Below are 72,089 nucleotides of genomic sequence, written 5' to 3' on the forward strand. Positions count from 1 at the left end.
TTTTTTCAGGTGACAGCAACATTGTATCATTAGCTGCTATTCTTAACAGTAAATTTCTATTTAGAGCTGGTTCAAAAGTAAAGCAATGCTACTTATTCTATATGAATCGTCTGTGGGGGTCAATCTGCCTGGGAAAGTACATAATTATGTGCATAATGCATAACTATACTTTGGAATGATTTCAAGAATGGTCAACTTTTATTTTAAAATTTTACTTTTTTAATCAGAGCTGACTCAAGAGTTCCAATAATTTCTGTTATTCATGGCCTTCCCTCTGCACCCAGGAGGGCAGCTGGGATGTTCTTGCACAAACAACCCAGATACAAGCTTTGAGCCTGAATTGCTTTCAGCTTCCTGCTGGCACCACCATCGCCTCTGAGCTGAGCTGATCTCATAGTAACTATCAACCAAAGGAGACGAAAGCATAACACTTCATTCTCTCCCTGACATCAGGAGCTGTTCATCCTGAGACCCAACCAGCTCGGACAGTGTCTGTCCACCAAAACTGTGACTTTATGTGTCTGCTGAATGGATTGTTTTCTGCAATGGCAGAGAATGAATGAGTGTTGAACATAAACTTAGGCTGTGGCAAACACAACAAGTTCCCAGATCCCTAGTCCATCTGCTGGGCTGATAAGACTCAAACACTTGGTTAGCTTTGCCATGACACAGTAGCTGTCATTTGCTTGTTGATGTTTGCCACTAGTCTGATGAAATTAGCGTCAACAGATTTCAAATGAGGGCTTGGGGATTATCTGACAGTTTGGAATTGTTCCCACCAAAACTTGCCATGTTTGGATGTATCAGTAAACTGGCAAGATTATTTTCTGACGAATTCTAGGACAGCGGAAAAGGCGGAGCGCTCAGTCACACTTGAAACTGTGAGAAGCAGGAGCTCAAGCAAAGGATTTGCTTCCATCTTGGTGTTCCCATCCTTGCTGGGCAGTGCTTGACAAAACAAAATCCTGCAGTGCAAGGCTGTGAAGAGGTGCGTGGCACCTCCAGGCGCTTCTTAGCTGCCAGACAGCAACGCCAGCGCTCAGCTGAGGGGGTTTCATCAACTTTAAGAACCGCACATTGGATGTTGCAAGCTGGACTGTGAACAATGAATGGTTGCTTTTTCCCTATGTGAGAATGGGGCTGCATGTAAAACCTAGCAATCAATCTTGTGTGCTCCCGTCAGAGCAATGCGCTGACCCTATCCCTGTTGGTCCTCGACTGAATTGTTTCACTCAGCTGGGAGGACTAAGAGCCCTGCCTCCATCTTCCTTCAGAATTAGATCACCTTTAGCCACACCAAGCCTTCACCCCAAACCTTCTTCCCCCCAGGAAGACCCTGGCAGCCTCTCAGGGCGGGGGGGGGGGGGGGGGAGGGAAGGAGTCCAGTCCAGCACTTCTTTTATGATGAAGAATGACTATTTTTCAGCTCTTGTATTCTTTTTTCAAGGTTCAAATTTCCTAATAATTTCTCTCTTAACAGGACTAAAATTTAAAGAGAGAAATGTCTGAAGAGACAGCTGGGGAAATCTTGGCCCCGGCAGAACAATGGAGCAAGAAGCTGGCAGCCAGAGAGGAGGGCCAGGCCTGACCCCAGCCTCTGAATGACAAGGAACGGATGCCAAGGCCTAAGTCAAAAACTAATGTGCTTTACAGGACAGCCCGGCCCAGGAGGCCCCTGACTCACATGGGGAGAATGCAGGGAAGGGAGGAAGGGAGTAGGGGAACTGGCACTCGTAGCTTGGGAAAGTTGAACCTGAGCAGTCCTCCTGGCAACCATGCTCCGTCATGGTACTGCAAAGTCGGTTCCCAGCCACCACACAATGAGACATCTATCTATCTGCGCCTCCCATGAGGCCTTGCTGGACACTGGCTAGTGCGGTGGCCAAACTTCCATCAGAGGACTGAAGACCGTAAGGCTGAGGAATGTAATGTACAAGTGTATTCTGTAGATCAAAACAGATTGTTTGAGAATACTCTTTCAGACAGAGGGGCCAAAAATGAGACCTCTGGCCTGCAGCTGCCCACACCGCCTGCACAGGGCAGATCGAGGAGAAAGGCGGAGGGCGAGATCCACTGGCTTCCATTTAAGTGCCAATCGCAGTATGTAGGGAAACAAGCAGAGTAACAAAGTATGTGTTAAAAAACAAAACCACCAAGGAAATGGAGGGCATCTCTCTAAGAGCAAACTTGGCAGCCATTTAAGCTGACAATTCCAACACGAGTTGATGGAGGTAGCTCTCACACAATAAATCTGGGTGAATATGTGTTTTATTGTTACCAAGTAATTAGGCTATTGGATGGGCCGTCTCTTTAAACCCAAGGTGTGTGCTGTCTGGAGAAAGCCAGCAGAGGATGGAAGCCAGCAGAGGATGGGATGGGATTCACCATGCTGGGAGAGGAAAAAGCATTCTTATGGAAAAGGTAGGAGGCAGAAAGTGAGGCAAATGACCGCTGCTCTACCTCCTCCTAGTGGTGACCCTCTAATAAAACAGCCAAGCAGCTGCTCCCAGCTGTTCTCCACTGACTAATATTCCAGCAACTCGTGGACTGTGACATTCTTTTCAAATTCAAGGAAGACTTCTCTGCTTTTGTGCACTTGTTCCAAACATCCCTTGTTCCCATCAAGCGGGCTCTAACTGTCCCTTTAGGAAGGCATACAGAAAGAAACAATTCTAAAGGCATGTTTTAGAAAAGAGACTGCAACTTCAGAGCGTGGGGCTTCGGCAATGTAAACACAGACACCACCCTTTCTCTTCTTGGACTCACAAGTTGGACCTCTAGCAGCACATCCCCACCGACCACAGTAGCACTTCTTAAAATTCATATTCATACTGCTACTTCACATCAAGCCAATGAAGTATATGGAATAGACTAGGTTCCTTATTTTAACTTCTCTCATTTTAAAATGTATTTTGGTCTGATAAAGAAGTCTTCAAATAAATTTCTCTGTAATGTTGGATGTGATGAATAGGCTGGGAGAAGCCATTGAAAGTGAGGGGAAAATGATTTCACACACACACACACACACACACACACACACACACACACACCTTCATTCCTCTATGCTAAATTAGAATGAATTTTTACTATACAGCCAAGCTTTAGAGAAAAACCTAGGAATTTCCACACCACAAAAACCTCAAAATGAAATCTGGCCAGGTGCCAGTGGCTCATACCTGTAATCCTAGCTACTCACAAAGCTGCAATCTGAGGATCATGGTTCAAAGCCAGCCCCAAAAGGAAAATCTGTGAGACTCTTACCTCCCAATCAATCGCCAAAAAGCCAGTAGAGCTGTAGCTCAAATGGTAGAGTAAAGCATCTCAGAGACAATGCCACATGGCCTGTTTAAGCCCCACAACCGCACAACCTGAAATCTGACACCTAGAAGCAGCAATTGAGTGGCAAACATCCCTTTGGGCCCAAGGAAGGACAGACCTAGAACTGAGTGTGGTAGAAGCCAAGAGCCCACAGTGCTCCCACACCCTACATTACCACATGGCCTCCCAACCCAGACCAAAAGCCCCGCCTGGGGCTTTGGGGTAGCCTGGCACTTACCTGGGTTGTTAGGCAACTCATCTGAGAAGAACAGGATACCCAAGCTTAAGGCTCATACCATAAGCCACAGAAATACCCCCCACCCCCAACCAGGATGGCCCAGGCACACTATCAACTCCGCAGAAGACTCACCAAAACCCCCCACAGAATCTTGCCAGACAATCCTTGCCCAAGATGTGTTCACAACCCATGTGTCCCCTAGAGCACAAGTATGAGGCCTATAAAATCAATGATTGAAGGGTTCTACTTTGTGGTATTAAGGACTGGACCCAAAGCCGTGTGTGCCAGTGTACATGTGCACAGTGCGTGTACGACAAGCAAACTACCACTTAAGCCATGCACACTCCAGCCCTTTTGCTTTGTTCTAAGACAGGGTTCTGCCACTTTTTCTTAGTGCTGGCCTTAACAATGCCTCTATCTGGATTAAAATAGCACACCACCCTAAAGTAATTTTTTAAAAAGAACAGAAACTTTTTTTTAAGCATAGGAAAATCTGAACAAGTATCACAGCCAACTTCAGAAATGAGAAATGAAATTAGAAACTGAACGGCCTGAATAAAGAAAGGGTTAGGCAGGCTGAGGACAGAATTGGTTGAAACTAATACAAGGTATTACAAAGATTGCACAGACAATCTAAAATATACAAAGGTGGTTGAATTCAATGTAAGGCTAAAGAAATCCCTAAGGCAAGAACCGAGAATGGCATGAGAGAAGCTCAAAGTGGGCGTAGAGCCTCAGCCTTGAGCAAAAATCTCAGAGACAGCGTGCAAGGCCCTGTGTTCAAGCCCTAGTATTGGCCAAAACAACAACCTGAGCAATCTCTTAGTGAAGACACAAGAAATTCAAAGTCCTGATCTAAACACAGAAGGCAAACAAAGGAGAAAAGGCACTTGGTTTGCTTCAAAATAATTCTAAATGTGTTTTGATTTAGATGCCATTTGCCTAACCACCACTGACAGAGACACGACTTCAAGTCCTCCATGGCTCAGTGTTGGGTGGAAAGGGACGTAGATATGGCTCAATTCCATAAGACACTGAGTTCATGTAAAGACTCAACGAGGTACTGCTACTTGTCCTGGTCACCCATTACTTATGTGGAGTCCTGGATTGTTATTATAAGTACCACTAGATGACTCACAATTCTACTATTACAACTGCCAGCTTTTCTCACTGCCTAAAGTGTTGATTTTTATCATCTTATAATAAAGCACCTAGAATGTAATGAAAAGAACCCCATCTTGTGGCAAAATGTTTCACCAACAAATATAGCTACATTCTCATTGTGTGATGTTACAGTTTTATCTGCTTCACCAGACAGAATTTCTGACCTGCCTTTAATCTTGTGTCTGCGACAGCACCAGAGCATACAATAAATCTGTGCAACACAGTAATCAGGGATTTTGTGAGTTCTTCAGGTGACAGCCAGTGGTCTCTGCATGTTTATGCCAAGACTGTGTGAGCGCACAGCCAAAATGGGTCTGCATCCACTCCCAGAAGCCCAGCTGCGTGATACAGGGCGGCAGCACAAGACCTTGCTGTGCCGAAAACCCCAATCCACATGAACCACAGCACACCTACCTTCCTACCATTCAGTGATGCCTCTAAACAGCAGTCTTTACTGACCTTCTTCCCCTGATCCCTAAATAGCAAAAAACTCTGAAATAGTATTTTCATTTCTCCTTCCAATAGCAATGTAATGCGGTTTCCTGTAAGAAAATATGGACAGCCCCAATGTTGACAAGTGAAAAGGTCTAATTAGCTGGGCATTAGATGTGTGCCACCTGCTTGCCATCCAACATTAGGAAGGACGAGGCTGGAGGAACAAGTGTGACAGCAGCTGGGGAAATTAAAAATAATAGTTTCTGACACACTTGGGTCAACATTGGTGTGTGCATGTCAGAGTGTATGTATTTGTTTCCATGTGCTAGAATGGGTTTGAACTCAGACTGGGCACTATCCCTTACCTTTTTTTGTTCAAGGCTGGCGCTTCTGTCATTTTGTTGGCTAACTGGTGACTCTCACAGACTTTCCTGCCTGGGCTAGCTTTGAATCACAACCTTCAGATCTCAGCCTCCTGAGTATCTAGGATGGCAAGTGTGAGCCACAGGTGCCTGGCAAGCCTGAAACATTTTCCTTCTCTCATAAACTGTTTTTAAAGTGTTTTCTTTAAAAAAAAAAAAACAAGAGGGAGGTAAGAAGGGTTGGTGGCTTACACCTATAATCCTAGCTACTCGGGAGGCTGAGATCTGAGGATAATCATTCAAAGCCAGCACAGGCAAGAAAGTCTGTGCGACTTTTATCTCCAATGAACTACTCAGAAAAAGCCAGAAGTGGTGCTGTGGCTCAAATGGTAGAGTGCCAGCCCTGAGTACAGAAAGGCTCAAGAACAGAACCCTGAGTTCAAGCCCCAGGACAAGCAACAAAAAGCCAGTAAGTTGACATCAGTGGCCATGCCTCTCATCCTAAGCTATTCAAAAAGCTGAAATCTGATGAAAAGTTCAATGCCAGCCCAGGTAGAAAGCCCAAGAAACTCTTATTTCCAATTAACTACCAAAAAGACTCAAAGTGGAGCTCTGGCTCAAGTGGCAGAGCACAAGCCTTGAGCACAAAAACTCAAGGGCAGTGCTTAGGCCTTGAATGCAAACCCCAAAGCACACATATAGACACCAACAGTAAATTCATATTAAAACATCTTTTTTATTGTTAATGTCACATAAGAAATTTAAGCATGTTATGCTATCTTAAAAAACACAACTAATGCATTTTAAGAGAAACCCTCCCCCCTCCCCCCACTCCCATTCCTTTCATGAATTAAGAATCTAAGAGAAGTGACCGGAAAACAGGTTTGCGGAATCCTTCATCCAGAGTGCTCACATGATGATTAATATTGCCCTCTTAGAAAATTTTTCTTCTGTTTTCTATTAAAAAAAATTGTAATCTTGATTGTGTATTACAAAAAAAATTCAGTATAAAAGTTCAATATAGTGAAAAATGCCTCCCTCTCCCTCCCAGCACCATTTCTAATAAAGCAGAGAATAATCAGAGCAGATTGCTATTCTAGATGAGCAATCTCCAAGTATACCCAGACACACAGTGGTTATTTACCCTCCTCACCCATTCTCCTAATAACTGGGAAGAAATTTATATATACGCATATAAAAATGCAAAAAAAAAGCCCCAAAATGAAAATGTATTAAAAAAAAAAAAACAACAACAAGGAAACCATTACAAACAGTACATTAGTGAGTTCAGTGTCCAGAATTCACATCTTGCAACAAGGTATATGGACATGGTGCTTTTACAAAACTTTCAGTGTGGAAAAGGAAATTAAGGCCATCAGATTCGCAGCTTTAAAATTCACATAAAGGAAATATAAAAATACTCTGTGCTTTGAGAAGGCTCGCACTGCGCATGGGTAAGGATCGCCATCCTCTGTCAGAAAGTCGGTGGGCTCACACGCTCACATAATCGCACAGCTTCTATTGGATGCTCTTGGGGCTCCCTGAGGTAAGAGAGGAAAGTTAGTGCTAACACCAAGCCAGATGTTGCCACAATCACCCGCCTCAAACAGCCCCTCGAGGCGTCTCTCCTGTCCTTCCCAACCTTCTCAAAACCACTCCTTCCCACAGCACTCCCACAGCTCTTGGGCAATGCTGCCTACCTAGCTGTGGTATGGTGGATTTGTTTAAAAATCTGAGCTGGATCGCTAGATTAAGTAAATTAACTGGGAAAGGGATGTCTCTGTCATTTTGATATCAATCACATGCAGTTGAAAACCATTGCTCGATAATATTGGAGAACTCAGCTAGCCAGCTGGCTTGCTGGACACCCTCAGTGTCTACAACCAGCACGAGTGCCTCTCCCATCCGCTCCTTTGTGACCCACCATTCCTTATCATGAGTGCTACATGACTCTCGGGGCACTGACTGGACTAAACGGAGTCTCTGAAGACCACCAAAACATCTTTTCACTTGGACTGGTGGCCTTCTAGACTTATGGTGTCAATCTCATCTCTCAGCTAACCTTTCAGCCTTATTTCTAGCACCAATGGGGTTAAGGCAACTGGGATGGACAGAAAACCAGCCATCACATCTTAACCCATCCTCCCTCACATCTTCCCCACCACAAGAGGGCACGGATGTGGGCCCATGGGGGAGCATGCTCCTAGAACCCAGAGGCACCACTACACAGAGACAGTAACATCCATGAGCTCCTCGCAAGGCCTCTGGCACTTCTCCATCGTGAAGCAGAGACTGCTAACCCTCACCTGGAAGCTTGCTGGCCGAGGCTTACTTTGAGAGGATGTGAATTGAAGATACACTATTAACTCCCGGCCTAGACCTTAAGAGACCTTGTGGCTGGGAATATGGCCTAATGGCAAGAGTGCTTGCCTCATAAACATGAAGCCCTGGGTTCGATTCCTCAGCACCACATACACAGAAAACAGCCAGAGGTGGCACTGTAGCTCTAGTGGCAGAGTGCTAGCCTTGAGCAAAAAGAAGCCAGGGACAGTGCTCAGGTCCTGAGTCCAAGCCCCAGGACTGGCAAAAAAAAAAAAAAAAAAAAAGAATCATACAAGAGGCCTTGTGCCCCCACCCCCTTAATTCTCTGGGCCAGCTGCCACATTGTAACCAGCCTGGTCTAACTGACTTAAATCATAAGGAGCCACACAACATGAGACCTCAGGATCTAGCCACAGCCAAGCTTGTGGCTCAAGGCAAGCATCTGATGGACTTCTGTCTTAAGGCAAGAAAGAGACTGCTGCTTTTAAGCTGAGCTTGGAGTGGTTTGTTAATATTGTAGCCACACAAGACCATCACTGTATTCCAATGCCTAAATAGTCTCCATCATTCCCACTGTTACACAAGCACTCCTCCCTAGACTTGCTTTCCAATATGCTGGCACTTGAGCCTCCCAGAATCTGCCCTGCGGAAATTCCTGTAGACCACTTAATGCAACATGATGTCTGACTGCTGCTCAGGATGGCGTGTCCAGCAAGGGCGAGAAGGAGATTCTGTACTTGCTTCTAGCAAAAGCCTAGTGGTAAACTATCTACCCATAACTACACCTCCCAAATGTATGTGAAGGTATCAAGGTAAAATCGCCCTGTGTGTGGGCCGCCTGGAGTGGTGGTTGGCCAGGTCAGGCATGGAGGGAAGGCGGCTTAGAGTGGAGCTGAAGCTAAAGAGGAAAGCGAACTCAGTGCAGTGCATCCAGCTGACGACATGGAGACAAATCTATCAGGGTCAGGTGAGGAACTGATTAGGGATCACATGCAAACAGTTGGAATAAGGCATACATTGAAGGCTCATTAGTTATTAGTAATTCTAATCCAATTAATTAAAACAAAATTTGGAGTTTCTTTATTTCAAGGGCTCTCAAAAGCCCAGGCATCAGCTAAAATCTATCTTGCAATTAGATATTGATTAGAAACTTAATATAGCAGGGATTTTGTTTCACACTGAAGCTGAGTATTACCTGCTCATACAGTTTATATGCAAAGGCTTGTTCTGATTTAGTGATCTCAAGTTTTCCAAATGTTAAAGTATGCAATTCAAACCATATATTTGGGCTAGGGATATGGCCTAGTGGCAAGAGTGTTTGCCTCGTATACATGAAGCCCTGGGTTCAATTCCCCAGCACCACATATATAGAAAATGGCCAGAAGTGGCGCTGTGGCTCAAGTGGCAGAGTGCTAGCCTTTAGCAAAAAGAAGCCAGGAACAGTGCTCAGGTCTTGAGTCCAAGGCCCAGGACTGGCAAAAAAAAAAAAAGATACATTTGGGGGAGGAAGGAGGAGCTGAGGTTTGAATGTAGAGGCCTTAAATACTCCATCCCTTGAATCCTCCCCTACAGTTTCTGCTTTTTCAGATAGGGTGCTGCGGCATCCATCAATGACTCCCAAGTAGCTGGGGATTGCAAACATCACACTGGGCTTGTTCATTGAAAGAATCTTACTTTTTGTCTGGGCTTAAGTCAAACCACAATCTGATCTCTGCCTCCAAGACAGCTGGGATTATAGATGTGCTGCTCCACATACCTGGCCATTTACCTGGGGGGTGGGGGGTGTTAATGCTAGCATTTTCTGCTAACGTCCTAAAAGTGTTCGTTCCCTTTATTGTTAACTGGGAAATCCCAGAGCAGACCACTGCTCTGGTTCATTAAGTAACAGGTTAAGGGAGTCTTCGTACAAAAATAATAATAAAAATACCTGCTGGTGGAAAAATTCTTCCTCAGCAGCCACTGCCACTGGTTCTTCCTCTTCTTCTTCCTCTTCAGGCACCGTTGTTTTAAAAACTGTGCTTCTTTGAGCAACCTCCTAAAAACCAAGACAGCTTACATTCAAAACTTGGATATGCTCAAGACTTGAAACCCCCAGGCTTCAGCCTGAGGGACCCTTCTTTGCTTAACAAATAAATAGCATTCCTACATTAGGGATATCTATCTTTAAAGCCACTTCCCTAGAAGCTTTAGCTACAGAACAAGAACTTTTGCATAATTAGCAGCAGTCCATTTTCCCTGCAGGGGTGCTGCTAGTCTCCAATTTGAAATGCCCACTGAGAAGTTTCCAATGCTTTTATCCCACTGTTTCTGAAGAATTCTTTCTGTAGAAATGATTTCCTACACTAAATTCTTTATAAAACTCAACATGATTTTGGCTTAAAGATCTTAGCTCCTAGCAAAGAGAAGGCACGACATAAACGCGAAATGAAAGGACGCAGGCAGCCAGCGGTGGCAATCGGAGGCCATGGGTGGTGGTGGGATGGAGGAGCAAGCTGGGAAGGACAGCTCCCCTCACTGCTTCAGAGGTGGGCAGCTCTGCAAAGTGGATTAGCACTAATTATGAGCATATGTGCTTTGCACACAATTGATCTCCACCGCCTGCTAGGGGAGGCACACAGCAGCCCTTCCATGGCTTCTGAAGGCCGGAATGCAGATGGCGGCCCTGCAGTGCTGACACGCGTGGGCTGGCACGCACTGAGCATGCGCCCAGGAGACATGTTCCACAGACATCGGCTCCAGCCCACATCCACCCTGAGGATGCGCCACAGCAGAGCACAATCTGCAACTGAACAGCATGGCAAGATTAAAATGGAGAGGAAGAGGCCCAGAACACAGAGCCATAGAAATGGCGCTCCAATGTGAAATAGGTCCATGGACATATTGTGCAGGTGAAGATCTGATATATGGATTTGAGGGACGGGGGGCAGGACTGGGGCTTGAACTCCTGGCTTTCTGCTGATTCATTGGAGAAGGAAGGAGTCTTGCAGACCTCTTTGCCCAGGCTGCCTTCCAATCAGTCCTCCAGGCCCCAGTAATTTCCAGTACTGCTGCAGAATTGGGCAGAGGAGGAGAGGCCGCATACATGGAGTTTCCCAGCCAGAAACTGCAATTCTTCACAAATGCAAGGATTTCCTAAGTCTATTTTAACCTAAGTTTAAAAGCATGATTTCCTTCAATACGAAGTCTATGAACCAAGGTATCAACAGAAAAAAGCTCACAAAGCTCGGACAGCACACAGCCTTCCTCAACTGCCTCCAGCTGTGAAGGAAGAGCGAGGAACTCTTGGCTCCTCCGATTCAGGCGCAGCAGCTGGGGACAGGGACTGACCTTGTGCAGTGCTGGCTCACAACTCATGCTGCAACTCAACGCCATTAGAGCGGAGGGCAGCTCAGCAAACCGCAATGCTCCCAACTTATTCATTATGAATTGCTTTAACCTAACTACTTGCCGTGTGACCCTGCTTGCTAAGAACTTTTCATTTAAAAAAATTTAAAAACCAATATATTGAGTTCAGAAAGCCTGCATGGAAAATGAGTCAAAATCTAGATTAAGGGGCTGGGGATATGGCCTAGTGGTAGAGTGCTTGCCTCGTATACATGAGGCCCTGGGTTCGATTCCTCAGCACCACATATACAGAAAATGGCCAGAAGTGGCGCTGTGGCTCAAGTGGCAGAGTGCTAATCTTGAGCAAAAACAAGCCAGGGACAGTGCTCAGGCCCTGAGTTCACGGCCTAGGACTGGCCAAAAAAAAAAAAAAAAAAAAAAATCTAGATTAAAAAAAATAGAGCTAAAATGTTTTCAGGAGGCTTATCCCAGAAACTTGTTACCAGTCAAAACACTAACAGATCCCAAAAGGTTTCTCAGCAAGGCACCTAAAGCTAACCATGTACCCTGAAAGATAGGGCAAGCCTCTCTGGCCCTAGGAAACACAAAGTTGGCCAGCCACTCGTTAGGTCTGGGACACACATCACCTCGGTAGCGCACGCGCTCACGTCTTCACTGTGTTCAGTAATATGGCCAGGCCTCACGTCCGCCACAGGAAAGAAGCTACACCTCGGAAAGCTAAGCATGTGTACCATTTTTGTGGTTGATGGTTGAGTCAACTGTCTGTATATTACACATGATGTCTATATATATACACAAATAACCATCTATACAGTTTCGGTTATCTCTTCTGGAAAGTATGGAGAAATGCTTTATTTTCATCTCACAGAAAACTAAGGATAGGATTCTCCCTTTCTGTACTAGGACCATTATTTCAATGCCATCTTAATTGTGTTTTCTTCTCTTTTTTTTTCTAAGATCTTGTGTTTTCTAAAACTTCCAATACCCCAGGCAAGGCAAAAATCTATTTTAAAAAATTAAAGTTGACTAGTAGTGCTTCAAGGTGTATGTCCGTCCTGTCAAGACAGTAGTTACAGCATCACACGCAGCCTCCAAAGATGAGCAGGGGCCCTGGGTGACTCCACCCCAGGGCTCACAAGCAACCTGTGTCATCTGACCTCCCCAGCAGGGCTCCAGGAGCACAGCACAGCACTACCTCCAACAACGTTTTGAGACATAGTATGCTGGTTTTGGCGGGCAGGGGGACTGCACTTGAGCAGAGCACCAACCACAGGTGGGCAGGACTCCCAAGGCAGCAAGTGAGAAAGGGCTTCAGGGGACAGGAGGTGATCTGGAAGTCTGTGAATTCCTGCCAGCCTGTAAACCGCACCCACCTTCAAAGCCTAGCTTATGTTTAGAGGTGACTTCGCCCAGATAAAATGACCCCCAAAATCTCACATAACTGTAGTAGAATCTGCAATGGTAGTTCAATGCCCTATCACTCCAGTCTGAGACCCGGGTACCCCTCACTGGCCAGACAGCAGCCTGCTTCCTTCTACAGAGCAGTGGGAACACTAGGGGAAGAGGTAAGAGGGCCAGGCACGAGACTTCCTCTACAAACACCTCCTGTTCCATAAGCTATATTCCATGTACTAAAGCGAAGGTCCAGATCTGACTTTCAAACTAATGTATCCACCAGTAACCAGTGTATCCACCAATGAAGAACGAACCTTGGGTGTTGGCACTTGTACTGAGCAAGCAACCTGACAAGCACCACATGAGGAAGGAAGCAGCTGCGGCTAGGGCCGAGACTTTCCTCCTGACTGCTGGGTGGACCTTTCCCACTCGCCCTCCAGCTGCCCGCACCACGCCCCCCCTGCTTTCTTCCTGCTGCCCAAGCTGCACCTTCTGCTCTCTACATTCCTTGCTCTTATCCCTAGGGATGTCCATTTCCTAGGGTGTAAATCTCCCTTCTCATCTCCTACAAACTGTCCATGACTATCTCACCATCTTGATTGAAACTCTCAAGCATCTCTCACCACGCATCACATTTCACTGACCATTCCCAAAGCTGGACTCTCTGGTGACACGGACACTGCCGTGGTTCCAGTAGGGTGACCATACCTCTCCCTGAGAATTCTTCAGTATAACTCTCACATCTTCACCAGTGCCCCAGGAGTTCTGGTTCTTCCAGATGAGGTCAGTGGGAGGGCTGGCTGAGACACCAGCGTTAGCAGCCCAAATCTGGAAGAGAAAGGCTGTCAGTACACAAACCCAACTCCTGGAAGACCTGAATTCCTGCACACACTAGCACCAGCCATTTTATTAACTGCCTGAGGCAGGAAAATGGTGCCTTCTTTAGCTTTTTATCAAAACTTATATATCTTCGAGTTTCATGAATCTACTAATTAAGGAAAAGTTAAGCGGTGGCTCACACCTGTAATCCTAGCTACTCAGAAGGCTGAGATCGGAGGATTGCAGTTCAAGGCCAGCCTAGGCACAAAACTGGCTAAGACTTATCTCCAATTTAAAAGCAAAATGCTAGAAGCAGAAGTGTGGCTCAAATGGTAGAGGGTACCTTTGAACAAAAATGTCAAGTGAGAGAGCAAGGCCCTGAGTCCAAGTCCCAGTACCAGCACCAAGAAAAAAGGCAAAGCAATCAGTTGTTTGCACATCAATGAACACTTCTCTAAAATGTGAGGTACTAATAACCAGTGTGGAAAGTCAATTTTATTTCTTAGAAGAGACAACAAAAAGAACTCAAAGATCAATTCTTTAACTACTCCCGATAAGAAAACTTTTAAAGTTTTATTAGTACTTGTATTACAATGCCCTAATATTGTCAAAGATGTTTATATACCCATTTGTAAAATGGTCTTCTCTACTCTCTTTTTGGAGTTGGTCTTGGAGGCTGGTCTTAGAACTTGATTCTCTGCTTCTGGTCCCAAGTATGGTAACCACATATGTGCAGCACCAAACCCGGCCCACTCACTATCTTTGCTGAAATGTTGATCTGCTACTTAACACAAAGGAAATGAAATTCAGTGGTGAAGAAACCGCCTACCGTAACTGTCTGGCCAGCTTTCAGCACGTATCTTGAGGTATATTTGTAACTGACTGATGTGTCTCCGATTTTTCTGATCATCTCCCATCCTCCCATTGGTTGATCCTATTCACAAAACAAATGATAACAAAGTTACTGTAATATATAGAAAAATCACAAAATAACCCAACACCTGTATCCTTTATAGTCTTTTGGGGGGAGGGAGGTAGGGATTGAACAAAGCTTAGGTGCTGTCCCTGAGCTTTTGTGCTCAATGTTAGCACTCCACCACACTTGAACCACAGCTCCACTTCCAGCTTTTTAGTGGTTAATTAGATAAGAGTCTCACAGACTTTCCTACCAAGGCTGGTAGGAATATTCAGACCTCAGCCCCCTGAGTAGCTAGGATTACAGATGTGAGCCACAAGCACTGGGTTTCGTTCTGAACTTTTAACCCTGTGACAAAGGCCCCACAGGGCCTAGTCTCTTTAGGATCAGAACTAGGGTATTAACTGATTATTCAAATTATGTACCTATAATTTGTTTAATAGCTGCTGCAGAGTCATTTCCACAATTTTTGGCAAACTCTGCACACAAGCCCCAGACCTTGTGGATTCCTTTCCTCCAGCACCACCTCACACGTTCACAGTGCAACCAGGAGCTCCTGAAGACCTCACTTTCAACCTCAGAAACCTCTCCTATGAATATTTTATGTTTGCATGGCCAAATTATTCTACAATGGGGCTTTGTGCTATTTTTGAGGTGAATCAAACCATTATCGTTTGTTCAGTTATTTAAAGAAAATGCTCTTCAACATATTTAAGTTTGAGCTTAGTTCTTGCTTTCATAACAGCTGTAGAAAAGCAGCCACCATTTCCCCCAATCCTAGCAAAATCCTTGCACAAATCTGTGAAAGGACCAGGGGATCTGGGCAAAGACAGTAAGTGGTCCTTGGGAAGTCACTGTGACAAAATGCCCTGGACTCCATATATAGTTTAACGAAGGAAGCTTGAAACCACATTCTTCACTCCTTCCTCAGCCTATTTGAATTTGAACTATTATTTCATAAATTTAGTTAAAAAGCAGTAGGGAAATCTTTATTCCTGGAAGACTGATGAATCACAATAAAAGATTATTTTTCTGTATAAATTATGTTTTTATTCTAGACTGAGAGTTGAGAAACAAGTTGGCATCAAAGCAAGAAAGACAAGTTTATAAAAAAAAAGAAAGAAAAATTTCTTAAGGAAAAGTTGCCAAAACTTTCTGAGGTCAAGTGTTGCCTAAGATTCTGAACTCTTACTATACTGTTTTGTTTTTCTTGCAATACTCTATATACTGAAGTAAATAGACACATGTCAAGTGGTTAATAAAGTACTTTTTAAAATCAAATGACTTACTAGTTGGTCTTATGGTTAACATGGCATGTTAAGTCTGGGAAGTTGTATCACTTGTAGTGTTTTATTTTTGGTGCTGGTACGGAAGCTTGAACTCAGAGCCTCATGTTGTCACTTGACTTTTCTATTCACGGATGGTGTTCTACCACTTGAGCCATACCTCCACTTGTGGCTTTTAGCTGGTCATTGGGGTAAGAGTCTTGTGGACTTTTCTGCCCATGCTGGCTTTGAACTGAGATCCTCAGGTATCCGTCTCCACTAGTTAGAGTGACAGGCCTAAGTTACCAAAACCTGGCTTTCTTCTACACAATTTTTTAAAAGTCACTCAAAAGAGGGGCTGGGACTGTGGCTTAGTGATAGAGTGCTTGCCTAGCATGCATGAAGCCCTGGGTTCCATTCCTCAGCACCACATATACAGAAAAGCCGGAAGTGTCACTGTGGCTCAAGAGGCAGAGTGCCAGGGAAAGCCCAAGTCCCAGGACTGGCCAAAAAAAAAAAAAAAAAAAAAAGTCACTCAAAACAGTGGTTAATACAGCAAAGACTTAAAAGGAAGAAGTCAATGTCCAAGAAGCATTTCGGGAATGGCTAGTACTTTTTTTGTTTAATTTGGTAAGCCTAAGGAAAAAAGCATAGACAGTAAGTTTTACTATCAATAAAAAGCAATTGTACCAATGCCCTGGTAATTGATATACTAATCAGAGTTGGGAAGTATTTTACAACTGCACAATGGCCTGGCACTGGCCAGGACCTGCTGGAGGCAGAAGACCTCTCCCCTCACCTGCTCTGATGTGTTCTTCAAGCGGATGAACTTCCCATCAACATCAATCTCCTCGATGCATACACTGCCAGTGGCGAAGGCAGAGTGGGAGATGCTGACACTGCTGCTGGCCTCCGACTCCTCCACGTCCACCCGCTTCCGCTTCCCTCGAGTGGTACGGACGCTGCGGCTGGATGATGCGCGGGACACTGTCACCCGCGAAGAAGGGCTGGGAGAGAGCTTCAATCTGGAAGGGGAAAATGAAGATATCCCATTTAGGTAAAATAAATGCATATCCTTAACTTAAAAAAAAATCCCAAGATCCTACACAGATATTTTCTTTCTGTTTGTTTTGTTGGTCATGGGGCTTGAACTTGGGGCCTGGGCTCTGTTCCCTGAGCCTCTTTGTGCTCAAGTCTAGTGCTCGACCACTTGAGTCACAGTTCCACTTCCAGCTTTTTCTAAGTGGCTTATTGGAAACGGGAGTGTCACAGACTTTTCTGCTCAGGTTGGCGTTGCACCGTGATCCTCAGATCTCAGCCCCCTGAGTAGCTAGGATTACAAGCATGAGCCACCAGCGTCTAGCCTACAGACATTTCTAAAGCAAGACATTAAGCAATGCTAGTAAGCAGCTTAACTAAGATCATACTTTCTATATTAAGATATCCACCATCAATTTTGTCTGAAAAATAATCATAATTTGACTTTTTTTTTTCCTCCATGAAAAAGCGGTATAACCATAAAGAAAGAAGCTTGGAACTGGGAACCACCTCATCTGCTCCATCAGTATAATCACTACTCAGAACGGCTATCATTACTGAAAATGAATGGCTTCTTAACTTAAAAGCACATTCTCTTTGTTCCTCTTTCCTGAGAAGAGTTAAGATTCAGGTACTGTTTGTTTAGCACTGTGCTACATACCTGTAATCCCAGCACTAAGGAAGTATGACACAGGAACAGAGTTAAAGACAAAATGCATGAGTTAGCAAGATGAAGCCCAGCCTGCCTATACAAGACACTGTCACAAAAACAAACCACAACAAAGCAAAGCAAATCATAAACCAGAAGCCATAGACTAACCAGATTTGAAATGCTGTTTTCAGTAAATCTGGTACTCTACAACATAGTAAGCTGCCACACCACTGATAACCTGAAGGGAAAGAGCCAATCCCAACAGTGCCCAACATTAAAACTAATAATTATCATCATACTATGGCTTCTTTCATCAACCATTTTCTACGTGAGTACAAATACAATCTGTTACTCTATTCATATAGAAATGACCACCAATTTAAAGTTGCCTTATGATTTAAAAAGAAAATGTTTGATGATCACTCCTTGTGAAGAGTCAAGTGCCCAGAGCTGCATACCTCTCCTCCTCGCCCTCCAGGAGCTTCCTGTAGGCGCTGATCTCCATGTCCAGGGCCAGCTTCACGTCTAGCAGCTGCTCGTAGTCGTTCAGCTGCTGCTGCATCTGCTCCCTGATTTCCGCCATCTCTCTCTCCTTATCAGACAGCATGCGCCGAGAGTTGTCTCTTTCTTTAGCAAGCATGTCCTCCAATTCTTGAATCCTTTCCAAACATGCTCTAGACTTCAGATTCAAATACACGCATTTACTTTCTAGGAAATTCCAACATTAGCACAAAGCAGCTCTATTTTAAACCACTGTCTGAGCAGGAGAGAATGAACAGCCCGATGCAATCTCTAATTCCTTCAATTCAAGAGGTCTTGATTTTCAGAAACTATAAACCAAAACTGCTTTAAAAAAATGTTTTTAATTGGGAGCTGGTAGCTCACATGAATAATCCTAGCTACGCAGGAGGCTGAGATCTAAGGATCATGGCTCAAAGCCAGCCCAGGGAAGGGAAGTCCATGAATCTCTTATCTCCAATAAATCACACAGAAAAAAACCCAGGGGCTGGGAATATGGCCTAGTAGCAAGAGTGCTTGCCTTGTATACATGAAGCCCTGGGTTCGATTCCCCAGCACCACATATATAGAAAAGGCCAGAAGTAATGCTGTGGCTCAAGTGGCAGAGTGCTAGCCTTGAGCAAAAAGAAGCCAGGGACAGTGCTCAGGCCCTGAGTCCAAGGCCCAGGACTGGCAAAAAAAGAAAAGAAAAGAAACCCAGAAGTGGTGTTATAACTCATGTGGGAGAGGCACTAACCTTGAGCACAAAGAGGCACAGGGACAGAGCCCAGGCCCTGAGTTCAAGCTTTAGACCAGCAGGTCGCAAAGAGTTCTATTTATTACATGGAATATGCTACAATACCTTTTGATGACTAAGATGCTGCCCACCCCACTCTTGATTAGCCCACCAAGGACATAGTAGAGGGTGATTTGCAAAATACTACTGAAAATATAGAAACTTCATGTTTGGTACAAAAAGTAAAAAACAAGTAAGTTACACAACCAAATAGTTCATCTTGAAAACCTTTTAGCTCACTAGGTAATTATTTTATGTTTCTCTATGACAGAATTCATTCTGCTCAAGATTAAAGAGGTCGTACTCTGTAACAAGTACTGTATCCTGTCAGCAAAGTCATCACTCATAGGGGTTTGTTCAGGTGCAAACTCCAGAAGCTATTTTAAGCATGTAAATGAGGCTCTGTAAAGAAGTAACATGGATGGTAGAAAGCAATGTTCTCAATCTCAGAGACAAAGTTCCCTATCACCAACAAAGTCAGCTGGAAACAAATCCTGTAGTATTCAAGTCAAGTCATATATCTGAATAAACTCATGTTTAGCTTAATAAAAATATGCAGAGATAAAATCAATTGTAGCTGTGTATATACACGTTAGCATTCATACATAAATCACCTAGCTTTGTCCATAAGGTGGGTGGAGAAGCAGTGACACCGCAGGACGTCAGCACCCAGGTCTTACTTCTGCATGTCGGTATCCAACAAAAACAAGGGCCTTAGTTCTTGAAGGAAAGGGATGAGTAGCCGGGCCTAAGAAAATCCCAGCACGCGGAAGGCTGAGGGCAGGAGAACCAAGAGTTCCAGGTCTACCTGGGCTATGTAGCAAAAGACCCTTTGTCCCAATAATCCTCAGAAACAAAAAGAAAGCAGGAAGTGATTCTAGGGTAGAGGCCAGGAAAATACACCACAAGACCCGGCACCTCATGGCCCCTGAGGTCAAAGCAGTGGACCTCAAACACCAGCGCCAGGTCAGGCAGGCAGAGCAATGAAACAGGACTGGATTATAATCTGAAACATGGAACACACATCCCAAAGTCCACATGGATGTTAAAAGACAAGTAAGACAAGGAATCCTTGCAGAATCTCGATCAGGGAGTGCAGATCACTTCTAAGACATGCAGCCTGCGTCTTGCCTTTCACACTCGAGGGTACTCTCAACTGACTGCGCCCAGGAAAGACTATAAAGGAAGAAAACCTCTAATTCTCTTGACAGTGGAGACCACAAACATCATGCAAGAACACCACAGGACCAACAATGATCCTTGTGTAGTTGAAGATGAGATGTGGCAAGCAGTCACTTAAAACAACCAGGCCCAGCCTGACCAGGTGAAAAGCCCCAGCAAACTCAGATCAGAGAGATCTATGGGCCTGGCCAGCCCTCCACACTCAAGGTCTCAAAAAGCATGGGATGGCCGAGATGGACCAGAGCAGGGAGTCAAGGGGATCTGTCTACCCTGGAACACAGAGAGGGCAACAGAGTAACGAGCTAACAGGGAGGGAGCACTGTTGGTCTCTACCTTTTGACCAGTGTTCAACATGGTAACAGTGTTAGCAATGGGATATGAAAACTAGACTGTAGTTCTGGATTTGGGGGATATCTAAAATTGGGCCAAAATAAAGGCTATCATGAAGAATTATAAACAATTATTTAAAATTCAAAAGCCACATCTGACATTCCACGCTGGCAACAGGCACTCCCCTCAACCTATTATAAATGGTAAAAACAGCCCTTGTGAGCTGGGCACTAGTGCCAAACGCTTGTTGTACACAGGAGACTAAGATATAAGAAATGTGGTTCAAAGCCAGCAGCAATGAAGTCCACGAGACTCCTATCTCCAATTAACCACAACAAAAAAAGCTGGAAGTAGAACTGTAGCTCATGTGCTCAAGAGCACCAACCTCAAATATAAAAAGCGTCAGCACCCAGACCCTGAGTGTAAGTCCCAGCAGAAAAAATAAGAAGTCCTTGAATCTCCGAAAACTTGCACTAAGCTGTATTTGCAAAAACCACACTATGGGTTGGAATCTATTTCCCGTGCTAATCTAAGCAACATGCCTTCTCTTCACTATTTCATGCACAGGAGTCAGAAGACAAGAATTGGGCCGTGGGCAGATCTGCAGGGCATGATGGTTCAAGATTCTGAGGAAACCTCTGAGATGCACAAAGGCCAGTGTCTCCCTTTTGAAGACATGGGCTCTTCAAGTAACAATGCTGAAACTACTCTATCGTTTTGCATTGTAACTTTCATAGTTACAATTAGGCTTGGTGTGTAAAGTGAAATATGAACAACAGAGCTGCCCACCTTCTCTATGAGACTGGCCCAGCTAGATAGAGCCAAACTCATGAAACCAGAGTCCACATTTATGTAACATAATGAAGAGGTCCAACTAGATGAACCCTGAGGTCCTCAGGACTCACATTTTATGAATGACTTCAAATGATCCTGGATGTTTGTTTACTTTGCTTTTATAGTCTGGACATAATACTGGTTTATTTCCAAATAGCTGCACTGCATGCAGGCCTCTAGTATAGCTGTTAGAGGAGCAGTCAGCAGTGCTACAGATGCTGTAACCTGTCACTGAAGAACAAGGCAAATGTAGCCCTCCTGGGTGAACTTCTAATCTCAAGCATGCATTCCAATCCACATATTCACTTGACATTTTCTACAGTGCTGCAAGGTGGGATTTCTACTAAACCCGGAGACAAACACTGTCCACGTTACTCATACAGCCAAAAGGAAACTCTTATGGCCAAACATGTACTTTGACGAAACTAATGACTCAACAACAATCTATTCAGATCCAGGAAAAGGAAATCTAAACTGACAGCTGGTGGTTCATGCCTGTAATCCTAGCTACTCAGAAGGCTGAGATCTGATGAAAATATTTATCAAAATACATCCTCTGCCACAAAATCTGCTGCCAGTAATGAATACAAACAAATGGAGAAATAAGGTATCAGGTTAGAATCAACTCAGCCTAAGAGCAGATGTCCTTCGGGACAGTGTTCATTCAGACAGTGCTGTGGTGTGAAGATCCATATGTGGGAATTTCCACATCCAGTGTGACAGAATTAGGAGCAGGCCCTTGGTGGTAAGAAGGCTGTAATTCCAGCAATTCAGGAGGTTGAGATCTGGGGACTGTGGTTTGAAGCCTAAGCAGTAAAGTCTGTTAGAAAGACTTGTATCTCCAATGAATCAGCAAAAAGCTGCAAGCAGAGGTGTGGCTCAAGTGGTAGAGCATCAACCTTGAGCAAAAAAGGAAATCAAAAGCACGAGGCTCTGAGTTCTGCCCACCCTCAAAAAGTAAGCAAACAGGGCTGGGGATATGGCCTAGTGGCAAGAGTGCTTGCCTCGTATACATGAGGCCCTGGGTTCAATTCCCCAGCACCAGATATACAAAAAATGGCCAGAAGTGTCGCTGTGGCTCAAGTGGCAGAGTGCTAGCCTTGAGTAAAAAGAAGCCAGGGACAGTGCTCAGGCCCTGAGTCCAAGCCCAGGACTGGCCAAAAAAAAGTAAGCAAACAAAATAAGAGAACTCTTGCCTGGAATTAGCAATCTCAAAAACTGAGTCCATCAACTCTCTCACACTACACGCCAAGACAAAGAACCAGAAATGAGCAGTCCTTACAACATCCTCGCCCACTCGCTCAGCTAGTACTAAGCCTGGCCTTCCCCGCCTTCTGAATTTTAAGAAGGAATCCCCATTCTTTATAGGTATCTAAGTCTGATACTTAACGATAGCATCCCCGAAAGACTAAGTAAGACAGATGATGCAGAGGAAAACAAATTCCCTGCTCAATCCCTAACTCTTCTTCAGAGAGTGAGGTACTGGGGGAACCTGAGAAGCAGAGAGGAGAAAAGGACCCCGAGCAGAGCCTGCAGCCTCCAGAAAGCCATCAACGCACCAGTCTCCTCCTGAGCCAATTAACACACAGATCCTCCCAGCTTCCAATGTTTTGAAAGCTTTTCAAATTTCTCCAATATTTTGAAAACTTCAAAATACTGCCTGGGCAACTAGTTCTAAACGAATTTAAAATCTTTGGTTGCAAGTAATGAGGTATACATAACCGGCAGTGTAAAAGTTGGGAATGTGACTTAGCAGAAGAGTACTTGCCTAGTGTGCACGAAGCACTGGGTTTGATTCCTCAGTACCACATAAACAGAAAAAGCCAGAAGTGGCACTGTGGCTCAAGTGGTAGAGTGCTAGCCTTGAACAAAAAGAAGCCAGGGACAGTGCTCAGGCCCTGAGTCCAAGCCCCAGAACTGAGGGGAAAAAAAGCTTCTATATTAATTTCATTAATTAGTTTAGAAATTCACTTTGTTTTTAGATAAGAACGTCTTGTTCCATTAGAGGACTATTTAACTAAAAATAAAATGACAAAATGCAAAGATGAAGAAAGACTAATCAAAAGTAAAATAACATGAAGTTTGTTCTCATGTGAAATCTCAAATTTCACATGAATATGGGAATATGGCCTAGTGGTAGTGCTTGCCTCGCCTAAGTGAAGCCCTGGGTTTGATGCCTCAGCACCACATGTATAGAAAAAGCCAGAAATGGTGCTGTAGCTTAAGTGCTAGCCTTGAGCATAAAGAAGCCAGGGACAGTGCTCAGGCCCTGAGTCCAAGCACCAGGACTGGCCAAAAAAAAAAGGAAAAGAAAAAGAAAAAGAAATCTCAAAACAAAATTTTCTCTGTTAAGGAAAACAGAAGCTGAAATGACTTCCAGGCAATTGCAGCAAGCAGGAAGTTACAGAATCGTGTGTGTGCCCCAAGCAGCCACACTGAGAGTACCTCTAGTGGTAGTGCCTGGCAGCCATGCCTGGGCCTGACCACACTGTCCGCCCCCAGGCCATCCGGATGGGTTATACTGTGCGGCAGCTGCTCAGTAACTCAGGAAGCAGTGCAATCACTGGCTACTTAGGTATGCCAGTGAACAACTGACGCCACTGACTTATAATAAGAAGAATTCATGAAACTTCCAAGGCTCTAATCATTAAGCACATATAACCATACAATCTGTGTAAAGACACCACCCATAAACAATTTCTTTTCTTTTTTTGGGGGGGGGGGGCCAGTCCTGGGGCTTGGACTCAGGGCCTGAGCACTGTCCCTGGCTTCTTTTTGCTCAAGGCTAGCACTCTGCCTCTTGAGCCACAGCGCCACTTCTGGCCATTTTCTGTATATGTGGTGCTGGGGAATCGAACCCAGGGCCTCATGTATATGAGGCAGGCACTCTTGCCACTAGGCCATATCCCCAGCCCCATAAACAATTTCTGCACGCCTTCATTCTGGTTTCCAGGCATGACTAAAAAAGAACGTGAGAAAATGGAGGGCCAGAGGGTGAGCAAATGCAGCAATGGTGCTCACTGCACACTATGGTGAAAATGAACTACACAACTTGTGGGTGGGGATGGGAGAAACCTGGCAGAGTGAGGGAAGGGTGGAAGTGTCCAAAAAGAAATGTACTCGTGACCGGACATATGAAATTGTAACCCCTCTGCACATCACCTTTATAATAACAAAAAATAAAATTTTAATTAATAATAAAAAGCAAAACTTTTAAAGTGAGGCCAGCACTCCATAGAGATGAGGCTGACAGGTAGAGCAGGCAGTTAGCCTGGGTGCCAGGCTAAGCCAGTGGATAACGAGCAAGGCCCTTAGACCCACACAGTCTGTTCATTAGGAGTAACAGTATCTGCTCAGAGGATCTCATACAAAGCTGAATGAAAACCCTTGTGGAGGCAAAGTGCAAGCAGAGCAATGACAGCAGGCAGGCAAAGAGGGTAAACCCCCAGGGGACGGGCTCCCAGTATAACTGCAATTCTGCTCACCTCCTTCTGTAGATTTGACAGTTGAGAGGAAAGGCTCTCAATCCGCATACGACTTTCCATCAGCTCTTCCCTGGCACTGTTGACAGTAGAAGTATTCATCTCTGAGGACAGCCGGGCATTCTCAAGCTACAAGAAGCAGTAAGCCAGTCAGTCCCACCGAGGGACTCAGAACAAGCAAACGAGGAAGCATGATTGAGCTCAATGTTTCAACCTTGTCCTGCTGGGAACCGGCTGACGAAACAGGAAAGGCACCACCAAGTGTGCTGGCGTGCTTTGAATTACACTAAGTCTGCCTCTAGACTCACTTCCCAAATACAAGCTTTACCAATATTAATAAATGCAAATCAAAGATCATTAGTTCAACACTTTATTCACTGAACATTTATTGTGTAAGGTAACATACTAATAAGGAAACTGGGCAGAAGAAACTTGATTGTAGTATTGTTTGTAGGAAAACATTGTGTAACCCTACCTAAAAATCTAATACAGAATAGATTATTTCAAGGCTATTTTGAAGAAAAAAATCAGTTTCTTGGGTAAAAACAATACCCAATTCCTCCAAATGTCCACAATGTATGTGCATGTGTGCGAGTGTACATGTATGTATGTCTGAGGCACCTTAATTTTATGTTTCTTCTCTGGCTCTCTTTTAGGCCTCAACCTATGAGGACCACATTTTAGCTCCTTTGCTGTCTCATACCACCACTCATTAAGTGCTGGACAGACAAAAGCAGTATTCTATAGTATCTCCATTTACACTAGCCAATTGCTGCTTTATAAAGTGGCTAAAGGGCTGGGGATATGGCTTAGTGGCAAGAGTGCTCGCCTCAAATGCATGAAGCCCTGGGTTCAATTCCCCAGTACCACATACACAGAAAACAGCCAGAAGTGGCGCTGTGGCTCAAGTGGCAGAGAGCTTGCTTGCCTTAAGCAAAGAGTAAGTCAGGGACGGTGCTCAGGCCCTGAGTCCAAGCCCCAGGACTGGCCAAAAAAATAATAAATAAAGTGGCTAAACACCCAGCACAAATTCTCTGACACCATGTAACGGAATTTATTTTTAGCATCTCCATGACTCTCATTTTCTAAGCCTGACACTGAAACCCATTTGAATTCAATCACATATTTAATGTTTTTTATATCATTTACCAATAAAGCCTAAACCTGAACAGTGTGCTAACACAAGTGGGATGTTTCTATAATACTTTATAAATGAGTTAAGTGTGACAGAAAAAAAATCAGACACTTTCTGCTTCACCCCTGGACACGCCAGCCCAAGCGTGTTTGCCATTGGGCACAGCATGGTGTGGGAACTGGAAGCAGGGTGCTGTTGCTTTACCACTCGACGCCATTGTGTGGGGGGCATGTGATGAGGACCTGCCACGGGAGAAATGCACAGCAGACCATGACACAAATGACCAAGGGGACAACAAGGGAAACTCCTTTGTGGAACAACACTGGAGTCACCACTTTATTCTAGTAATTTCCACACCCATTTAGTATGCAGAAACCGAATTTCAAGGTGTGTTTGTTTTCTGTCTGCACAGAGAGTACAAGTCATTATGGAGACCTGCAGCAAACGGGGAGACAGCAGGCTGAGCGGGGTGAGCTGGGCCACCAGGCCAAGGGTGGAGGCCACGAAGGCTGCAGGTGAAACCACTTGCTCACCTTGGCATGGTAGGTCTGCTCCAGCTCCTCCTTGTACAGCCGCACCTGGGCATCGTGCTGCTCTCTCATCTCGTGCAGGGCCTGGGCCAGCTTGTATTCATACTCAATCTGACGCCCAGAATCCACCTCCACCAAGCGCGTTTCGTGCTTCTTCCTGGTCTCATTAATCTCCTAGGGGACAAAAACCACATGAACAAGCTACTTAGCATAGCCACACTGGTCTGCGTGACTCAGGGCCAGCTCATCTTGTCTGTGCCACCCTTGTGCTGCCCAAGACAGGCACACAAACACATTCTGCAGTGCCTCTGTGCTCAAGGAAGAAGATTCCAGAACTGCAATGACTACACAGCATTCACTATTCCTTCTCAGGAACAGCAGAGCAAAGATCAGCCTGGATGATAGTCATGCAATCGTAGACAACTTAGAAGACACCACATTAAACACAACACAGCTGATTGTGGGGGGTGGGGTGCGCGTGCGCACGCACACACTAGTCCTAGAGCTTAAGCTCTAGGCTTCTTTTTGTTCAATACTAGCACTCTACCACTTAAGCCACAGCACCACTTCCAGCTTTTTCTGTTTATGTGGTGCTGAGGAATTGAACCCAGGGCTTCATGTATACAAGGCAAACACTCTACCACTAGGCAATATTTCAGCCTGAACTGATTGTTTTTATAGATTGTCTAAGGAGATCTTTGAAAAAATGCACATGAAAAGTTAAACTCAACAAACACCAGAACATTTCCCAGACAAGATTTATGTGCAATAAAACTATCTTCTTATACATGGCAGTAGGCAGAGGGAGAAGTTATATGATTTCTTTGACTAACTATATGAAAGTATTAATATTGCTTGAGGACCTCAAGACTATGTCAACCACTATAAAGAAGTGGTCAGGATTCCTCATTGTTTTTAGAAACTGTACACATAAAGGGAAGAATCTGTTGCTAAGAACACAAGTCCACAAAAAAAAAGTTTCTGTGCTTGCTTCTCATTACAAAATGAGATTTGTCTTTGATGGCAGTAATTCTAGAAGCCAAAGGAGGGCAGCATAACTCGCTATGGTTGCTATTTATGCAACTTTATTTTTTTTCTTGTGCAGCACTTGCCCCTGAGGCAAGCGTTCCACCACTGAGAAACACCCCCATACACCTTATTTGCTTATTTTGGTCCTTTTTGTTTCTGTGTATTTATTTCTTCATCCTTGTAACTGTGAAATACAATTACAGGATTAGCAAAACCAGAAAAACAGGGTTCTAATCCCAGTTCTTCTATCATCACTTCTGGGTGATAAATCAGTTAACAACTACAAAAACATGCAAATGAAAGGATTAGATGAACAAATCAAACACTAAGTGTCCTTTGTCTATTCCCTTGCTCTTCTTATTTTTCTCTTCTTTACCACTTAATTACTCCTAATAAGGAAACTAAATATGTTTATTGAAGTGTTTTCAATAGAAAAAGAGAAGAATATAGACACACACGTATTTACATCTAACATTGGTGGTGGGGTTTGAACTCGAGGCCTGTGCTTGCTGGGCTAGCAGGCCCCCAGCCATCAATGAATAAAATCTTAAAATCATTCTCAACATCAGAAATCAAACCTTAGATGATAATTGGCAGGCACTCCAAAATTACATTAATGATGCCATTTTTCAGTTATGATTATGTCATGAAGAACCTGAGACATAAAGAAAACACTATTCCTGGTTGCCAATTATCATCAATGCAATGACAGATCGAGTTTAACAAGGCCAAAAAAAAAAAAAAATGCAAGTCCATGTCACAAAAAAGTCTGCTTCTATAAATAAAACCAATACAATTATGGGATATTTTGCTTTGTTGGAAGAAAGCCAGTCATGTTAGTAGTTCATTTTAAATGAGACACTGATGCAAGAGCTGTCCAAGGTCTTCCCACCTGTCCAGTACGCATCTATGATACCTACTTCATCTTAGTACTGTTGTTATGAAACCACAGATTTCTAAGGGTTTTCTCCAGTTATTTTTAAATTATCATTAGTCACTATTTTCAAAAGAACACACCTTCTAGAAACATCTGGTATTCAATGCTCATTCTCTACCCTGGGTTCATTTCCACCAGCTTCCGCTTGGGGGAAATACATGTTGCTTTGTTCAACTTTGGTTTTTACTCCCACTTTGGAGATATTTGCATTGTCACCTGCCCACCTCCACCATAGCAATAAGAGATTGCATATGTGAGTTACATTTTACATATAGATGGATAAATGCTGTGAGTATCCTTTCCTCACTACGCATCTGGGTTGGACATTGTGAGCCACAGTTTTGTCTTGGGCTTGGGCTTGTGGCAGGCAGCCCTGTGAACACACATGGTGGGCCTGACCTGGTATTTCCTGCCTGTGGACCTTGCTGTGAGTGGGCTGGGAAGCACTTCCTCCCGCCTGGCTGAGGACCCCATGTGACCCCATGGACTCCAAGACTGAACCACATCACAGGGCTAGCGGCTTTCGGCTCCTTGACCCTCAGGAACTGGGAGATGATAAAAGTACCTATGGTTCAGGGTGCCCAACCTTGGAGCAACATGTTGCACAGCAAAATGTAACTTTCAGATGCTCACATGTGCACAGCACCAGCTTCTGTGACAGGTGAAATGAAACCTGTGTATCAGGATAGACTCAACTCCTGGATGTAACTAACCTTTAGCAAAAGCACAACGTATTTGCAAACCTTCTCCTATCCCCCAAACTACCATCTCTTCACCTAATACCTATCTTGTGGAAAAGAAACCAGAAAATTCACACATATGTTCACAAATTATACTTTTACATACTGTTACTCTTCCCTTTGAAAAGTACATCGTATACAGTTACCTCTTCATACATGTTTTTACGAAACTCCAGGTCCTCGGTGAGGCTCTGACAGCGATTCTCCAGATCCACCTTAAGTAACGTTTCTTCAGCTAACTGTTTCTTGGCGGCAGCTAAGGAGGCCTCCAACTATTACAAGAAAAAGAATCATGAGAACTGTCGCACAGCAACCAAGAAGAGAAAAAACACACAAATCGGGGCTGGGGATATAGCCTAGTGGCAAGAGTGCCTGCCTCGGATACACGAGGCCCTAGGTTCGATTCCCCAGCACCACATATGCAGAAAACGGCCAGAAGCGGCGCTGTGGCTCAAGTGGCAGAGTGCTAGCCTTGAGCGGGAAGAAGCCAGGGACAGTGCTCAGGCCCTGAGTCCAAAGCCCAGGACTGGCCAAAAAAAAAAAAACACACAAATCAAATCACACATACAGCTCCTCTGTGTAAGGCACAATGGCCTCCCTTTAACCATATACAGGGCATAGGCCTATATATGACACTCGCTGCTCCCACACATGGTGCCATACCACATGGGTCAGCCTGGTGACTGACAACTGAGGACAGAAGAGTCATCACTCACATTTTGAAAAAAATCAGTCATGATTTCTAATGAATCCCTTCTGATTTTTCCTGCATGGTGACATCTTTCCATCTCACATTGGTTATGAGAGCAAGGGGCAGAATGACAGACAGCACAGAAAGGCAAGATGCACGTGGCTCAAACAGAGACAATCATACTTTGCATGTTCACGCTCCAGGCTTTTACGCAGGCCTGCCACCAAACAAAATTCCCGAACAATAAAATGCATTTAAAACTCAATCAAACCATGGCTTAAGAGAGATGCCACCAGACATGCCCAGTACAGTGCAGGGGCACGTGCTCTACCTGGGCAATACAGTGCAGGGACATGTGCTCTACCTGGGCAATCTGATCCTTGAGGTCCTCCACATCACCCTCTAGGCTCTTCTTGTCGCCAAGGGCAGTCGCCAGAGCTGCATCCTTAGAGTTCAGAGCCGCTTCGTATTCCCGCAACTTGATCTGGGCTCCATTAAGATCAGATTCTTTCTTTGCGTAACTGTAAAACATTTGAAAGAAACACAGACGTAAAATTCTACCCTGACTCCAGGTTGTCTTCATGGAGCAGTCTAAACATATTGAAATAAAAGGGCAATTCGCGAGCACTGGATGTAGCGTCAGCATGGGAAGTGATTACTGAGGGTTCTGGGTGGTCTGGGAGACCTCCAGACAAGAGGACCAGGACCTTGTTTGTTTCTAAATGAGAACACATTTATGTCTTCTTTACTCTACTAACATTCTTCCGTAGATCAGTAACATTTATTCTTGAAAAGTTCAAGTTTACTTTTAAATACAATACATACAATAAACCAAGATGTACAGGAGACCTAAGTCAAAAATGTAAAATGGGAATACCTAGTCTGAAAAGTCAGATTAAAATTTCCTAACTAGACGGGCGCCTCGGTGGCTCACCTTTAATCCTAGCCACTCAGGAGGCTGAGATCTGAGGATCATGGCTGGAAGCCAGCCCAGGTAGAAAAAGAAAAGTCTCTGTGCAACCCTTATCTCCAATTTATCAACCACTCCAAAATTGGAAGTGGTGCTGTGGCTCAAGTGGTAGAGTGCTAGCCTTGAGCACACAGGCTCCGGGACAGCACTCAGAACCGAGTTCAAGCCCTACAACCAGCACAGGGAAAAAAGAATTTAATAACTAGCCAGACGCCATTGGCTTGTGCCTATAATCCTAGCTACTCAAGAGATCTGATAGCAGTTCAAAGCCAGACAGGGCTTTGAAAAGTCCACGTGACTCTCATCCTCTCCAATAAACCATCAAAAAGCCAGATGGGGCTGTGGCTCAAGTGGCAGAGTGCTAGCCTGGGGGGGGGGGGGCAGTCGGAAAAGGCTTAGAGACAGTGACCGGGTCTGAGTTCAAACCCCAGGACTGACACCAAATTTTTAAAAAAAATGTTAACTATAATGCACTAAGAAGCCTGTAGGCACTTCCAGGTTTTATAATAAGAGGTAATCAGAGATTTCTCTAACTACAAATCAGAGCCTCCAAATATTTTGCAGAAAAATTCAGTTTATCCTATTAACTACCCAAAGAGAGCTTCTAAATGAGATGTTTTTGTCTCTAATTTCGTTTTTTTTCATTTTTCTTGCCAGTCCTGGGCACTGTACCTGAGCTTCTTTGGCTCAAGTCTAGTGCTATACCACCTGAACACAGCAGCACTTCCTAAAAATTTTGTATTCAATGGAGAGCTACATAATAAAAATTCCTTTACATGTAGTTTGTTCAACAGTATGTGCTCTTAATGAAATCAGTTACACAGGAAAAGCTTTAATAATAAATTTCTCAATACTTGTTCTTAACTAAAACTTAAAGAGAAAATGAACTGAATGATTAGAAAATAAAAAGGGAAAAATTTTTATTCACCCTGATATCATAAAGCAAAGATGTACAAAAATCTCAGTAGATTTTAAATCCCATATATGTTTTTAAGAACCACAAGAAGGCAGACTTTAACTGAAAACTATCTAGGCTGGGGGGAATTAACTGTTCAAAGAAAAAAAATTTTAATATCTAGCTGGATACTAGTGGCACACACTTGTAATTCTAGCTACTCAGTCAGGAGTGAGACCTGAGGATTGAGGGTTAAAGCTAGGCTGGACAGAAAGATCTGTCTGTGGGATTCCTATCTCCAGTTAACCAGGAAAAAAAAAAAAGCTGGAAGTGGAAGTATGGCTCTAGTAGAGCACCAGCCTTAAGCAAAAAGAGCAAGCATGAGGCCCTTAGATTAAGCCAGAACACAAAAATAAATAGTAGGGCTGGGAATGTGGCTTGGAAGAGTGCTTGCCTAACATGAAAGAAGCCCTAGGTTTGATTCCTTGGTACCACATACAAATACGTGGCACTATGGCTCATGTGATAGAATGCTAGCACATACATACATACATACATACATACATACATACATACAGTGAAAATTTACAAGTCTCATGCAATTGTAATTTATAGCCAGCTGGGCACCATGGCTGACACCTATAATCCTAGCTACTCAGGAGGCTGAGACTTGAGGATCTCGGTTCAAGGCCATCCCAGTCAGGAAAAATCTTTGAGACTTTTATCTCCAATAAACTACATGGAAAAAGCTGGAAATGGCACTGTGGCTCAAGTGGTAGAGTGCTAGCCTTGAGCAAAAGGAGCTGAGCTCAAGGACAGTTCAAGCCCCAAGACCAGCAAAAAAAAAAAAAAAAAAAGTAATGTATAGCCAAAATGTTTAGTTTCTTTAACTGTCAGATTTCTACAGGAAAATGAGAAGCTGGTGAAAAGAGCTACTCCTTCATCCACTATGAAACATTCAGAGTAACCAGGTGCTAGTGGCCCATGCCTGTAATCCTACTCAGAAGGCTGACATCTGAGAATCGTGACTCAAAACCAGCCCAGGCAGAAAAGTCCCCGTGAGGCTCTTATCTCCAATTAACAGCTCAAAAACCAACTGGCACTGTGGCTCAATGGGTAGAGTACTAGCCTTGAGCACAAAGAGGCTCAGGGCCTGAATTCAAGTCCCATAACTGGCAAAAAAAAAATTCAGAGTTACTATCACAATACACACAATTTAAAATAAAATCATACTTTGTAGCCTATCACAGTGCTTACAAAAGCAAGTGACTCAAAATTATTGGTGGCTTTTGGGTTTTTTGTTTGTTTGTTTGTGTGGTACTAAGGACTGGAACTGAGGGCTTTATGCATGCTAGGCAAGTACTCTATCACTAAGTCATGTTCCCAGCTAATTTTAGTATTAAGTTCTTGGGCTTCCTCCTAAAAAACTACTGCACAACAATACAGACATAAGTATATGAAGATAAAATTTTGGAGCAGGTTCACAAAAAGAGGACCTGAAGACCAGTCTAATGACCACATTTGTCTTGAGGAACTACATCCTCAACTACCTGTTCTGTTTACACCTTAACTGGACTACCAGTACATTATGATTCCAGAAGAAGCCAATGGATTCTCAGAACAACGATCAGATTTCCTCCCACTTACAATATAAACTACGAAAATCAACCACACAGGTGGGTGACAGTGAGAACTTGAACTAATAAATCACAAGAAGACATATGATGTAGTAAAACCCAAAATAACCAGAATCGCCATTAAGACCAGGTGGCCCTGGAAGATCTGAGGCTTTCTAGGTGAGTACGAAGCTAGCAGGTACCCAAAATCCCACCCAAAATCCCAGCTACCCAGGAAGCTAAGATCGGAGAATCATGGTTCACAGCCAGCTGGGCCAGGAAAGTCCAACTAACCACCAAAAGCCAAAAGTGGAGCTGTGGCCCAAAGAATAGAACACTATTTTAAACAACAACAACAACTAAAGAACAGCACTCAGGCCAAGTTCAAACCCCAGTGTTCTGGCATCCCCCAGAAGAGGGGGGAAACAGCATGCTTAGAAGGCACAAAGCCCCCTAGGTTCAACTCCCAGCACCAAACATGACAATACCACTTCCTCCAAAACCAAAACACTGTGTACATCCCCCCCAAAAGGACCGTCCTGGTTTTTTCTGATTGATTGTGGGTCTTGAGCTCAGGGCCTGTCCCTGAGCTCTTTGGCTCAAGGCCAGTGCTCTACCACTTTGAGCCACAGTGCCACTTTCCGGTTTGGGAGTAGTTAATTGGAGATTAGAGCCTCACAGACTTTTCTGCCTGGGCTGGCTTCAAACCATGATCCTCAGAGTACAACCTACTGAGTCGCTAGGATTACAAGATTACAGGCCACCAGCACCCGGCTCCAACCTGTTCTATTCATCCTGCATAAAATATCATGTCTTTACAACTGTGATACCTCTATAATCTCTGTAACTCATATTCCCAAAGCCTCTCTATCCTCGGCCAATTTCTCTAAGGCTGAATGAATCATGAAAACATTAGGATTACACCCAAGTCACCATCAGATAAGAGCCATGAATCAAAGAGCAGAGAGCTGCCAGCACCCAGGGCTGGCGGAGGCAGCAGTGAGCTAATCTTATCACCGGTGTCCACTTATATTCAATGTGTGTAAAGTCCATAGCTATCAGCACACAGTCCAAGCCAGAAACCTGTAGAACCGACATATGCTCACTCACTCACACACACACACACACACACACACACACACACACACACACACACGGCTACCACTTAAGCACAGTGTGATTTCTCATAGTCATAGAGATCATTTAGAAAGGAGCCAAAAATATCAGAGGCATTAGGCTCTGGAATACATTTTCTTTCACTCTTTGCTGAGTGGATCTGTTCTGGTACTGACCTGCCTGGCTAACCAGACCTTCCAATGCTTTCTTTGAAATTCATTATACGAATCTAATGCTAGAAATATGCACACTCCAGACAATACATCACAAAACAAGCCCATTTCCTTTAAATATTTGATACAAGAGTCAAATTCTCAAGTACAGCCAGTAAAACAAAGCAGTTTTAGAAACATAAAGTTGTCATTTAATCCTAAGAATTTTCTCCCTTTTTCAAAATTAGCTTTCATTTCAAGTAAGCTTAAATTGCACCAGCCACATGGAGCACAAGCACCCCCTGAACATTACACTTACATTCCAGTCAGCAATTCTAACAGACTGGTGTGACTGACAAATAGATCAGTAAGAGGCAACACAATAATTCGCTAACACCTAATGAGCTCAAACTATTTGGTAATGAGTTTCTTTTTCTTTATTCTTAGAGACAAGGGTTCAAATGTAGCCCAGGCTGGCCTTGAACTCACAATCCTTCTCTTTCAGTCTCTCAAGTGCTGGGATTATAGTTATGTCCCACCACACTTATCTCCTTGTAAATTTACTTATTGATTTGTTTCATAGTATCTCTTCATTTCCTGTTTTACTGGTCTATTTTCCCCTGACCTTACATTATGATACACTTTTCCCCAGAGTTTATAATATACATGCTAATTCATACAACTGCTCATGCTTGGCTGAAGAAAATTTCTAGTTTGCCCAGCAGCACAGCCACGTACAAAAGTGAACAGCTCTAACCATTCAGTGTAGCTGAAGGTAAAGAATGTGTGCTCGCTCCCTTACAGGGCAGGATCTATCAATATGCTTGGCCATGGCTATTGTGTGCCACACTTTATGTTCTCAAGTACTTCTGCCCTTGCCCTTTGATTTTCTTATACAAAAGTATATACAAAAAGTTACACTGCACCTCGACACTGAGACAGAAGAATTATGAACTGGAGACCAGTCAGGGCTATGAAACAAGATCTGTCCATATATGTTTTAAAAGCTACATTCAACAGTTACACCTAGATTACAAGTGGTCCCTTGGTTGGTAGAATAATTATTTGTCTAGAAAATAGTCAAAAGCTTACTTTGAGGTATTATATTCCCATGATATTTGCCTGTATATATATATATATACCGTATATATATATACCTGTATATATATATACCTGTATATATATATATACACAGGTATATATATATATATATACCGATGGATGGAAGGATGGACAAAGCCAATGGGCTCACCTAATCCACAGATTAATAAGATTTTTCTCCAGCATACATACTCTCCCCTCCTAGATGGAATTGAGACTATAAAGGCAGATAAAAGAAAAACCAAGAATGTCACATAAATGACGTGCTTTCTCTGTCTGGCTCCAACTGCAGATACCTTTCTTGCTAACTTTTCTTTTTCAGATACTTTCATGCTGACCTGCCATTGGGCCTCCAGCTCTGTGCTGGGATTGCAGGATTCAGACCTATAACCCCAGCTATTCAAGAGGCTGCATCTGAGGATTGCAATTCAAAGCTAGCAAGTCTGTGAGACATTATCATCAATTAACCACCAAAAAACCTGTAAGTGGAGCTGTGGCTCAAGAGATAGAGCACCAGCCTTGAGCAAAAATGCTAAGGGTCAATGCCCATTCCCTGAGAGCAGCACCCTTTAAAAAAGTACAATTTAAGAGATGAGAGGGGAAAACTATTTAGCTTTCCACATGCAAGCAGATAACAACTTTCAGAACTGCTATTTTATCTTCACAATAGTCTCTCATCCCTCTAAACATGCCCACTTGACAGAAGAGTGCAGCCAGGGTGGCAGCTGCGTGGGTTATTCTGATAGGGAGGGGCAGCTGGGCCTGCAACACTGGGGCACTATTCACTGGGGGAGCAAACAACTCTTCCCAGAACCAAGAAGCTAGCCACTGTGCAGACTTGTACAGGAAAATAAACCTGGAGCTGAAAGACGACTAATATGCCTACATAAAAATCTTCTGTCCTGCCAGGCAGGGGTGGCACACCCCTGTAATCCCAGCACTAAGCCAGGTGAAGCAGGAGGTGAGCTCCAGGCCAGCTTGTGCTCCAAGGGAGGTCAAGGTTAGCCCAGACTATACACTGAGATTCTGACTCTCAAAATATGGAACAATACTAATATTAAAGTTCTGCATAAAACTAAATAATCTAATGTATCTGTTCCAACAGTCTCTGGGCAGTTTCAATGCTGCTCAAATTACATTCCCTTACAAGGAGAGAAAAGAGAATTAAAACAAATATAATATACACCAATTCCTGAAAGCTTAACCATAACAATTTCTATTAAAAAGGTATTCTCTCTGCATAAGCAAAATGCTTAAGGTGCTTTTACGCAAATGCAAAAGCTGCAAAGGATAGCTTCCTGTGGTTGGCTAAACGAATCCATGCACAATTTAGCAACAATCCTATCAGAAACAGGCAAACTCTAGCTGAAACCAGGTTAAATTCGGAATATCAAATGATAATAAAACTGGATTATGAGATTCTCTGAACAGAAATTCACCCTTTAAGTAAAGAAAAAAACTCAGGTTCAGAAGCACCTACATACTAAATCCTAATAAAACTGATCATCCCAACACATACACACAGGCACCCCCACCCCAAACAATACTCCTCTGCCACCTATCTGCAGGTGCCAGGTACTGGTCTAAGATCCAGCGAACAACTGGAGTCCCTGCTCTTGTAGAAGGCACTTTACCATGAGGAGGGTCACACAATTCACAAATACATATATGCCAAAGGCAGGTAATCAGTTCTTTGAAGAAAAAAGCAAATCACAGTAAGGAGAGAAGGGAAAGGGAAGAACAATCATGTTTTATAATCTGGTTAGGAAGAGAATGTTTTTATACCTGTCAATAATACCAACAGCCACCTTCAGACACACACACACAAAATTACTTTCTACATCACTTGTAATCCAACTGCTTTCCCATGAATCATGTAAAATCCAACATCACAGGAGAAGAGCCTCCTAGGAAAAAAAAAAATGGTCACCACTATGTTAATCACCTTGGGGAGCCTGCAGAATGCTGGGAAACGTGGGTATAATAAGCAGGAAGCAAACTGTGCCACCAGCCCTGTTCTCAGAGATCCCACTCTGACAAGCGAATAAAATCATGCAACACTGAAATTAACAAGTTAGACCTGCCAGGGACTTCCTTTGACATATTGTAAAGAGAGGAAAGTGGTTCAAGAAGACAGGACATGATTTCTGGACAAAAATGGCATATTAAACAATGATTCAACTGTCACCCTGCCCAGAAACCCAAATGAAACAGAAGGCATAAATTCATGATGAAGAAACTGAAACAAAGTGACGTCCAGTATAGATAATGAGTGAACTCAAAATCACAAACGGGGATATCTTGAAAAGCAATGTCGTTTACACAGAAATTGGCAGGCTGACAGAGAATCTACATATGACACAAAGAGGATCCTTAGGAAGCTCCTTGTCTCTGGGCTGATGGTTGCCCCCCCCCCCCATGGCAGAGCATGAAATATTTATTCTCTAGAGAGAATAAAGCATAATCTCAAATCTGACAGACACCTAAAAGCATCAGTATCACCAATGGGAAAAGATGTAAAATTCAGTGAGTTTTTCTTACTGTCAGTACTTGGGTTGGAACTCAGAACCATGCACTTGCTCTACCTCTAGAGCCACATCCCAGACTTTGAGAGTTCCCTCAAAGCCCCTCAGTTTAAAGCACCAACAGCCAAGATTAACCCCCTCTTTGGGAAGAGTGAAACATAAAGAGAAGAACAAAAGACACTGATAGTAGTAGGTGTTCCCAAAAAAATGACCCAGGATTTCACCTACAATGAAGCCTCATTAAGAAGTCACATTGGGCTAGGGATATATATGGCCTACTGGCAAGAATGCTTGACTCACATACATGAAGCCCTGGGTTCAATTCCCCAGCACCACATATACAGAAAACGGCCAGAAGTGGCGCTGTGGCTCAAGTGGCAGAGTGCTAGCCTTGAGCAAAAAGAAGCCAGGGACAGTGCTCAGGCCCTGAGTCCAAGGCCCAGGACTGGCAAAAAGAAGTCAAATTCATAGGGAGTGCTCCTCAAAACGATTTTTAGAATTCTACTTAAAGGGCTGAGAATGTGCCTTGGTGGTAGAGTGCTTGCCTAACATGCAAGAAGCACTAGGTTCAATTCCTCAGTACCACGTAAACAGAAAAGGCCAAAAATGGTGCTGTGGCTCAAGTGGTAGAACTCTAACTGAGCACACAGAGGCTCAGGGATGGAGCTCAGGCCCTGAGTTCAAGCCCCAGGACCAGCAAAAAAATAATAGTTCTATTTAAAATGAACATACTATGGACTTGGTTTACCCAATGTCTATTCCACCCTCCTCATTATGCTTTCATACACTAGGAAAGCTTAAAAAACACACACACACATTTTCTGACTCTCTTGCAGCTGGGATTCCAGATGCAAATTAACTAAACTCATAGTTTAGCAGTACAAAGGGTATGTTACCTTCTTGTCCTTGTAGCAATTTCTCTGGTGACAAGCAAAGTCCGTACAACCTGAACTTTTCCCAACCAAGTGCAAGTACCACATACAGGACAGCTTAAAGTGAGAAAAGCTGAGTCTTCCAACTACATTGCTGGTTAGGACTAATTGGCAAGTTTGGGCTAATCCACTTTGATGCGTTTATGAACTTCAAGAGTTAGCTTGCCAATTTCTACCCAAATTGCAGCTATGAACTTTGGTAAGAGAGAACACTGAATCTATAGGACTATTTAAGAGAACTGACACCTAATATTCTCCTATCTACAAATGGGATGAATGTCCATTTATCAAAATTTTCTCTAATTTTCCAATAATGTTTTATAACTTTCCAATATACTTGTCTTCTCATTCTATAAAATTCTGTCACCTGTGTTTGATTCTTTTTGTTGTTATCACAACTTTCTTTAGATTGTTCATTCCTTTGTTTAAAAAGACAACCGAAGCCAAGCCTGGTGGCACACTCTTGTAGTTGCAATGTTTACCATGATGAGCCAGAGTGTCACACAGCCTAGGCTAAAAATCAGGACCATTCTTTAAACAACAATTGATTTTCTAAAACTTGTATTCTTGCTGAACTGACTCATTCGCCCATTTTAAAGGATTTCTTATGATTTTCTATATGCAAGATCCTATTGTCTGCTATGCCTTCCTTTCTGACTTGAATGACTTTTACTGTATTCTTCTTGCTTTGATCTTGGCAAGAACTTCTGGGGCAATGGTGAATAGAAGCTGTCAACATATAGACACACTTGTAGAGAAAACTTCTGACCTTTCCCCTCAAGTATGTGGGGTAAACGTATCTCCTAGGCTCTCCTCAGCAACTGCTCCTTTCATTGCCGGTGTGAACATTCAGGGCCTTTCCCGCATCTACCTGCAGGACACGATTTGTCCTCTCCACATGAACATCATGGATCACACTAAATAACGCACTGGCAGCTTGCACTTCCACAAGAAATGCCACCTGACGAGAGCAGCATGCACTCCTTTCTGAGTATCTGTGGATTTCGCTTGCTAGTACAAGACTGCATGGTATTTCCTAGTTCAGGCTTTTTCGGATTTGGGAATATTTGCATAGATTTTACAGGTAGGACATCCTACTCCAAAATTTAAAATCTGAAATGCTTCAGCTTTCACAATGCAACTGGCCTGGGGAAGAGCACCAGGCTCTGAAAGCTGTTCTTGTCTGCTTGTTTAGTCTGTGCTGTTTTGCTTTTTTGGAGCAATGGGGTTTTAACAGGAACCTGCACTTTCTAGGCAGGTGCTCTGCCAAGCAGGCCACAGCCCTGCTGCAGTTCCCCACAAACATTGGGGCTTAAACTCAGGGCCCCATGCTCTCTCTTGTCATTTATTGATTTTTGCTCAAGTATGCTCTACTACAAATGGACTCACGCCTTCATTTCCAGCTTTTTACTGGTTAACTGAAACTAAAAAGACTCCTGGATTTTTCTGCTCAGGTTTAGAACCAAGAACCTCAGGCTCCTGAGTAGCTTCTAGTTGTAGTTATTTTTCAAATAGGGTTTTGTGTTTTGCCTGGGGCTGGACTATGCCTCCCACAGAGCTGAGAGAGACTACAGATGTGCACTACCATGCCCCATTTGTTGGCTGAAATAGGGTCTCACTAACATTTTTTTGGGGGGAGGGGGGCGGGGAAGCCGGAGGGAAACTGGCCTAAAACCACAATCCTCCTATAGACAAAACTGATAAGAAATCTAATACTTCTAAATGGCCTGGTGTTTTAACTGGGAGAACATCTTTTTACATAATTATAGAACTAAGGGGGTATACTAATTTTACAGGTCTCCAAAGATAAGACAAAAAAAAGAAAGAAAAAGTGATGGTGACATACTGCTGAGCTCTGGTGAGAATTATGATAATACTATGATCAGTGTTTGTGCTATAATGTGTTTGTGCACACACTTGCCTTCTGCACACACTCAAAACACCAGAGCACTAAAACCTGCACAGCTGTGACTGGACACAAGAATCAACAATAGACAGACACCTTGGGAGATGACTCAGAGCAGGCTGGGCAGTTCAGTGGGGCTGGAGCTGGAGGAGAAATGCTGGCTCGCAGGAACAATGGACACAGCAGCAGTGCTGTACACACACAACCAGAAGACCCCGTTACCAAGGCAAAGTCCATCTCTCAGCGTGCAGGAATCCTGGGCATAGGAGCTTGCTTTCTTTTCTGGCTCCCTGTAACTAGATTTACTAGCAAAACACACGTGTTTGTGCAAGTTCCAGTCACAGTCACCTGCAGTATGGGTCAGGGATGGGATCCAGGGTATCTGCAAAGCTCCACACATAAGCCAGCCCCACGCGACTCCTAACAGTGAAAGCAATGTTTGCTTGTACTATGCAGATTGTTATTCTACATTTAGTGAACAAAGGTGAGGGTCTAGCAGGTGCAAATTTTTTCCAAATATTTTCATTTTTCTCAAAATACATGAAGAACTCTTGTAGCTGTACTTTTTTTTTGGTTTGCCTTTTGGTTTTTGGTACTGGGGATTGAACCCAGGACGTTGCACTTGCTAGGCAAGTGCTTTGCCACTGAGCTACATCCCAACCCAGGTGAAGAACTCTTAAGTCCTTAAATTAGATACATACACATTGCTGGTTACAGACTTTGTGTTACTTTTTCTCAAGGCATACGTTAGAAATGGCTGAATCAAATTAGTCAGAGTACTTCCCTGAAGAAATGAAGACAGAAGGAGCTACCCCAATGATGATAAAAATCCACATATAAGAAACTCCCTAGGAGACTCGGTAAAAAGAACATACGAGACTGGTAGCTCACACCTGTAATTGTAGCTACTCAGGAAGCTGGGATCTAAAAGACTGTACTTCAAGGACTTTTTTCCATCTCTATCTAAATAGCAAAAATCTGAGCTAGAAGTGTGACTCAAGTGGCAGAGCACCAGCTGAAAGAAACAGATATGAGGTAGCTGAAGCCCAGAGGAAGGGAGGGAGAGAGGGAGGATAACATGAGATAGAAAGCAAGTCCCAGTGTGGCATAATACCAAACAGAAGCATTGGCTGGCCAGCTGCAGGCTGCAGGACAGCTATAGGTCCTAATTTGCCCAAGACAATTTCCTCATATACCAGCTATCTCTGCAGAGACTAACAGCCTTTTCTTCCACACAAATGTGTCCCAGTTTGCATGCTAAATTATATGGTCACCCCAATATTAGGCAACACTGAAGACTGGATTACCATAGAAGCAAATCAAATGTTCTAAGCCGAGGGAGTGAACTGATCACAGTCTTAGGGCATGAGTTAAGTATTTTAGTCTTCTACCCAATGTTTTGGTTGATAAAAGGGAGTTAAAATCTACTTTTCCTAGGGTTTGTTCTGAGACAGGGGTCTCACTAGGTAATTATAGACACGAGATCATGGTTACAAAGACTATATCACACTCAGTTCTCTGCCCTGATGTTTTCCACTGAAAAACAACCCCTCCTTACCACACAAGGCTTAGCTGAGGCACCTTCACTATCTCACACACCTGCATGACAAACCCAAACTTACTCCTATGCACCATCAACTAACAAGAAAAACTCACATCTAGTCCCTCCTCCACAAACAGCACCCCAAAGGTCCTGAAACTATCCAGCCACGCTTTCTAGTCCAAAGCACAGAAAGCAGAGCTCCGTCAACCACTGTCTGCAGAACATGCTGCCACACGGAATGAGGTGCCACAGCAAATCCCATCCCGGAAACCAACCTAACTCCACCATTCATGTGGCTGCCAAGAATCCTGGGCAAACCAGCCTCACTTCTTCCCCCAGCAGCAATCTCAGAACACTATGTGAGGAAATCTGTATATACACAGCCTGGCAGCTAGGACTGGCGCAAAATAAATGTCAGCTATTTGTGCCACAAGCTGAAGTCTTCTCTAGGTCCCACCTCTTAACCAACTAAGTGAGTTGCTTAGATGAGGTGATCTAAGACTGCCTCTATCTGGGCACTGTGTGGCTCACCCCTGTAATCCTGAGATCTTTGGATGGCAGTTCAAAGCCAGGCCAGACAGATAAATAAAACCAATTAACCAGTGAAATGAAGCCAGAAGTGGAGGTGTGGCTCAAAAGCCAAGCAAGAACATGAGAATCTGAGTTCAAGCTCAGTATACACACACACACACACACACACACACACACACACACACACACACACACACACACCTTTCTAGCAGTAACAGTACTAAAATTCTATTCCCTATTATCCAAATTAATAGCCAGGTGCACAGCTTGAAGCATGCCTGCAATTCTAGCAGCCCAGGAAGCTGAGACATGGATGATCAGGCTCAAGACCACCCAGGACAGGAAAGTTCAAACTCTACCTCCAAAATAAGCAACAAGCAAGGCTGAAAGTATGCCACAGATAGTAGTGTCATTCCATCAAGCACAAGGCCCCGAGAGCAAATGCCAGTACTGCTGGGAGACCCAAATTAAGTCCAAAATAAAAAATGTTAATAAAGACTACCTGGCCAAGGTAGTGCACGACTGTAATCCTAACTACTTAGTAGGCTGAGATCTGACAGTTCAAAGCCAGTGAGAGCAAGAAAACTGTAAAACTCTTTATCTCCAATAACCAGCAAAAAGCCAGAAGTGGAGCTGTGTTGTTTCAAGAGGTAGAACACTAGCCTTGAGCAAAACAAGTTAAAAGAAACACTCAGGCCCTTAGTTCAAGCCCTAGTACCAAAAACAACAAAAAAAAAAATCTAGGTACCTAAGCTAAGGAAAACATAGTCCTAAACAAAACTATTAGCATCAACCTAAGATTGTGATTTTGAGTGTAGAATGTTTTTACTTTTTATGTTTACCAACATAAATAATAATCAAGAGCCACAAAGAACCTCCAGAAATAGAGGTAAATAACTCCAAAAGGACAAATCTTCCACTGCTTATATCATTAAATATTGATAAAATGGTATTGCCCTTATCTAGTGGTTAATATTTAACCAGATTATTAGGCAACTCTTGAGCAATAATAATCCCCTCTTGTCAGCCAGAAGGCTTCTGGACACACACAGTCTTTGGCCTCTAAAAAACTGCTAGATTCCATCCTCCAGTGAGAGAGGGTTCCATCAATCACCCAGTCAGCAGAGACACTTACAGTGTATTTTATAGTGATAGATCTTTCATTCTACATCAGCTTCTTTGAATATGAGTACACCAAAGAACTACCTAGTCTTATTCTCTAAAGTTAAACCCTAAAAGACATACTAATTCCACCAAACATCCTTTGAAAGCATGAGCTGGAAGCACTCTCGCAGTTTAATGACTTGGGGCCTGTCTCCTAGACTTTCCAGGTTTGGTCCTCTCATAGGAGACATGTAGAGATAGACAGACACACACACATACACACATACACACACACACACAGAGAAAGAGAGAACGCGCAAGCAGATGTTAGTTTTTTCTGCTCAAGGCTGGAGGCTCTACCACTTGAGCCTCAACTCTTTATTTCCAGCTTTTTTGGTAATAACTTGAGATAAGAGCTAACTGAATCTTTTTAAAAAACTTGAGTCAAGTAAGTGGCAGGTGAGAAGCAGGCCTGAGTTTCCTGGCTCTCCTGAAGATTCGGAAAGCCAGTGCTGACTCCTATCCCAGGTATAGGCAAGAGGAGATGGGAGGCCACAACTTCTTGTGTGGCGCTCATATTGGACACCATCCATGCCAGGCAGATACACCTGCCAGCACTATGGCATCTGTATGTGTTGTTATGTTGTTTTTTGCCAGTCCTGGGGCTTGGGACTCAGGGCCTGAGCACTGTCCCTGGCTTTTTTTGTTTTTGCTAAAGGCTAGCACTCTACCTCCTGGGCCACACAGCGTCACTTCCAGCTTCTTCTGTGTATATGGTGCTGAGGAATCGAACTTAGGGTTTCATGCATGCCAAGCAAGCACTCTACCACTAAGCTACATTATGTTTTTAACAAAAACACATAAATCCAAATTCTTCATCAGAAGTAATGATAAAGACAATCAAAGGAATTGTTTTCCCCAAAAGGAAACACATCATTTGCTTTTCTTTCTTTTTTTTCTTTTGGCCAGTCCTGGGGCTTGGACTCAGGGCCTGAGCACTGCCCCTGGCTTCTATTTGCTCAAGGCTAGCACTCTGCCACTTGAGCCACAGCGACACTTCTGGCCGTTTTCTGTATATGTGGTGCTGGGGAATTGAACCCAGGGCCTCATGTATAGGAGACAAGCACTCTTGCCACTAGACCATACCCCCAGCCCCCATCATTTGCTTTTCTAAAAAGACTTAATGCTTACTATTTTATGGACTATATCTAAGATTATTTTGGAAACAATGGCTTTGAGACCTGACACCAATAACCCCCAAACTAAAGAGGTACAAAGAAGTGTCTCAGGAAAATTACCAAAAAGAAATAGAGTGGCAGGACACACACTGAAATCCCAGCACTTAGGAGGCTGAGGCAGAAGGATCCTAATTCTGAGGCCAGCCTGAGCTAGATAACAAGATCCTGTTGCAGAGAAAGAAAACAGAATAAAGGAAGATTGAGAAAAGAGACTAATGGGTTCACATATCATCCTTTAACAGGGAACAAAAGGAAATGAAACACAGAAAAACTAGAACTAAATGAAATTTAGAGCTAAATATACATATATAGATATATAGATAAAGCCGGTCATGAGGCTTGAACTCTGGCCAGGGCTACCATTTGAGCCACTGCTATCCACTTATGAGGGGGTTTGGTGTTTAACTGCAGAAAAGAATCTCACAGGCTTTACTGTCTGGGCTGGCTTTGAACTGCACCCTGAGTAGCTAGGATTACAGACATGAGTCACCAGTGTCCATCTTTAATTAGTTTTGGGGTTGGCTTTTTTTGTCAGTTGCAGGACTTGAACTCAGGGCCTGGGCACTGTCCCTGAGCATAAAGAGCTCAAGGCTGGAGCTCTATACCACTTGAGCCACAGCAGCCTTTTCTATATATGTGGTGCTGAGGAATAGAACCCAGGGCTTCATGTATGCGAGGCAAGCACTCTTCTACCACTAGGCCATATTCCCAGCCCCACTTTTGTTTTTTGAGTGGTTAATTGGACATGAATCTCATGGGGACTTTTCTATCCAGGATGGCTTCAAACTCTGATCCTCAAATCTCAGCCTCCTGAGTAGCTATGATTACAGGCGTGAGCCACTGGTGCCCAGCTAATTATTTTTTTAAACTTAATTTTATCGTCAAGGTGATGTACAGCATGGTTACAGTTATATAGTAAGGTAGTGAGTACATTTCTTGCCATACTTGTTACATCCTCCCAGCCTGCTAGTTGCACAGTTCCTTTCCAACGTATTGTCTCATGAGTATCGCTATTGCATTGGTTCGTCCTTTATTCTTTGTCTCACCATTCTGATGTTCCCTTTCCCTTCCCTAATTCAGATAAACATAAATAATACTCAGTGTACCAAAATCATATACAGGAATAACAGAGGATAAGCCATAGGAAATTCACATAATACATTAAAATAACAATAAAATACTCGTTTCCATACTTGAGTTCATTTTGCTTAGGCTCATTTTACGTGATCCTATGCACATAACTGTTGAGCTATTACTGTGATCCTCTGCTATGACTATCCTAGACATTTTTATACTTAGTAATTGTTTGGTTTTAGAGACTGACTAAAACAAGTAGAAATACCATTTGAAAAGATGTTTGTTATTTTACAGACACATTCTCTGCTTTTTAATTTCTCCCACTAACATCCACATATCAGGGAGACCATGTGCCTTTGTTTTCTCTGGTCTAGGCGTGTCTCACTCAACATTATTTGTTCAAGATCTGTCCATTTCCCTGAGAATGCCATTATTTTATTATTTATTTTTTTGTTTTTTTGCCAGTCCAGGGGCTTGAACTCACTGTCCCTGGCTTTTTGCTCAAGGCTAGCACTCTACCACTTGAGCCACAGCTCCACTTCTGGCTTTTTCTATATATATAGTGCTGAGGAATCCAACCCAGGGCTTCATGTATACAAGGCAAGCACTTTTGTAGGGCATATTCCCAGCCCCCCATTATTTTATCATTTCTAATCGCTGTGTATAATTCCATTTTGTACATGTACCACATTTTTTGGATCCGTTCATCTGTAGTGGGGCATCTGGGTTTTTTTCCATATTTTGGCTATTGTGAATTGTGCAGCGATAAACATGGATGTACAGGCGTCTTTGTGGTATCCTGGATCCTGTTTTTCTGAATAGATGCCTAAGAGTGGTATGGCTGGGTCATAGGGTATGTCTATGCTGAACTTTTTGAGGAACCTCCATACTGTTCTCCAGAGTGGTTGTACTAGTTTACACTCCCACCAACAGTGGAGAAGGGTTTCTCTTTCTCCGTATCCCCTCCAGCATTTGTTGTTGCCTGAGTTCAGAGTATAGGCCATATTAATTGGGGTGAGGTGGTATCTCAGGGTTATTTTTATTTGCATTTCCTTTACTGCCAGGTATGGTGAACATTTCCTCATATGTTTCTTTGCCATTTTTATTTCTTCTTCTGTAAAGTCTCTCTTTAGCTCCTTTGCCCATTTAATAATTGGTTTACCGCGTTTGGAAGGGGTTAATTTCTCGAGTTCTCTGTAGATGATGCTGTGCTGGTGAAGATCTTTTCCCATATGGTTGGTTGTCTTTCTAGTTTCAGCTGTTTTTTAATGATCCACTTAAAAATCAAGATGTCTCTGTCTCTCTCTATATAAACATATATATGTGCATATAGACAAAAATTAAATACCAAGCCTTCAAACAGAAAGGATGTACTTTTCATGCCTAGACTTATAAGCACACAACTTTAGAAAACTAGGATAATGCTGAGGGCTGGAAGCTTACACCTGTAATACTAGCTACTCAGGCAGCTGAGGACTGAGGATCAAGAATCAAAGCCAGGGCTGGGGATATGGCCTAGTGGCAAGAGTGCCTGCCTCATATACATGAGGCCCTGGGTTCGATTCCCCAGCACCACATATACAGAAAATGGCCAGAAGTGGCGCTGTGGCTCAAGTGGCAGAGTGCTAGCCTTGAGCAAAAAGAAGCCAGGGACAGTGCTCAGGCCCTGAGTCCAAGGCCCAGGACTGGCCAAAAAAAAAAAAAAAAAAAAAAAAGAATCAAAGCCAGCCTGAGCAGGAAAGAAAATTGGTTAAGACTCTTATCTCCAATTAACCATCAAAAAAAACAGAAGTAGAACCGTGGCTCAAAGTGGTAGAGTGCTAACCTTGAGTTTAACAAAACCCACAACCAATGCAAAGAGAAAAAGAAAACTAGGATAACATTCCCAAAAGCAATTAGAAAAAAAAGGCAACCACAAAAAAAACTAACATTAAACAAACACTAACAAGGCTAACCACTAGAAAATGGAGCAAAATAATTCTTTCCAAGTACTAATACAAAATGTTAAAACAGTATTCTACTACAGCCCAGCTATTGAGCAAGCCATTAGACAAAAGTTATTTTGAGACAGTCTCATTTGTGAAACACAATTTCCTGCCATCCTTTCTGAAAAAGTTACTAAAAGATGTTCTCCAGCACAATGAAGAAACCAAGGAAAAGAAAATAATGATCCAGAGAGAGAATCCAAAATGCGATTAAAATGGGGTAAATTCCAGGATGTCAGGGCACAGAATTTTGAAGAGCAGAGTGCAAGGGAAGTCGACTCCTAATATTATAGTTAAAGGTTAAGACCAATTGTAGACCTGTATGAAAATGTAACAATGAAATCCCCCTCTGCCTAACTGTTGCTAATTAAAGAAAAAGATATTGTGAACAAGCAAAACAAAAAGTCTATTTAGGAACAAAATTAAGCAAAAAACTTTCTAAACAGGAAGGAAGCAGAAATGCAGCATGTTCTGAGCAACTGATGATGTGCCAGAAAAGGAAACACATCTGATCTTGCAATAGGAAGATACATATGGTAACATAAACTTACACTACTCTCTCAAAATCCCACTTGAAACTGTCAATTCCTAGGACAGGTGTTAACTGCCTTAATCTGTTATCATGCTTACTAACTCTCCTAGCATCAGGTATACCTCAATTATATCACATACACTGACACTGTATCATTTGATTTGAATACATTCTTCTCTTTGTAATCTTGCTGAAACCAGCATGTCATTTCTAATCAGTAACATTTACAACTTCCATCAGCCAGGGGGCAGCCTTGCTTCTAGGGAAACTGCACATCTGGAGACTACTGCAAAAGACAACATCAAATGCTCTGGATCACACACAAGACTGATTGTTCAGCAGGTATCCCTTGCTTAGCACTCTCAACACCTGGGGCATTAATTTCTTCAATCTCTGTATCTTCCACACTTGGAAGTGACTGGTACATACCTCATACTTGGCCTGTCATGTATTTTAATATCTCTAATTGTAATAACTCCAAAGATGACTGGATTTGATTTGTCCAAATCTTTCTCTCTTTTTGGCAGTACTTAAATATGAACTCAGGACTTCTGCTTGCTAACATCTGGCACTCTATCACCTGAGCCACATCTCCAAACATAAGTCTCATGCATGTTTTTTACCTGGGCTGGCTTTGAACCTCAAACCCCTGAATCTCAGCCCCCCTGAGTAGCTAGGATTATAGGCATATTTCACAAAAACCAATGACATCTTACGTTAGAAATTCACCCCCCCCCAAAAAAATGGCGAAAGATGGAGACAACAGTTAATAAGTTGAACCTTTATTTCAAAAGATCACATGCTATAGGGTGGTGGACCACAACTGGCAACTCAGAGAAAGGTGACGCATCCTACTTACAGTGCCTGAGTAGACACACCCATGGGTCCAGTACCTGTAGGTACAGAAAGACCACAGAAATGTCAGCTTACAACTACTGCCCCAGAAAAGTAGGCTTGTAAGCCTCAGCACTAAGGAAGCAAAGACAGGAAGACTGCTGGTAACCAGGAGGTGGAGTCCAGAAGTGAGACATAGAGGGAAGGAAAATAACTAAGGGCCAGGTGCCAGTGGCTCACACCTGTAATCCTAGCTACTTAAGAGGTTGAGATCTGAGGATCACTAGCTCTGAGCAAGAAAGCTCAGGGACAACACCCAGGCCCAATACTGGCACAAAGAAAAAAAAAAAGGAAGAAATGTAAGCTAAGTATTATTTTTGGGTTATAAAAGTAAATATTTTTTTTAAAAACCAAAAACATATCCACCTGTTTCCTCAAAAACAGGAATAAAACCTGTGAGTGAGGGCATGTCTATAGTCTCAGCTACTCTGAAGGCTGAAGTAGGAACATCATGAGCCCAGGAGTTTAAGACCAGTATTGGCAACACATGGAAGCCACATCTTAAAAAAAAAAAAAAAAAACACAAGTCTGGCACTGACAGCTCACAACTGTAATCCTAGCTACTCAGGAAGACAGTCCCTGAAGCTCTTCCCTCCAGCCACCAAAAAGCCAAAAGTGGAGCTGTGGCTCAAGTGGTAGAGCACTCACTTTGGGCAAAAAAAAGCCAAGCAAAAGCGCAAGGCCCTGAGTTCAAACCCCAGGAGTGGCACACACATGTGTGGGGACTGTAGTAAATGTTTCTCATCATATGGCAGCCTTAACTGTTTTATTTTTTTAACCACATACACTTTTGTGAACTGTTTAAACACTCAGTAAGGGAGGGAAGTAAACACACAGACATACACACCACCACCACCACCACCACCACCACCACCACCACCACCACCACCACCACCAGATACTGAAATGAAGAAATTCAAAAGATACCAGGAGCAAACAGTGAACACCCCCGCCCCCTCCCCCCTCCCCAAACTCTATTGGCAGTGATGGGAGACCAGGAATTCCGAAATCAGATTAGTAAATCTCCAGAGCGTGACCTCAGCACATGTTGCACCGGAATGACAATGAAGACATTCTGATCATCAGCCACCCAGGACAGGCCAGCAGAGATATGCAAGTTTAACCTGTGCCCTGGACTAAAAACTCGGTCACCCGCTGTCCTCGATCAAAGTCTCCGCATTCGCAAAGCACCTTTTCACCCGACCTGACCCGGTGACAGCACCGCGACCAGGCGAAGGTGTGAGGGGCAAGGAGTCCTAGCACGACCCCTTCCCGAGAACCCGACCGTGCTGACGGGGGACAAAAGCGACGGCGCTGGGCCTGCTACGGGGAAGGAAGGGGAGCTCAGCGACCGGGAGAAGGGCGACGCAGCTCACAAAGGATTCCAGTCGGCAGAAGCACCCAAGGGTCCCATGCCTGGAGGCGCAGAAAGCCCTCGCCCCCCCCCCACCCCGCCCAGAACCCTCTGGAGACGTGAGGCAGCCCTGGCCGCGGCCCCCGCCGTGCAGCGGGCGGGCGGCTCAGACCCCGCCCTTCCCTCCAAACCCAGGGCAAGCGCAGAACGGTCGCTAAGTGTCACAGGGCAAAGACGGAGCGCGCGAAAGCTGGACCAACCCCCAGGAGCCGCGGCGCTCGGCTCGGGGCGGGTCCCTCCCCTTCCTCCGCCCAAGCACAACTCATTCATTCTGGGGCCGGTAGCGGCTGCTACCAGCCCCACCGTCCAGCACCGAACGCCCACCACACGCTTTGTCTCCTCTCGGCCGAAAACCGGGGCGCGGCCCCGCGCGCGCGCGCCCGTGCGCCAGCCCCTCACGCCTGGGGTTCTTGCGGGGCAGCCTGTCCGCGCCGGGAAACCGTCCGGGAACCGGACTGGGAGGACCAACGCCCGGCGCCCGACAGGAGCGCTCCGGGCAGCGCCCCCGCGGCTGCCCCTAGATTATCCTGCATCGGGGAGTGGGCCCCGCGACCCCGTCCCCGCTATACCTCGGGCCCCATCCACCGCTCCCCGCCCGGCGGCGCCACGGTCCAGCCCTCTGCGCAGAAACCCGGCCGGGCTCCCTCCCCCGCCCCGGGGCTGCGCCCGTCCCGCGGGCCCCGCGCGCACCCTCCCGTACGTGCAACTCACTTGAGCAGCAGCTGGTCGTGCTCGGCCTTGCACTTGCCCAGTTCGATCTGCAGCTTGGCGCGCTCGCGGGCGGTGTCGTCGAGTGCGCGGCGCGCGTCGGCCAGCTCGGTCTCGTAGAGCGCCTTGAGCCCGGTGAGTTCCCGACCGCGCACCTCCTCGCGCTCCGTCACCTGCAGCTGAAGCGCGCTGTTCTCCGTCTCCAGGCTGCGCACCTTGTCGATGTACACGGCCAGCCGGTCGTTCAGTTCCCGCAGCTCCTCCTTCTCCTGCAGCCGCGACAGCCGCGTGGGGCTCAGCGGCGTGGCGGGGGCGCTGGCGCGGCTGCCCGCCCGCGGCGGAACGGGGGTCGCGGTCGCCATGGTGTGCGCTGGGCGCGATCGGCGGGGCCGAGGCGGGCAGGGGGTGTCGGGGGCGGCGCTGCGATCGAAGGCACCGACCGGCGGCCGACGCGCGCGGAGGGAGGCCGGCGCGGAGTGGAGGGAGAAGCACCTGGGATGGCGGCGGCGGGGTTAAGGCACAAAGGGCACGGGGGGTGGGCCGGGAGTCGATCGATCGGCGGGAAGATGAACACTCGCGCGCACACCGGTGCGCGCGGGGAGGACGCAGAGCTGGAGAGGGAGCGGGGAGCGCGCCGCCGAGTCTCCCGCCCGCAGCACTTTGTTTCCTCTCCGTCGGCGCCGAGCGGAGGGAGGGGGAGGGCCGCGCGGGGCGGGCGGGGGCCGGAGGGGCCGCGGGCCGCGATGCCCAACATGGCGGTCCCCACGTGACCGTGCCAGCCAATGAGGAGAAGGCAGCGCGCAGCTGCGGCTGGGAGACCCGGCCTGTAAATTCAAATTCAACCGTCGTCGGCGCGGCCTAGGCCGGGCGTGGTCTGAGAGGGGCAGGGCGGGGCGCGCGGGACGGCGGGGCGAAAGGCCTCAAGTCCGACCCGTCGGGCTTCGCGCCGCCCCTGAGGGGGTCCCCAAAGGGGCGGAGCTGGAGAGTGGCGGGAAAGGGCCGGCGGCTTCCGGGGCGGGCCTGCCGCCGCCTGCACTCGGGTGCAGGGAAATTCAAAAGTAAACGTGGAGCCCTGGAGGCTGGGGGCGCCTGGGGAAGGGCGGCGCCCCGCGCTGCGCTCGGGAAGTGGCCAGCGGCTGGGCCCCTGCGCCACGGCGTAACGGGCCCGGGCTACTCGGCTCCGACCCCGGGCCAGTTCCGACGCCGGCTTCCTCCCCGGCTGGTCGCGGGTTAGCGGGGCTGACAGTCGGGAGGCCGCCCGCGTCCCGCCGTCCTTTATCCCAGGAAACCCAACAGTCCCGGTGGCAACGCATTTAACACCGATCGTTCCTGGGCACTCGGGGTTTGCGTCGTCAAACAGCTCCGGGGCGATCGGATGGAGCAGAACGGGAGTGAATAGCTTGAGCTCTCGTTCATCAAAATCCAAACTAGTGAAAACGGAAATCATCTCAATCTAAAAAGATCTCTCCACCAGGACATAATTGGCAGTTTCAACAAGGAAGTCCATTAATTCTTTAAAATTTAACTTTTAAGCTAGTATTTACTGGGACTGAACTTGACTTTTTGTGGGCTGTCTACCCTTACAACCACCCTGGGGTGCGGGGAAACTGGATTATTTGCATTTGAAAAGTCCACCTCGTTATGCTACTACTTCACGGTTTTAATTACCCGAGTCTGGCTGTAATTTAGAAGGCCACATCACAGCCTATTAGGAATACATCTGTACAGTAAGTACAGGTTACTTTAATAATAGTAGAAGTGGAGGCCAAGAGATTCTTTCAGTATTAAGTTATGTACAGACATTTAGTGAAGAGTACCAGGCCTCTTCCTACTAATGGTTCTCTTTCCACTTCACTCCCCCAATACCACATTCCCTTACCTGCTAAAGAATTAAGAGTTGAAAAGCTTAGATTTTTAAACATGGTGTTTGACATAAGTATTTAAGTCAATAAATGACCTCAATATAGGAATCTTTCAATAAAGGGATCTTAAAAATCTGAATTACAGATAAGGAAAGGAGGCCTTAAAAAGGCAAGGGCTTAATTGAAGTAACAAAGTGAGTATTTTACATTTACTGAAAGGCAGATGTCTTTAGCAAAATTGGGCAGTGTTATGGGAAAAATGAATCAAGCATCCATTGTTCCTGAAAATACCAAGGATCTTTGAAAGTATTCTGTCAGATCATCAGAGTTCTAATTCTTGTGTTGTTGTTTTTGTTTTGTTTTGTCAGTCCTGGGGCTTGAACTCAGGGCCTGAGCACTGTCCATGGCTGCTTTTTTGCTCAAGGCTAGCACTCTACCACTTGATCCACAGCCCCACTTCTGGCTTTTTTCTATATATGTATATGTGATGCTGAGGAATCGAACCCAGGGCTTCATGTATGTGAGGCAAGCACCTTACTACCACTAGGCCATATTCCCACCCCAGAGTTCTAATTCTTACTCCTGTTTAACTCTGACTTCAAAATAAGATTTGGAATTTATGTCATCTTTTTGAAATTTTAAGACTGAAGTGTTACTAATGTTGACCTTTTATTGCTCTCAACACCATGTATCTTTCTCTGGATAGAGTCTCTCAACCTCAGATTCATTTAGAAGATACATTCTATCCCCCTATCTGAAACCACACTTACAGGAATCCAGCCTTTAAGAATTTGCTACTGACAACTGTGTAACTTTGGTTATACATTCTGTAGTTTTATCTTAGGAAAATTGGATGACTAGTTTTACTGGAAAGTGTAAATCTTAAATTGAATATTATATGAAAGGAACTGGGCATATATAATGCATGAGAGCTGAATGAATAGCTGATGCTAATAATTTTGTGTATCCAATCTAAAACAGTGGGAAATTTTGTGCAAAAGGTTTTCAGTTTAGATTTAGGCAATTATACGCATTTGGGGTTGGGAATTTATTATTCCACTTATTCTCTGCTTTTGTCATAGCCAACGGTGCCTATTTCATCTTGCCAACTGTGTGTGTGTGTGTGTGTGTGTGTGTGTGTGTGTGTGTGTGTGTGTGTCCAGTCCTGCAGCTTGAACTTAGGGCCAAGGAACTCTAGTTTTTTTTTTGCTCAAGGCCAGTGTTCTACCACCTGAGCAATACCTCTGCTGGCTTTTCATTGGTTAATTGGAGATTTTTCTCCCTTGGCTGGCTTCAAACCAAAGTCCTCAGGTCTCAGCCTCCTAACTAGCTAGGATTAAAAGCATAAGCCACTGACTCCAGGCTTTTGTTGCTAAATTTGTTCATCTTTCTTCGTATTTTCTATAGTCCTATCACCCTTAAATAAATTTTCTGAAAATACTTCTCCACCTTAATTCAGACATCATGTCTTGTTTTTCCTGTAAACCTTCACCTACTTGTCAGGGCACATGTCCTAATTATTGGTTAGGTCATACTTCAAGGAGCATGGAGCTTCAAGGAGCCATGTCATTGTACCCTTCAGTATAATGACAACTGCTGCACTAAGTATAGAGAACTTTGCTGATATTTGCTCTGATTCCTGAGTGTCATTTGGATTGGGAACAGAAAAAAAATATAGAATATTCAAGAGATCTAGGGAGAAGGGACCCTGGCAAGGATGGAGATGTAAAAGGATGGACACAGGGAGAAGAACCTGAAAACCAGCAGCAACCTACTCCTCTCAGGAGAGGGAAGTGACAGCTGGCAGATAGCTGAGCATGCAGCACAAGCAAATGGGAGAGCTAGGGCTGAGGCACACAATGAAAAAAGATGGCTAAATGGTATCTACTCAGTATTCTTCGAAAAACTGATACTGTTTCAATCTGTAAACATGTAAATATAAATCAAATTTCACAATGTAAGTGGTCATGGGGCTTGAACTCTGTGTGCAGTTCTTGAGCCTCTTTGTGCTCAAGGCTAGCACTCTACCACTTGAGCCACTTTTAGTTGTTAATTGGAGATAACCATCTCATGGGTACTTTTCTTCCCCAGCTAGCTTCAACCCATGATCCTCATATCTCAGCCTCCTGAGTAGCTGGGATTACAGGCATGAGCCATTGACACCTAGCTGGTTTTAATTTTTATGTTTAAAAAAGGACCTAGAAATTCTAACTAAAGTACAGTAGACTTGTCTTTGATAGAATTGTCTTCATAGTACAAGTTTATATACTTACTATTCATAATTATTTGCCAAATATTGTCATTAAGATCTGGAGTAACAACTTACTGATAGCCCATAACTTGGAAACAAGATAAAAAAGAAAACAAGAAATAGCAAGCAAAGTTGGATATGGGGGTACATACCTAATATTCAGGAGGGTTGTTTTGTTTATTTGTTTTGGGGTTTCATCTGTCATGGGTGGGGTTTGAACTCAAGGGCCTGCCTGCTGTCCCTGAGGATTTTTGCTCAAGGTTAATGGTCTACTACTTTGAGCCACAGCTCAATTTCTAGTTTTTAGGTATTTAATTGAAGATAAAAGACTCACACTTTTCCTGCCCAGGCTGGCTTCAAACTTCAGTTCTCAGATTTCATCCTCCTGAGTATCTAGGATTATAGGCATGAGCCACCACTGCCTGGCTCATATTCAGGAGTTTGAGGGAAAAGGATTTCAAGTTCAAGGACAGCCTTGGCTACCTAGTGATACAAAAAGGAAATGTTATATCTATATACATATATTTTCTATCTTCATGTATGTATATATACACATATGTAATATACTTTGATACTAATGTATATCACATTTTTTAAAAATATTTTCAGTCTGGGAATGTGGCTTAGCAGTAGAGTGCTTGCCTAGCATACCAACGGTGAAAGGTTTCTTTTTTTTTTTTTTTTTTTTTTGGCCAGTCCTGGGCCTTGGACTCAGGGCCTGAGCACTGTCCCTGGCTTCTTCCCGCTCAAGGCTAGCACTCTGCCACTTGAGCCACAGCGCCGCTTCTGGCCGTTTTCTGTATATGTGGTGCTGGGGAATGGAACGTAGGGCCTCATGTATCCGAGGCAGGCACTCTTGCCACTAGGCTATATCCCCAGCCCCGAAAGGTTTCTTTTTTAATGTTACAAATGTTTGCGCTTCAACTGACAGTTTAGATCTCTGTTGCTTAGAATAAAGGCTAAAGATAATTTTTGCTTTTTCTTTTTCTTTTTTTTTTTTTTTTTTTTTTTTTTTGGCCAGTCCTGGGGCTTGGACTCAGGGCCTGAGCACTGTCCCTGGCTTCTTTTTTGCTCAAGGCTAGCACTCTGCCACTTGAGCCACAGCGCCACTTCTGGACATTTTCTGTATATGTGGTGCTGGGGAATTGAACCCAGGGCCTCATGTATACAAGGCAAGCACTCTTGCCACTAGGCCATATCCCCAGCCCAGTTTTTGCTTTTTCTAATTTGATTGGAACTGCTCAGCTCAAAGAGTTAAGGACTTTCATTGTTGGTGATCATTCTTGATACTATTTGTCTTTATGTTGATGTATGGCATATTCTTACCCAGCAATGTTTTAATGTATTGGCTTCATTCTTCATCTATAGCAGTGAAACTCTTCCTAAGATATGTTTATTACAAGACTTCCTCCCTCTCTCCTGTTTCCTAGAAAGTTAAGCTTTGGGGTCAGTCAGCATTTTTGGAATCTGCAACTGAATTTAAGAAAGCAGAGTAAGAAAATCTTTGCATAGTAAAATAAAATAATAAAGTTCCAACCCAGTGTCATTGTGTTTGTTTTCCCTTTTACTGCGACTGTGTCAATCTGCCAGGACTGTACTGTCACATCAGGCTAAAGTCTTTTGAGTAGACTCACTCTTCCCTTATAAGATCCATGATAACATTTGACAGATTTGAAACCTTGACAGAACCAGTCCTCTCTACCCCACAACTCCATTTTTTCATCCCTCCTTTCCAAGTAGAGACAGAAGGACAGATTGAAGGCAGATGCACATGGTACTCAGGGCAAGGGCTGAGGCTTCAAGACCAAAGGTGGATTGGGCCCCTCAAAGCCACTGTTCCTTCCCTGTTGGGGCAGGTAGCATTCAGGAGCCAAAGCAACCTTCTCTAGATCTAGGGCAGTTGTCTGCCTCAGAAAGATCCAGCAAGGGGCTATGATTCAGCTGAGTACTGAAGCACTTGCCTAGCAGGCAGGAAGCCTGGGGCTCAACCCAAGTACCACATTGCAAGCTAGGAAAAGGAAAGAAGGGAGGAAGGGAAGAAGGAAGGAAGGAAATGAAAAGACGTAGCAGCAAAGGGTAAGAAGAGAGTGTAGCATACCTCTAACCTCCTGTGATGGCTCATTTTGTCAGTTTGGACTGACCAGACCATGTCCTAAACATAATTCTGGTTGTTTCTGTGAGGGTAGTTTGGATGAGATTTACATTTAAATCAGTAGTCCTTTTTTTGTTTATTTTGTGTGTGTGTGTTTGGCAGTACTGGTGTTTGAAATCAGTGCCTTGTGCTTGCTGTACAGGTTCTGTATCTCTTGAGCCATGCCCCGATCCCTTTATACCTTAGTTATTTTTTTTAATACAGTCCTAAATTATGGTAAGCCTGGCTGGACCCTTCTATGTAGGTTTCCAGCATAATCGGGATGATAGGCATGGGCTACCACACCTAGCTTGCTCTCTCTCTTTCTCCCTCTCCTTCTTTTCTTTCTGTTTTTTTTTTTTTTTTTTTGGTTGGTCATGGGACTTGAACTCAGGGCCTGGGCACTGTCCCTGAGCTTTTTTGCTCAAAGCTAGTGCTCTACCACTTTGAGCCACAGCAACACTTCCAGTTCTGGTGGTTAATTGGAGATAAGAGTCTCACAGACTTTCCTGCCCAGACTGGCTTTGAACCACAATCCTCAGATCTCAACCTTCTGAGTAGGTAGAATTATAGGCATGAGCTAGCAGTGCCCAGCACACACCTAGCTTTTATTAAGATGGAGTGTTGCTACCTTTTTGTTTGGGCTATCCTCAAATGTGATCCTCCTGATCTCTACCTCCTGAGTAGCAAGGACTATAGTTTTGAGCCACTGCACCCCACCTTAAATCAGTAGTCTTTGAATAAAACAAATTGCTTCCAAAATATGAATGGGTCTTGTCCAATTACTAGAAAATGTGATTAGAACAAAAGGCAGACCTCCAGGAGCAAAGGGGACTTCTAGTCACTTTCAGACTTGAACTGCGAGATCTGTTCTTCTGACTCTCTAGTCTACCAAAGCCACCTTGCAGATTCTGGACTTGCTAGCCTCCATTGCATAAGCCAATTCCTTAAAATAAGCATTTCCTATGTAAATACACATTCAATTGATTTTGTTTCTTTAGAGAACCCAAATTAATGCCCCTTCCCAAGATCCATGCAAAGGACATAGAAAAGCTAAGGAAGGCCAGCAGATTGGCATGAATGGCTGACCCAAAGGAGGTGAAAGTGGCCTGGGTGTTGTGGCACCTGACACCTGGCAGAACTATAGATGGCAATTACTGGGGACAGACATGGCAAAGACAAGTATACTTGAGAAATAGGATAAACCATATCTAGAGAAGGCTAGCACAGAACGGATAGAGATCAAGACAGAGCAGATGGTGCTCCTTGTATTAAAAGTATCACTGGGCTTAGCTAGACTCTGGGGCTCGTTTCTATAGTCTTAGGAGTTTAGAAGAATGAGATGTGAAGGATCACAGTTTGAAGTCAGCAGGGGAAGAAAAGTCCAAGAGACTCCATTTCCAAAATAACCAGCAAGATGCCAGACTGACGGTGAGCAAGCAAGCAAATTCAAGGCCCTAAGTTTGAAACCTGGAACTGGAAAAAAAAATTATTTTCGTGTGATGGTGTATGAGCCTAAACTGATCCATGCCACTAGGAGATTGGAAGGTGCCATTGGATTCATGTGTTTTGTGCCTGTTGTAGCGTCTCAATCATTTGTCAGAATAGTACCATCCCACTTCTCTTTATACATATTTTCCCCCACTTGTAGGATTCACTTTACCACAGATCTCTCTATGAGGTGAGGAAGATGGTTTCTGGCTGCACCAAGACTAAGTTATAGTAGCTAATAGTGTAAGTCATTTGTAGATTTGAGTTATGTGACTATCCCTAAACCAGTTCCTTTATCAAGATAATCTAAGTGAGCAATCCTTTCAATAGCAGAGTCAGAAGAAAGTGAAGGGTCAAGGGTGGCATGAAAAAAAACCCACATGGATACCCATAGAATGAGGAGTTCATCCCCCAAAGAATAAAGGGAGGCCATATGAACAAAAGTAAAACCAACTGTTATGACATGGTTATGGCTTCAAAAGGAAAGGTCCACTCCACGCTGGGGGCCATGTGCTAGTGGCTTCAGCTCCAGCAGACGCTATTTTGGATGAGGTCATGGTATTTTTAGGAGACAAGAGCTAGCTGTGAGAAGTAGGACACTAAGAGCCAGTCCTTAAGGATGTATTGTCCATGACCCTTTCTTGCTTCACCCTCTCAGTTCCTCTGCTTCACACTCTGACCACCATGTCCCTCTGTTTCACCACAGGCCCAGAATCAATGGGTCCAGGGAATATGGACTGAAATTTCTGAAATGTTGAGTAAAATAAACAATTCATCCTTGTGTTGTTTATGTCAAGTATTTTGATCACAGTGGCACAAAGTCTAACTAATACAGGCATGGTTATAGCAGGAGATGAAGGAAGTATGATGTGATGAATTAGATGGCTTATTGCCATACAAGGACATTTTTTCTTAGGTTCACAATCCTTAAGAAATGAAAAATAAAAAAGAAAGAAATGCAGAATAAAATGCACAAACCACACACAGATGAACTCACTACACAAAGTATAATAACCACAGTAAGTGGGTTCAAAGTTAATTCATATCTGGCTGCTTAGTGATAGCAAAAATAGAGCCTGGCTGGGCAAAAAGAATGAAGACCCATAGAGGTTCTGTATCCTCCACCATAGCCTTAGCAGTCTTAGACATCACATCACAGTGCACTTGAGCAGTCATGCACAAGAGCCCCTGGGGATGTTTGCTGTTCAGTTGTATGGACCCTAGAGGAAATAGTGCACCAAAATGAGCAGCCAGCCAGAGGACTGAATGGCACATGGAGAGCTCTTGCAGGCCAGTGGAGAGTGATTAGATCTAGGGGCTGATATGGCCTGAGAGCCGTCCAGTGATCTTGAGAGTTATATAGCTCTCTCCTAGGGACACCTCACTAACCCCTCTGTAGCACACCCCAGAAGGACTCCTCCCTTGGGACCCCTTGTGTCTAGAGAGAGTTCTGTTTATCTTTTGCTGTAATAAATTTTGCCATTTACTTCTCCGGCTGCGTCCATGGACTCATTCTTAGAGACCATAGAGACAAAGGATCTGATCCAAGTGTTGGGTTTTTTGGTATCATTAGGATGGAAACAGGCCTCTGTGGGTTGCAAAAGCTAATTAAAAATTGGGGTCTGGCTTTATGTGAGAAGCTGGCTTGACCACCACAGTAGAGACCCACGGCAGGGTGTGAGGTATCTCAATGCCAAGAGGGGCAAGCCAGCACTGCAGAGTTTCACTGCTTGACTAATAAGGTCCTGTCCTGTCACAGCCTGAGCTTTTTACCTGTGAAGAAATGGCAAGGAGTAGCCCAACCATGGCACTAGCCCTCAAAGTGGCTGCCAAACTCTCAAGTTTATATGTATTTTAAGGTCCAGTAGTTGAAGTCACAGATATAGCTCATAGCCAGGTGTCTGACCAGGTAGGATATAATTGTCCTGAAGGAGAGAAGCTCACTCCAAGTTCTCACATAAAGGATCTGACAAGCTGGGCACCCGTGGCTCACACCTGTAATCCTAGCTACTCAGAAGGCTGAGATCTGAGGATTGCAGTTTGAAGCCAGCCTGGGCAGGAAGTCTATGAGGCTCTTGTCCCCAATTAACCACCAGAAAAATCAGAAGTGGCGCTGAGACCCAATGTGGTGGAGTGCTAGCCTTGAGCGAAAAAGCTCAGGGAAAGCCCAGGCTCTGAGTTCTAGCCCCAGGACCAAAAAAAAAAAAAAAAGATCTGATAAGATTCACACCTTTAAAGTGGGTAGGTGGATACAGAGTCAAGCAAACTTGGTGTTTGGAATCATCTCCAACCTTATAGCATACATGCAATCTCATGGGTGTTGGGGGAAATAATTAAACTATATAATCTCTTCTTGCCTAAATTCTTTCAAGACCTGCAACATTAAAAAAGATAGAAATGGGGCTGGGAATATGGCCTAGTGGCAAGAGTGCTTGCCTCATATACATGAAGCCCTGGGTTCAATTCCCCAGCACCACATATACAGGAAATGACCAGAAGTGGCGCTGTGGCTCAAGTAGCAGAGTGCTAGCCTTGAGCAAAAAGAAGCCAGGGACAGTGCTCAGGCCCTGAGTCCAAGCCCCAGGACTGGCAAAAAAAAAAAAAAAAAAAAAAAAAAGAAAAGAAATGTAAAGAATCTGAATACTTAAAAAGACATTGTCATTTGCTCACTCATAAATGCATGCGGTTATTCAACAAACATTTGTTGGGGATTCATTATGCACCAAGCAAGAAAAACTGAGTTACATGATACCTGCCTTGAGGAGCTCAACTGCCCAGCTATGGGCAAGTGACCAGGCATATAAATAAATTATGCCTCAAAGTGCCAAGTACTAAAAATGCATGAGTGAAGTATGTAGTGAGGATTCCAAGGGCTGGGAAGGAGGGCTCAGAAAAGATCTGAGTCTCCAGGGACTGGCAAATGGATTCTGTACCTTCTGGAGACCTGAAACTGGCAACCCACCATCCCCAGGGAGAATTAGAGGGAAATCTCACCTGGAATCCCTAATCTCCTTATGTTGTGCTTTTTGTTTTAAACCATACACATAGGGAATGCCTTAAGCTAAGAATGAAGTACTAGTGAGAGAGGAAGATTTTAGTCAACTACCTGAACTTTAGGCTTAGTCTTCACTAGTCAAGAAAAAAAAAAAAGGAAAATTAATGGAACTACTGTATAATTTAAACAAATAAATGCTTAAGCTGAGTTGTGAAAGAATAGTTATGCCGGGGCTGGGAATATGGCCTAGTGGCAAGAGTGTTTGCCTCCTATACATGAAGCTGTGGGTTCGATTCCTCAGCACCACATATATAGAAAATGGCCAGAAGTGGAGCTGTGGCTCAAGTGGCAGAGTGCTACCCTCTAGCAAAAACAAGCCAGGGACAGTGCTCAGGCCCTGAGTCTGAAGTGCCAGACTTTGAAGTCAGGCCCCACTTTACCACGCGAAACCCACTTTACCACGTGAACCTGAAAATAAGCAGGCCCTGTGAGCAAACCCTGGACAAGCTTATTAGGGCCCAGCCGGTCAAGAACTCTAACGACTGCATAACTCTAACTGCCCCTAGAATACCTCGAGCCCTGAGCCAATCAGATTTGTACCCATAATCTTGCTTGCTTAAACACCCGATTGCTGTAACTTTGTCTTTTGCCTTTATAAGCTCTGTATAATCGCAGTTCGAGGCTGCCTCCTAACCTCCGCTGTGTCGGTGGGTAGGACAAGGCCCGGGCCGCGGCCCTGCTTGAATAAAGTCTTGCCTTGCTATTGCATTTCAGAATGTTTGAGTCTCGGTGGTCTTCTTGGTGGTGGTCTTGCGACTTGGCACAACAAGTCCAAGCCACAGGACTGGCAAAAAAAATAAATAAATAAAATAAGAATAGTTATCCCTTACCTAAAACAAAATAATAATAGAAAAGATGAAATGTTATTGAATAAACAAGGCATAAAGGAAAGAGTTTTCAAGTATAAGAAATAGTTCCTTTACTCAAGGTTTCTTTTCCTATGGAAATGAAATATATACATGTGCATAAGTAGTTTAAGCCATCAAGGCATAAATTACAAAGGCCTGAAGGAGTGAAGTCAATAACAAGCTTCATGCACTAGGGCTGCTAAAAAAATTGAGTAACAAAAAGAAAAAATCACTTCAGCCAGGACAACATGAGAGAAGACTCTAGAAGAAAATGTAAACTAGACATCACAGTGGGGAAGATCACTTCAGTTAGTGATTTGTGAAGTGCCAGACTTTGAAGTCAGGCCCCATTTTACCACGTGAACCCCATTTTAGAATCGAACCCTAAGCCAATCAGATTTGTACCTGTGTCCTAATCTTGCTTGCTTGAATAGGTGATTGTTGTAACCTTGTTCTTTGCCTTTATAAGCCCTGTGTAATCACAGCTCGGGGCTCCCTCCTAACCTCCGCTGTGTCGGTGGGTAGGACTAGGCCCGAGTTGCAGCTCGCTTAAATAAAGCCTTGCCTTGCTTTTGCATTTCGGAGTGTCTGAGTCTCGGTGGCCTTCTTGGTGGTGGTCTTGCGACTTGGCACAACAATTTGAACTGCAAAAATCAGCTTTACACACAAGTATTTCAGGAAAAGAACTATGGCATAAAGTGAGATGACTGTATCTTATATGAAATATTTGTATTTAGGTATATGGAATATATTGTGAATATTGGAAACTGGTAAATGAGTTTGCCTTGTTGCTATCACACACATCTAAAAGAAACAACTTATGAAGAGAAATGCTTTTTTGTTGCTGTTCATGAATCCTAAGGCTTCTGCCCATGGTCAGCAGACCCCATTGCTATGGGTCTGCAGTGTCCTCTATGGCAGACAGGAAGCAAAGACAGCAGGAAGAGGCTGGCCCATTGTTTATCCTTGACAACTTTCCATACCCACATACAAATATTACCTATCTGCTTTCTTTTCCCTAGTGGTTTGTTTTATGTCACTTGAGTTTTCAGCCTCAGACACAGAATCTAAGAGGGGAGAGGACAGATGGTCTTCTATAGCCAAAGCTGGAAACAATCTAAGTGTTCATCAACAAGGAAAATAGAAAAAAATAGAAAAACAAGTTGTTATTCAGTAATTAAAATGATGAGCAAGAGAATGAGGGAACAGAAGACACTGTACAAAAGGAAACATACTCATTACCTGACTTATGTAACTGTAATCCCTCTGTATATTACCTCTATAATAACAATACAGTAAATTAATTTTTAAATGAAAACATGATGAGCTACATCCATGCAATATATATGCACCATGCATGTATTATACATATGCATGCTAAATCTCACAAAGGTTATGTCAAACAATAGAAATGAGGTATAACTAAGAATATATTCTGTGTTGTTTATTCATATGAAATTTAAGAACAAGTAAATCTAACTCACAGTGAAAGCAATCAGAAAATGGTTGCTGAAAAGGCCGAGGATTGACTGGCAGACAGCATTAAGGCATCTTGTAGAGTGACAAGAACTATCAATATCTTGCTTAGAGTCATGGACACAGACTTCTTTAATTAGACTGGCTGTGGTGCCTCACACCTATAATCTCAGCTAGCTGGTAGTCAGAGATAAAAGGATTTTAAGTTTGAAGCCAGCCTGGGTAAAAAGTTAGCAAGATCCTATCTCAAAAACAAACTGGGAGTTGGGGGACGGACTGGGAATGTGGCTTAGTAGTAGAGTGCTTGCCTAGCATGCATAAAGCCATGGGTTTGATTCCTTAGTACCACATACACAGAAAAAGCCAGAAGTGGCACTGTGGTTCAAGTGGTAGAGTGCTAGCCTTAAGCAAAAGAAGCTCAAGGACAGTGTCTAGGACCTGAGTTCAAGCCCCATGACTGATAAAAAACAAAAATAAAACCCTGGGTGTGGTGACCTATGCCTGTAATCCCAGCTACTCAGAAAGCAGAGATAGTAAGACCCTACCAGTAAAACAAACTAAAGGAAAAACAAAGAGAGGGAGTGGTAGTGAGGGGAGAGGGGACAATATGAAGTGAAGTATGGTTCAAGTTTAAACTTAAGTATGGAGTCCTGAATCAGTCCACAATAGCACCAAACAAAAAGAACAATAAATAAATTCCATCCTTAAGATCTGTGAATTTTACCATGATTAAAAGGATAAAAACCTATTCTGACCTCATGTATTAGATTTTAAATTTCATAAGATACTCTTGGAGCCAGTGGCTCACGCCTGTAATCCTAGCTACTCATGAGGCTGAGATCTGAGGATTGTGGTTTCAAGCCCCCCAGATAGAAAAGTTTGTGAGACTCTTATCTCCAATAAAGCCAGACACGAACTTGTGGCTCTAGTGGTTGAAAGCCCTGAGAGAAAAAGCTCAGGGACAGCACCCAGGCCCTGAGTTCAAGCCCCAGGTCTGGCAAAAGACAAAATAAAACAAAACAAGTACATATTTTAGTAAGATACACTTTAAAAAGTAAAGTAGGACTTGATTTTCTGTGTTGGAGATCTTCCTAAGGCCCCCTCAAATGGGAGTGTGAAGAAGGACAGATGGCTCTTAAGAGGCTTTCCCAGGTTTAGGGTGAGGGCAAATGTGATGTTTATGTCCATCAAGAGACGGTGAGATGAGGAAGTGTGCGACAAGTGGCATGGACAGCACAGAGGAAGTGGTGGATGGATTGCTGCCTGTATCGCTGGTGCTGAGCTGCATCCAAAACCACAGGAGTGAGTATTCAACCACATGCCTAAGGGAGCTAGAGCAGCCAGCTGCCACAGTCACCCTTGGCATTCCTTGGGAAAAAAAATCATTCCTTGAGAACTCCTTCACAAGGACTTCAGAAGGGTGCTGTCATTTATAAGAAGTGACTCTCATTTCTCTAACTGTTACTTCTCATTACTTTCATTTACTGTACTTCCCTTAATGAATTTCAGTTGTGTTGATCTAAAGGGAGGGAAGGATAAGACTTGTCACTTGTCCTAGGAAAAAGGGGAAGTTACAAAGTCACAGGGGTGAATACAGTATTTTTATTTTTTATATTACTTTTTATATTTTTATATTTTTTATTTTTGTGTGTGTATGCTGGTCCTGGGACTTGAACTCAGGGCCTGGTACTGTTCCTGAGCTTTTTGGCTCAAGACTCATGTCCTACCTCTTGTATTGAAGTGCCAGACTTTGAAGTCAGGCCCCACTTTACCACACGAACCCCACTTTACCACGTGAACCTGAGATAAGCAGGCCCTGTGAGCAGACCCAGGGCAAGCTTATTAGGGCCCAGCCGGTCAAGAACTCTAACCGATGGGAATGCTTAACTCTAACCACCCCTAGAATGCCTTGAGCCCTATCAGATTTGTACCTGTGTCCTAAGCTTGCTTGCTTGAACACCTGATTGCTGTAACTTTGTGTTTTGCCTTTATAAGCCCTGTGTAATCACAGCTCGAGGCTTCCTCCTAACCTCCACTGTGTCGGTGAGTAGGACGTGGCCGACTTGCAGCTTGCTTGAATAAAGCCTTTTCTTGCTTTTGCATTTCGGAATGTCTGAGTCTCGGTGGCCTTCTTGGTGGTCGTCTCGCGACTTGGCACAACAGTATCACAGCTCCACTTCTGGCTTTTTGACAGTTAATTGGATTTAAGAGTCTCATGGACTTTCCTGACCCCAGTAGCTTTGAACTGTAATTCTCAGATCTCAGCCTCCTGAGTAGCTAGGATTATAGGCATGAGCCACCAGTGCCCAGAAGCATTTTTATGTTTAAAAGGAAAAGAATCACATAGTGAAACACTCTTGGGTAATTAATACCTACTTAAAAAAATGACAAAGAAAGTAAAGCAGGTTCAGATGTTGGGTTGGCAGGAATAGGGGGGACAGATCAGAAGAAAAATGGACTAACATTTGACGTAGATTATTTGTATAAAATATCTGATCAATCATGAAATAGTTAAAGTGACATTCTTCTATGAACATTATGGCATCATTTTAACCCTGTATGTTGCCTTTTTAGTGGCTCTCTAAAGAAAAATGATATCCTTAGTTGGCCACCAGTGGGTCATACCTGTAATCCTTGCTTTTCAGGAGGCTGAGAGCTAATGATCCAGGTTCAAAGCCAGCCTAAGCAGGGAAGTCCATGAGACTCTTATCTCCAATTAACCACCAAAAAGCTGGAAGTGGAGTAGTGGTTCAAATGGTAGAGTGCCAGCCTTGGACATTGCCTAGGCCTGGGTTCAAGCCCCAGTACTGGCACGTGCATGATGTGCACACACGTGCACGCATGCACACACATGATATCCTTGGAAGAAAGTGCAGTGATGCATGTAATATGGAGGTCAGATCTGGCCAGCACCATCATTGGCTGTTGAGGGGTGTCAGATTGACTCCATCTCTGATTAGTTAAAGAGAGCAGAATCGGACTCCATCTTCACTAAGATCTCCCCCACCCTATCCAGGGAAGTTCCCCTTTGCTGTGATAAGATTTGTGTAATCTGCTTGACCACCTGAGTAGTAGAACATTCAAGGTTAAACCTGTGCCCTCCCATGAGTAGGCATATCCACCTGCATCATGTGAGCCCTGCCAATTCCATGTGCCAAGTCCAACTAAAATGACAGGTTACTTCAAACAGTTGCTATAAGGCAGATTGTAACTCCATTGGCCACCTGCAAGTGACCAGGCATGCTCTGTAAGTGCTGTAACATCATTGGCCACCTGCATGTGGCAAACTTGACCATGTGGTATTTGTCTTTATAACCATGACCCCGATGTGGCCCGGGGTGCTTGATCCCAGCTCCTGAGTCTGGGCTGCAGTCCTGGCAGGCCAGTCTGCTTTTTACAGTCACAGATTCAGCTCCTGAGTCTGGGCCGTGACCCTGGCTGGTCAGTATACTTTTTACTTCCCCAGTAAATCCATCTTTTTACTTGAGACTGTCTCTGAGTGGTAGACTCTTGGAGGGATGGGGGATTCCCCCCACTGGACCCCATTACATTGTGGTCCCCTCCCTTAGGGGGACTCCATTACAATGCAGTGATGAAATACTGACACCTTTCTGTTTGTCCATGGACACATACCAGCAAGTAGAACAATCTGGAACAAAGAAGGATCCAAGTACTCTGATTTCCCACTAGTCACTCCTCTCATAAAAAGTCTACTTTGTCAAAGAGACACTTGTGTACTACACTTCTTTTGGGCAAAGTACTCAAAGAGATGAGTCAAGAGATGTTTACTACTGAAACATTTCATCTTGTTTCCTGTTAATCTTGTCTGAAAATCAGAATCTTGTCTGTAACATGTTATTTAATAGCACATATCTATTAATATGATTACTATTATTAAATAACACAAAACATAATGAAAGACATGTAGGATAAAAGATATGCTCTCTAAATGACAGCATCTTACTTCAGTTTCATGTTTAATGTATCATATCAAATGCATTTCCCTTGAGTGAAAAAACTAAGTGAGAATGAGAGGTCCTGTGTTCAAGACCTAGTATTGATCTAAAAGAGATATGCGGGAGAATGATAAAAGGGAAGACATTGATTCAGATATATTGTACTCATAAACTGACTTGTTGAAGCCAAACTTCTTTTTTTTTTTTTTTTTTTTTTGGCCAGTCCTGGGCCTTGGACTCAGGGCCTGAGCACTGTCCCTGGCTTCTTTTTTGCTCAAGGCTAGCACTCTGCCACTTGAGCCACAGCGCCGCTTCTGGCCGTTTTCTGTATATGTGGTGCTGGGGAATCGAACCTAGGGCCTCGTGTATCCGAGGCAGGCACTCTTGCCACTAGGCTATATCCCCAGCCCTGAAGCCAAACTTCTTTATACAACTATTTGAAGATTAAAAATAAGATGGATACTGGTGGCTTATGCCTGTAATCCTAGCTACTCAGGAGGTTCAAAGCCAGCCCAGGCAGGAAAGCTCATCCTCTTATCTCCAATCAACTACCAAAATAGCTGGAATCTGAGTTGTGTCTCAAGTGGTAGAACACTATCCTTAAGCAAAAAAGCTTAGGGACAGCACCCAGGCCTTGAGTTCAAGCCCAAGTCCAGGACTGTCACTAAATAAATGAATAAATAAATAAATAAATAAATAAATAACAAAGATAAATCTTTGTCAGCATTCATGTAAATATTGAATAGTGCATGTAGTGATTATGGGCAGCTTTAAAGAGATTATGAAATAATTGCTCAATACCCAGTTTCCATCACTAACACCAGTATGAGAGGAGAGGCCTGGGTCCCAGCCCAGAACAGATGGCCACCTTCTTAAATACAAGCTGCTGAGGCTGTTAAGTAAGGATGAATCACTTTGCCATCAGTACTGTCAAAATATAAACAGGAAAATATTTAAGTATAAAAATAAATAGTTATCACAAAAGGTAGAGATAACATCTAGCTTTGTGAAATACAGTGCTTAAATCTAAATTTTCCTTTTGTATGACTATCACTTCTACAGTCAGAAGAGAAAAATCAACATGTGCTTTCAGCTCAGCCACAGGATCCACCACTCCTGTCTGCAGGACAAGAGGGTGACACAAAAGGGTGTGGCCATCTGCTTGTCTGGTGAGGCAAGAGAAGCTAATTAGCACTCTCATTCCCTCTGCACCCTAGCCCCACCTACCCCTGCCTGCACTGTACCATCTGGCTCGCCCTCCCACCCAAAGCAGTTTCTTCCTCTATCCTTTTGCAAGAGCAAGACATAGACACTCGTCCTTCTAGAAAGAGGCCAGCCTCAGCCGTACCTTGAGCTATGAATTTCTGAAATTTGAAAGAATTACAGAAATCACTTCCCCCTTCTGTACAATGCTCCCTCTTTCACAAATGCTTGCTATCTTACCTAAAATATATTTTTTTCCTGTGCAGGAAAATTGGTAGGTCTGGAGTTCAGAGTTCTGACCATGGACAGTCGTGTAATGATAGTCAAAAGCCTGTTTTCTGCTGTGAGTCGCCTTCACCAGTTTCATGTAGAGTGCCAGGAGCAGAAATGAGCTGCTAAATTATACATTAAATAGTGTATTTCACCATGAAGCCACAGGAAATGGTAAGAAGACACTTTAACATGAAATGGTAGTGACGACTCAGCTGCTACCACTCATGGAAAATATCCAAGATTAGTAGGCTATCAGCAAAACAGACTAAACTTTTGAGATGATCACTGAATAAACAGTGAGCCGTCTAACAAAGAAGCAAATACCAACTAGCTAATAACAGATAGAAACAAGATGCCCTCTTTGCCTAAGAAACAATGTAATCTGGATAAACCAGTGTTTACTCCACTTCTTTCTTTTTAAGTCAAATTCTGTTAACCCAAACGTTTGATTTTTTTTTTCTGTACTTCTTTTTTGGCCTAACTTTTGTATTTTCTGCTTGTAAATTCTTAAACAAACAAACAAAAAAAACCACCACAGAACTTGAACTGAGAGTTTAAGACAAAAAGAACAGAATACGTGCTATGAAACTGGAAAGCTGCATGAATGGGTAAGCTGTGATAGAGTGCTTGCCTTGCATGCATGAAGCCCTGGGTTCGATTCTTCAGTGCCATATAAACAGAAAAGGCCAGAAGTGGTGCTATGGCTCAAGTGGAAAAGCACTACCCTTGAGCACAAAGAGGCTCAGGGACAGAGACCAGGCACTGAGTTCAAGCCCCACGAGTAGCAAAAAAAAAAAAAAAGGGGGGGGATACACCTGGCTCAATTTTAGATATTTGTCCTCTCCACTGTCTTCAGGGTTTAGGAAATTCCTTGCCATTGATTCTAAAACACCAGCCATCCATTTCTCTGTGGGCCTACCTTTGGCTAATCCATGTCCAACTCCAGGTTTTGACTCAGAAGCAGTGACCCAGAGTAATGGAAGAGGGGTGTGTCCATCCTAGTCCCAACAGCAGCTTCAGAGGGCAGCTGGACAGCAGAACCTTCCTGCCTTCTGGTGCAGAGCTGCTGGGGCCCCAACATCTAAGCTTCCAGAACAGCAGCCATTAGACCAAGACAAGCTCCAGGAAGCTAGTAAGTGGCTACCTCTCACCTGGGACCTCGGGGCATCTCAGGAGTCTGTGAGTCACACAGTAGGGAACACTTCTGGCCTTTCCTGCTTATGCCAAAATCACCTTCCCTGTGACAAAGAAACCCGAGGAATACAGCTCCTGAAATAGTTCAGAAAAAAATTAAAGAGGAAAACCAGGAAATGGAGTTGAGTACGGTTAGCATTTTCTGTAGCCTAAGGTCCTCAGCTCCTCCCATTAGCCTCCAGATCCACCCATACCTAATGAGCCACTCCTACTCACTATTAAGACCTCCCTACTTCCCCTTTACCCCCAGAGAGAAGCTGCCACCTGGATAAGGTGCAGACACCATGTAGCTCCCTCTCCTGTGGGAGCTATGGCCGCACTAATAAACCTCCTTATAAACCTTCTTCTCCTGTCTGTGGTTATCTCTGCATGGTCCCCTGGGATGGCCAGGACATATCCTTTCAAGTACCACCTGTAAGTTATGTACTGCTCACAAAAGGCATGTCGTTGAAGGTAGTTAATAAAGATGTGTGTATGTGTATGTGTGTATGTGTGCACGTGTGCGTGTATTTCCTTAATACAGAGGGAAAAGTGGATTTCTCTAAGTAATATTTTTGTGTGTGTTACAGTACTGGAGCTTTAAACTCAGGGTCTCCTGTTCTCACTGAGCAAGGCCAGCATTCTACCAATTGAGCCACACCTCCACTTTAAGGTTTC

General features: G+C 44.0%; 1 protein-coding gene across 1 annotated transcript; it reads right to left on the minus strand.

Annotated features, from left to right (window-relative positions):
- Nucleotides 1–6,235: 6,235 nt before the first annotated feature.
- Nucleotides 6,236–52,202, minus strand: Lmnb1 (lamin B1). The gene is made up of 11 exons (XM_048357130.1): nucleotides 51,696–52,202; nucleotides 29,818–29,974; nucleotides 28,909–29,034; nucleotides 26,060–26,230; nucleotides 24,395–24,520; nucleotides 17,728–17,948; nucleotides 16,379–16,604; nucleotides 14,228–14,332; nucleotides 13,288–13,407; nucleotides 9,767–9,874; nucleotides 6,236–7,058 (listed from the first exon to the last, which is right to left on the minus strand). The coding sequence occupies exons 1-11, from the start codon at nucleotides 52,052–52,054 to the stop codon at nucleotides 7,017–7,019; spliced, it is 1,761 nt and encodes a 586-aa protein (XP_048213087.1). The 5' UTR covers nucleotides 52,055–52,202; the 3' UTR covers nucleotides 6,236–7,016.
- Between the last annotated feature and the right edge of the window lie 19,887 nt (nucleotides 52,203–72,089).

Source organism: Perognathus longimembris, chromosome 11, assembly GCF_023159225.1.
Source record: "Perognathus longimembris pacificus isolate PPM17 chromosome 11, ASM2315922v1, whole genome shotgun sequence".
Taxonomy (NCBI): domain Eukaryota; kingdom Metazoa; phylum Chordata; class Mammalia; order Rodentia; family Heteromyidae; genus Perognathus; species Perognathus longimembris.

Excerpts from the sequence above, each read along its gene's own strand:
- Lmnb1 (XM_048357130.1), bottom strand. The coding sequence starts at position 52,054 with ATGGCGACCGCGACCCCCGTTCCGCCGCGGGCGGGCAGCCGCGCCAGC. Across the intron at positions 14,333-16,378 it reads TGAAGAACACATCAGAGCAG|GATCAACCAATGGGAGGATG; the intron begins GTGAGGGGAGAG and ends TTTTGTGAATAG. Across the intron at positions 9,875-13,287 it reads TGAAGAATTCTCAGGGAGAG|GAGGTTGCTCAAAGAAGCAC; the intron begins GTATGGTCACCC and ends CTTGGTTTTTAG.